This window comes from Schistocerca piceifrons, chromosome 1 (genome assembly GCF_021461385.2).
Source record: "Schistocerca piceifrons isolate TAMUIC-IGC-003096 chromosome 1, iqSchPice1.1, whole genome shotgun sequence".
Lineage (NCBI taxonomy): Eukaryota > Metazoa > Arthropoda > Insecta > Orthoptera > Acrididae > Schistocerca > Schistocerca piceifrons.
This window is the reverse complement of record NC_060138.1, coordinates 407650784-407722872: the sequence shown is the minus strand read 5'-3', so window position 1 is coordinate 407722872 and position 72089 is coordinate 407650784. Positions and strand designations below refer to the sequence as shown.

Sequence of the window (72089 nt, the reverse complement as noted above, 5' to 3'; positions counted from 1 at the left end):
AAATCGCAGATCCGTCTTTCGTTGGCTATGAGAGTTTAGAGATCGCAGGGACTACGCTGAATAACACGAAAAGCACTGGGCTTCCAACAATTGCACGCAAACCAAACAATATCCAGCGTGTCAATGACTTGATAATGAGGCGCAGGCGCATCGCGTTTGATAAATTAGAGAAGGCAACAAGTCTATCACTGGAAACCCTCCACACCATCATCCATGGGGATTTGAAGATGAAGAAGGCGTGTGTCCACAATGGGTCCTCCATTCCCTCACAAGCATAAGCGTGTGGCGGTACGGCAACAGTTGGTACAACAATACAGTGCGAATCCAGTGGAGTTTTTTGAGCGTTTGGTCACCGTCGACGAGTCATGGTTCTTCCACAAGACTCTAGAAAAGAAACGCCATTCTATGAATCATCATCATCATCATCATCATTTAAGACTGATTATGCCTTTCATCGTTCAGTCTGGAGCATAACCCCCCTTATACAGTTCCTCCATGATCCCCTATTCAGTGCTAACTTCGGTGCCTCTTCTGATGTTAAACCTATTACTTCAAAATCATTCTTAACCGAATCCAGGTACCTTCTCCTCGGTCTGCCCCGACTCCTCCTACCCTCTACTGCTGAATCCATGAGTCTCTTGGGTAACCTTGCTTCTCCCATGCGTGTAACATGTCCCCACCATCTAAGCCTGTTCGCCCTGACTGCTACATCTATAGAGTTCATTCCCAGTTTTTCTTTGATTTCTTCATTGTGGACACCCTCCTGCCATTGTTCCCATCTACTAGTACCTGCAATCATCCTAGCTGCTTTCATATCCGTAACCTCAACCTTGTTGATAAGGTAACCTGAATCCACCCAGCTTTCGCTCCCATACAACAAAGTTGGTCGAAAGATTGAACGGTGCACAGATAACTTAGTCTTGGTACTGACTTCCTTCTTGCAGAAGAGAGTAGATCGTAGCTGAGCGCTCACTTCATTAGCTTTGCTACACCTCGCTTCCAGTTCTTTCACTATGTTGCCATCCTGTGAGAATATGCATCCTAAGTACTTGAAACCGTCCACCTGTTCTAACTTTGTTCCTCCTATTTGGTACTCAATCCGTTTATATTTCTTTCTCACTGACATTACTTTCGTTTTGGAGATGCTAATCTTCATACCATAGTCCTTACATTTCTGATCTAGCTCTGAAATATTACTTTGCAAACTTTCAATCGAATCTGCCATCACAACTAAGTCATCCGCATATGCAAGACTGCTTATTTTGTGTTCACGTATCTTAATCTCACCCAGCCAGTCTATTGTTTTCAACATATGATCCATAAATAATATGAACAACAGTGGAGACAGGTTGCAGCCTTGTCTTACCCCTGAAACTACTCTGAACCATGAACTCAATTTACCGTCAACTCTAACTGCTGCCTGACTATCCATGTAAAGACCTTTAATTGCTTGCAAAAGTTTGCCTCCTATTCCATAATCTTGTAGAACAGACAATAACTTCCTCCTAGGAACCCGGTCATATGCCTTTTCTAGATCTATAAAGCATAGATACAATTCCCTGTTCCACTCATAACACTTCTCCATTATTTGCCGTAAGCTAAAGATCTGGTCCTGACAACCTCTAAGAGGCCTAAACCCACACTGATTTTCATCCAATTGGTCCTCAACTAATACTCGCACTTTCCTTTCAACAATACCTGAGAAAATTTTAGCCACAACACTGATTAAAGAGATACCTTTGTAGTTGTTACAATCTTTTCTGTTTCCATGTTTAAAGATTGGTGTGATTACTGCTTTTGTCCAGTCTGATGGAACCTGTCCCGACTCCCAGGCCATTTCAATTATCCTGTGTAGCCATTTAAGACCTGACATTCCACTGTATTTGAAGAGTTCCGACTTAATTTCATCCACCCCAGCCGCTTTATTGCACTGCAATCTATTGACCATTTTTTCCACTTCCTCAAATGTGATCCTATTTCCATCATCATTCCTATCCCATTCTACCTCGAAATCTGAAACATTACTGATCGCTTTTTCACCTACATTGAGCAACTCTTCAAAATATTCCCTCCATCTGCCCAAGGCATCCACAGGATTCACCAGCAGTTTTCCTGACCTGTCCAAAATACTTGTCATTTCCTTCTTACCTCCCTTTCGAAGACTGCTAATTACACTCCAGAATGGTTTTCCAGCAGCTTGACCCATAGTCTCCAACCTGTTTCCAAAGTCTTCCCACGATTTCTTCTTGGATGCTGCAATTATCTGTTTGGCTTTGTTTCTTTCTTCAACATAACTTTCTCTGTCTACCTGGGTTCTGGTATGTAGCCATTTTTGATACGCCTTCTTTTTCCTTTTACAGGCTGCCTTGACTGTATCATTCCACCAAGCTGTTTGCTTCATCCTACTTTTACACACTACTGTTCCAAGACATTCTTTAGCCACTTCTAGTACTGTGTCCCTGTACCTTGTCCATTCCTTTTCCAATGACTGTGATTGACTACATTCAACTAACTGGTACCTTTCTGAGATCGCTATTATGTACTTGTGCCTGATTTCCTTATCCTGAAGTTTCTCCACTCTTATCCTCCTACATATGGACCTGACCTCCTGCACTTTCGGCCTCACAATCCCAATTTCACTGCAGATTAAATAATGATCAGTGTCATCAAAGAATCCCCTGAATACACGTGTGTCCCTCACAGCCTTCCTGAATTCCTGATCTGTTATTATATAGTCAATGACAGATCTGGTTCCCCTGCCTTCCCAAGTATACCGGTGAATGTTCTTATGTTTAAAAAAGGAGTTTGTGATTACTAAGCCCATACTGGCACAGAAATCCAAGAGTTGTTTCCCGTTCCTGTTGGCCTCCATATCCTCTCCCAATTTACCCATAACCTTTTCATACCCTTCTGTTCGATTTCCAATCCTGGCGTTAAAATCACCCATGAGCAGAACACTGTCCTTGTCCTTTACTCTAACAACTACATCACTGAGTGTCTCATAAAAACCATCCATCTTATCTCGATCTGTCCCTTCACAATGCGAATATACTGACACAATCCTAATTTTCTTGCTAGACACTGTCAAATCTATCCACATCAGTCGTTCGTTTCCATACCTTATTGCAACTACGCTGGGTTCCATTTCTTTCCTGATGTAAAGCCCTACACCCCATTGTGCTATTCCTGCTTTGACTCCTGACAGGTAGACCTTGTATTCTCCCACTACCTCTTCTTTCTCACCCCTTACCCGAATGTCACTAACAGCTAAAACGTCCAGCCCCATCTTACTTGCAGCCTCTGCCAGTTCTATCTTCTTCCCAGAGTAGCCCCCATTGATATTAATAGCTCCCCATCTCATTACCATTTGTTTGCCAAGTCGTATCTTAGGAGTCCCTGGTTTGTCAGTTAGAGGTGGGACTCCGTCACCTCCAAAGTTCCGAGGCATTTTGCTCTGATTGTTGCCAGCATCATATTTAAAGTACCAGGGAAGCAGGTTGCTAGCCTTACTTGTCCCGAGTCCCATTGGGTTTTACCCCTAACGGCTGAGGGAGTAACCGGTGGATTTGGTAGTCTTTGCCGTATGAGCACAAAGGTGACCACGACTCAGAATATGTCCGAGATGTCCAGCCTTATTCCAAAGTAACTGGTATCCCGACTGTCGGGACCACTTGCTTGGCCACTCATACGTTGCCCGTGGTTCATGAACTAGGACATGACTACAGGAACCCACACCATGAACCATGCCATTCTATGAAGTGGAAGCATATTGGCATCCCTCGTTCCAAGTAGTCATGGCTGGGACTATTCGTACAGAAACAAATCGCGACTGTGTTCTGGGATCAAGAAAGGATAGTGCTGGTGGATTGGCTCCCTACCAATATGACTCTCAATAGTGATCGGTATTGCAGTCTGCTGCACCAACTCTGCCGATGCATCAACAGCGCCGACACGAAAAATGGCCCGTAATGTTCTACTCCAACACAACAGTGCACAGCCACATGACAGATCACTGCCACCGTGCGTGAACTAGGGTGTACTGGGCTGTTATATCCCCCATATTCGACGCATCCGGCCCCGATCAATTGCGGCCTATTCGATGCAATGAAGAAGTTATGTAATTGTCCACCAGCTGTGCACGGATACGCAAATACGGAAGCTGTCAGAACGATGCCAACGGTGCATAGACACTGGCGGGGAATACGTGTAATATAATCTGTATTCGTTTGTTCAGTAAATGGTCACTGTCGACACTAAAAATTGTGGTTCCAATCATTTCTGACACCCAAACAGAAGCCGTTCACATGACGTGTGTGAGAAAAGTCATGAGACTGGCAACACTGCAAGCGACCTGTCAACGCTGTGTTGTTTTATTCGTGCAGACAAGTGTGTTCATCTCTTCCAGTCCGAGTTTCAGCTCTGTACAGCCATAATTTGATTTTTGAAAGCGCCATCAATGAAGTTGGTTTTCCATGTGTATTACGAAAATGGAACAGCGGAATTTAAAGCACCATTATACCATCAAGTTTTGTGTTCAATTAGCGAACCAGCGAGCTTGACCTATGAAAAGTTGAAAGAAGCCTACGAGGAACATTCCTTACCAAGAGCATACATTTTTCACTGGCACAAATCATTTTTGGAAGGCCTAGAATACGTTGAAGATGAACTTTGTTCAGAAAGATCTTCCGGGTGACCGAAGTTTTGCACATGAGAAATGTTTCTGCCAAAATAGTGCCGAAAACCCTCACCATTGAGCAAAACAATAATCGAAAAAACGTTTGCGTTTCTTGGTATTTGTTCCTCCAGGACAAACTGTCAACCAAGTGTTTTAAGAAGGTGTCCTTGAAAGGCTGAGGAAAAGGGTGAATCGAGTGAGACGGGACGCTGCAGGCAAGAGGATGTTGCATCACGACCGAGCTCCGTGTCACACGGCCACTGTGATCTCCGAATTTTTGGTCTCAAAAGGCATTCCTCTACACAGACCCCCCCCCTCCCCCCCCTGTTTACCTCATCAGAGTTCTTCTGACGTTTTTCTTTTTCCGAAATTGAAAAAGTCATAAAAGGGCGCAAATTTAGGACTCTGGAAAACATGTACACAACGTGACCGACATGTTAAAGATCCTACCAGGTGAAGCCTTTCAGCACTGCTGCCAATGACGCCACCTAAGGACTCAGCTAAAGTGGGAGTCCGGGGGTCCAGACGCAGCCTATCACCGAGGGTCCAGACGCAGTGAAACTGAAAGGTGTTTTGATTTTTGATCATACCAAAGAAAGGGATATGCACTTTCGATACTCAACAAGGTCATCGATAGCACTATCGGCTATCGCCCATCCATATTTTCGCCAAGACCAACTCTGTACCTTACTTGAGCTCAGTTGTTGTCTCTTTAGTTAGTTCAGTTCTTACTAGCAGTTGAATTTAATGTAAGTGCTGCCGTTTGTTGCCATTGTGCTGTACACTAACCTGACAGTTTCTAATTATTATGGATAACTTTGCAACAATAAAGATGAGGAAAACCGATCTTGATTCGTCCACTAGTGCTATATATATATATATATATATATATATATATATATATATATATATATATATATATATATATATATATATATATAAGGTCGCATAGATTAGACGTGTAGTTGAAATCAATGCGCGAATTAATATTAAGTTCCAAAAATTGTAGGTCGTTGCATTTGTGTATTGCACTTTATTTTACAAATATATTTGCTTGCTAAAATTTCAATTTCACTCCTGGAATAATGATTTAAAGAGACGTTCTTGATCGCTTAAGAAAATTGAAGAACTGCAATGAACTGAATGATATTTAATAAAATTTGAGACTCAACTGAGGAACTTGGAAAACTTTGATGCACTGTAGGATTTCTGATTTGGTATCAAATTAGTGGTAAACTTAGATAGTTGAGTATAATAAGACAAAGATAGCTGTTGTCAAAAGAGGTTTCAACCTACAGGCTTTCTCAGTACTTTTTTGACCACAGGAACTCGTAACGTGTGACAGAAATAGAAGAATACATCGAGCATGGATTTTCACTCTCCAGTGGAGTATTCACTGATTTGAAACTTCCTGGCAGATCAGAACAGTGTGGCGGGCCCGGATTTGAAACCAGAACCTTTTGTCTTTCACTGACAAGTGCTCTGCCGACTGACCTGCCCAGACAGACCTCCGAATCTGCTTTATTTCCGGCAGTACCTTGAAAGGTAGGAGATGAGATGAGATGCTGGTGGATGTAATGATGTGGGGATGGGACATGAGTCGCGCATGGATAGTTCAGTCGGTACAGCACTTGCACACGAAAGACAAAAGGTTTCAGGTTCGACTCTGGGTCCGCACACTGTTTTAATCTGCCAGGAAGTTTGAAAAGTAGACGTAAGTTCTTCGTGCTGTTCAGTAGAGTACACAGTGTCAATCGTGTACGGGAGAATGAACCTCCTAGGGTTATTTCTACGTCAACATATACATGACTACTCTGCGATACACAATTAAGTGTCTGGCAGAGGGTTCATTGAACCACCTTCTACATCTAAATCTACATCCATACTCCGCAAGCCACCTGACGGTGTGTGGCGGAGGGTGGCTTGCGGAGTACAAAAGGTTTCAGTTATTGCTCTACTGATCCACTTCCGAACAGCGCGTGGGAAAAAACGAAGACTTAAATCTTTCCGCACAAGCTCTAATTTCTCTTATTTTATTGCGTTGATCACTCCCCCCTATTTACAGTTACATCATACTCCGCAAGGCAGCAAACAGTGTGTGGCGGAGGGTTCACTGGTATAACTAACTGACCCCCCTTCAGTTTTCCACTTGCGGGATGCTCATGGGGAGATTGATGGACGGTAAGCTTTTGTATCAATTCTAATTTCTAGAATTTTCTAATTTTGTATGTAGGTGGAAGCCAACAAAATATTTTCGCATTCAGAGGCGAAGGTCTATGACTGAAATTACGTGAAAAGATCTCGCCGAGAGAGAAAAAAAAAACTTTGTTTAATGATTGCCAACCCAAATCGTATATCCTATCTATGACTCTGTTACCCTATTTCGCGATAATAAGATGCGAGCTCCGCTTCTCCGACCTATTTCGATGTACTCTGTCAATCTTACCTGATACGGATCTCATGCTTAACAGTACTTCAACATAGGACGGACAAGCGTAGAGTAGGCACTTCCTTTGGTAGAACAGTTGCATCATCCAAGCATTCTGCCAACAAAACGTAATCTCTGGTTTGCTTTCCTCCATAATATTATCTGTGTGATCGTGCGCTTATTGTCCCTTTACTCATGAAGGTTGCCAGTTTAGGAAGCTGAAGCCGTATTGTCAGTTATCACAGCGACATCATTCGAATGTTTAATCCCTCTAGTGAGGAAAAAAAACTAAATATCTTCCTCGTAGTGGTCACTCGCGGTAGACAACACCAGATGATGACATACTATGGCACATTAGTACACGCTAAACTGTGCGACCTCGTCGTACTTCAAGATCGTCCATTTCCGTCCTTAATCGTCTCAGCTGATGAGGACATAGACTGGCACGTAGTCACTGTGTGGAATGCGAAGGACATAAAGGGACGGTCTTAAAGTAATACGAGGACCTGTAGTTCAATATGTTTTTATGTAAATTGAAGAAGGAGGAGGGAGAAAGGAAAGGAAAAGAAAGGGGAGGAACTATTGATGTCAGTTGCATCGAGACTTCCTGAAGAATCAGCGGCGAGGAGTGAAAATGTGTGTCGGACCGGAACTCGAACCCAGGATCACCTGCTTACTAGACAGTTGCTTTAACCACGACACAGTGTGTATCGCACTTGCACAGATTATCTCAGCACGCTTCCCGGCCGACTCATATTCCCACCTAGCGTCACAGTTCCCGACCGTGCCCTCCCTGCTAACTATTTGGATATTCCCACAGGAGTCGAACATTATTGTGCATCCACAATAAAGGCGGTAGGTTCATTGCCCATCGAGGCGAATCGACTACATGAATGGGCCGGCCGGGGATGGCCGAGCGGTTCTATGCGCTACAACTGGAACCGCGCGACTGCTACGGTCGCAGGTTCGAATCCTGCCTCGGGCATGGATGTGTGTGATGTCCTTAGGTTAGTTTGGTTTAAGTAGTTCTAAGTTCTAGGGGACTGATGACCTCAGAAGTTAAGTCCCATAGTGCTCAGAGCCATTTGAACCATTTTTTGAATTACATGAATGTGGATATTTCCGAAAGAACAGACATCGCAGACCATTCGCCTCGATGGGTAATGAATCCACAACCTACAGTGCAGATGTACATTTACATTCGACCCCTGCAGTAATCTCCAAGTAGCGAGCATGGAGGACATGGTAGGGACTGCGGACAGGTGACGCTATGCGTGAATCGGCCGAGAGGCGTGTCGAGGTAGTCTGCGGAATTGCGATAAACAACATGTCCGGATGGGCAGTGGTTAACACAACTACCTAATAAGCAGGAGAACCCTGGTCCGAATCCTAGTCAGGCTTACGTTTTCAACGTCGCCGCTGATTCTGCATAAAGTCGCGATGCAGCTGAGATCAGCTGAATTCCTTCTCTTACCTTTCCTTTCTACTCCCTCTCCCTTCAATTTACATAATATGTACCACAGCTGCGGATTTCACCTGACGTCAGTTCTTTCTGACGTATACGAAAGAACAGACACAACATAATGTGCTTTTATTTTATTTTACTTCTTGAAAGCCACACATGGGTTGTTAGAGTTTTTATTACTTTAATCACATATACTGAGTACTGGCACCCTCACTGTGAGAACCTTACCTCAAGAAAAGCGTTTTTGGGTTGTTTTCGTATGCTGCCAATTATTACTGACGTCTACTTTGTTGTAGACTTCTTTGTTCGGCTACGGGACAATCGGCGCAGAGAGTTGTTGATTGGCAAGCGACTCCGAGAAACAAACCCACCCATCGCGCACAGGAATAGTCTGTTGCGTGCTGTGTCGGTTGCGAGGCTACGCAGTGACGACATTCGGAATATCGACGCTTGCTGACGACCTCGCACCAGCGCGGTTTCTAACTCGCTGCGGAAAACTTTGTTGCCTGCAAATACCCTCCACCCCCTCTCGCCAGTTCCAGAACCTCTCCCACGCGATCAAGAAGTATTTACAATTCTATCCATCCGCTTTGACCAGTCACGTAATGACGTTAGTTCCTGGTACACATTTTGAGTTGCATTTGTTTATAACGCAATTCGTTGCCGTATTTTCCTTGGTTTCAAGGGAAAATATTTTTTTAAAAATTTCCACTTTGAATGAGAAACAAAGTACTGTCTCCTCTGTTTCGGCAGGAATTCTAATATTTAGTCGATTTCTAAGTTTTTTTTAAATTTTATGACAAAATATTGTCTTTAATCCATATTCTGTATCTTGTACTTCACTACAGACGTAGATATTTTTCTATGATGCCTGAATCGTTTTATTTCCGATTAATAGTTGCAGTTCTTCTTGTGATAGCCATTTTTATCTGCTCTAGGCATATTCATACCTTATTTGTGAGTTCTGATCACTTTAGCTGTCTAAGGAAGGAGTGTTAAGCTTCAGTTACTTTACAATTTTTTAAAAATTTAGCACAGTGTGTTGTCGTATCCTTTACAATTATAGACGTTTTCTTACGATAGCGATATTCGATCCTTATTACTTCCGATAAATGTTTGTCTCGAAAATCCGTGACTGAACATCGTTGTTCTAACGCAAAATACTTCTGTTCACAGTGCAGTAAATTCTTGCTATCGATATTGACTGTTGTACGCTGGGGTGACAAAGGTCATGGTTGGTTGGTTTGGGGTAGACCAGACAGCGTGGTCATCGGTCTCATCGGATTAGGGAAGGATGGGGAAGGAAGTCGGCCGTGCCCTTTCAGAGGAACCATCCCGGCATTTGCCTGGAGTGATTTAGGGAAATCACGGAAAACCTAAATCAGGATGGCCGGACGCGGGATTGAACTGTCGTCCTTCCGAATGCGAGTCCAGTGTCTAACCACTGCGCCACCTCGCTCGGTACAAAGGTCATGGGATAGCGATATAAACATATACGGATGGCGGCAGTCTCGTGTACACAAGGAATAAAAGTGCAGTGCATTAACGGAGCTGTAATTTGCTCTCAGTTGATTCATGGGAAAAGGTTTCCGAAGTGATTATGGCCGCACGACGGCAATGGAATGGTAGTTGGAGCTAGACACACGGGACATTCCATTTGGGAACTCGTTAGAGTATTCAATATTCCGAGATCCATAGTGTCAAGAGTATGCCGAAAATACCAGGTTTCAGACATTATCTCTGACTACGAGTATGCAGTGGCCGACGCCCTTCACTTAACGATTGAGAGCAGCGGCGTTTACGTTGAGTTATCAGAGCTAACAGACAAGCAAAACTGCTTGAAATAACAGCGGAAATCAATATGGGACCTACGACGAACGCATCCGTTAGTACAGTGCGGCGAAATTTGACGTTAATGGACTCTGGCAGCAGACGACATACGCGAGTGCCTTGGCTAATAGCATGACATCGCCCGCAGCGCCTCTCCTGGGCTACTGACCACATCGTTTGGACCCTTTTTTTTGGTCATCAGTCTACTGACTGGTTTGATGCGGCCCGCCACGAATTCCTTTCCTGTGCTAACCTCTTCATCTCAGAGTAGCACTTGCAACCTACGTCCTCAATTATTTACTTGACGTATTCCAATCTCTGTCTACCTCTACAGTTTTTGCCCTCTACAGCTCCCTCTAGTACCATGGAAGTCATTCCCTCATGTCTTAGTAGATGTCCTATCATCCTGTCCCTTCTCCTTATCAGTGTTTTCCACATACTCAAAAATGGTTCAAATGGCTCTGAGCACTATGGGACTTAACATCGGTGGTCATCAGTCCCCTAGAACTTAGAACTACTTAAACCTAACCTAAGGACAACACACATCCATGCCCGAGGCAGGATTCGAACCTGCGACCGTAGCGGTCACGCGGTTCCAGACTGAAGCGCCCAGAACCGCATGGCCACACCGGCCGGCCTTCACATATTCCTTTCCTCTCTGATTCTGCGTAGAACCTCCTCATTCCTTACCTTATCAGTCCACCTAATTTTCAGCATTCGTCTATAGCACCACATCTCAAATGCTTCGATTCTCTTCTGTTCCGGTTTTCCCACAGTCCATGTTTCACTACCATACAATGCTGTACTCCAGACGTACATCCTCAGAAATTTCTTCCTCAAATTAAGGCCGGTATTTGATATTAGTAGACTTCTCTTGGCCACAAATGCCTTTTTTGCCATAGCGAGTCTGCTTTTGATGTCCTCCTTGCTCCGTGCGTCATTGGTTAATTTACTTCCTAGGTAGCAGAATTCCTTAACTTCATTGACTTCGTGACCATCAATCCTGATGTTAAGTTTCTCGCTGTTCTCATTTCTACTACTTCTCATTACCATCGTCTTTCTCCGATTTACTCTCAAACCATACTGTGTACTCATTAGACTGTTCATTCCGTTCAGCAGATCATTTAATTCTTCTTCACTTTCACTCAGGATAGCAATGTCATCAGCGAATCGTATCATTGATATCCTTTCACCTTGTATTTTAATTCCACTCCTGAACCTTTCTTTTATTTCCATCATTGCTTCCTCGATGTACAGATTGAAGAGTAGGGGCGAAAGGCTACAGCCTTGTCTTACACCCTTCTTAATAAGAGCACTTCGTTCTTGATCGTCCACTCATATTATTCCCTCTTGGTTGTTGTACATATTGTATATGACCCGTCTCTCCCTATAGCTTACCCCTACTTTTTTCAGAATCTCGAACAGCTTGCACCATTTTATATTGTCGAACGCTTTTTCCAGGTCGACAAATCCTATGAAAGTGTCTTGATTTTTCTTTAGCCTTGCTTCCATTATTAGCCGTAACGTCAGAATTGCCTCTCTCGTCCCTTTACTTTTCCTAAAGCCAAACTGATCGTCACCTAGCTCATTCTCAATTTTCTTTTCCATTCTTCTGTATATTATTCTTGTAAGCAGCTTCGATGCATGAGCTGTTAAGCTGATTGTGCGATAATTCTCGCACTTGTCAGCTCTTGCCGTCTTCGGAATTGTGTGGATGATGCTTTTCCGAAAGTCAGATGTTATGTCGCCAGACTCATATATTCTACACACCAACGTGAATAGTCGTTTTGTTGCCACTTCCCCCAATGATTTTAGAAATTCTGATGGAATGTTATCTATCCCTTCTGCCTTATTTGACCGTAAGTCCTCCAAAGCTCTTTTAAATTCCGATTCTAATACTGGATCCCCTATCTCTTCTAAATCGACTCCTGTTTCTTCTTCTATCACATCAGACAAATCTTCACCCTCATAGAGGCTTTCAATGTATTCTTTCCACCTATCTGCTCTCTCCTCTGCATTTAACAGTGGAATTCCCGTTGCACTCTTAATGTTACCACCGTTGCTTTTAATGTCACCAAAGGTTGTTTTGACTTTCCTTCCGACAATCATATCTTTTTCGATGTCTTCACATTTTTCTTGCAGCCATTTCGTCTTGGACCCTAGACCAGTGGAAAACCGTGGCCTGGTCGGATGAGTCCCGATTTCAGTTGTTAATGCTGATGGTAGGGTTCGAGTGTGCCGCAGACCCCGAGAAGCCATGGTCCGAAATTGTCAACGAAGCACTATGCAAGCTGGTGGTGACTCCATAATGGTGTGGGCTGTGTTTACGTGGAATAGACTGGGTCCTCCGGTCCAACTGAACCTGAACCGATCGTTGACTATAAACGGTTATGTTCGGCTTCTTGCAGCCACTCATGGACTTCATGTTATGGACTGCAATTGTTCGTGATTGCTTTGAAAAACATTCTTGACAGTCCGAGCGAAAGATTTGGTTACCAAGATCGCCCGACATGAATCCCATTCAACATATCTGGGACATAGTTGAGAGGTCACTTCGTGCACAAAATCCTGCACCAGGAATACTTTCGCAATTATGGATTGCTATAGAGGCAGCATGGCTTAATATTTATGCATGGGACTTCCAACGACGTTTTGAGTCCAGGCCACGTCGAGCTGCTGCACTACCCCATCAAAAAGGAGGTCCATCACGATATTATGAGGTATCTAGTCTCCTCAGTGTATGTACAGTTCATAATTTGCCCAAAGAATGACGTTATAGTGGCGATGTTGTTCATGTCTTCTGGCACATGTTCTCCACGCTACTAGTCAAAGCCTTAGACCATAGATGGTTGAAATGGCTCTAAGCACTATGGCACTTAACATCTGAGGTCATTAGTCCCCTAGACTTAGAAGTGATTAAACCTGTTGTATTGTATTATATGTTAACCGGGGACCTAGAAACGACGGAGAGGCTCCGTCCCCGCCGCAGCCGCAGTGGTCCACAACCCGACGACGACTACCGCAGTCCACTTCACCCCTCCGCCGCCCCACACCGAACCCAGGGTTATTGTGCGGTTCGGCCCCCGGTGGACCCTCCAGGAAACGTCTCACACCAGACGAGTGTAGCCCCTATGTTTGCATGGTAGAGTAATGGTGGTGTACGCGTACGTGGAGAACTTGTTTGCGCAGCAATCGCCGACATAGTGTAACTGAGGCGGAATAAAGGGAACCAGCCCGCATTCGCCGAGGCAGATGGAAAGCCGCCGAAAAACTATCCACAGACTGGCCGGTTCACCGGACCACGACACAAATCTGCCGGGCGGATTCGTGCCGGGGACCAGGCGCTCCTTCCCTCCCGGAAAGTCGTGCGTTAGAAAGCACGGCCAAGCACGGCCAACCTAATTAACCTAAGGACATAACACACATCCATGACCGAGGCAGGATTCGAAACTGCGACCGTAGCATCAGCGCGGTTCCGGACTGAAGCGCCTAGAACCGCTCGGCCACAGCGGCCGGCCTTAGACCATGGATGATAAAGACCAGGCATGACCTCATGATATTGAAATCAACATCTCGATCACCTGTCTGGTGGGGGCATCCATTTGCATGCGACATCTGGAATATTTTTCAGTTCACTTTAATTGTAGTACAGTATTCAATAAAAGTTTGTTTATTACATTGGTGAAATATTGTGCAGCGCTTGGCTGCAGCGAAAGATATGTGAAAGAAAGTAATACTACGTTCCACTGGTAAAGTTGTGTCAAAAACACACACACACACGAAAAAACTAGGACTATATATTTCGAGATTAAGTTAGTGAATTTTGAGGTTGAAGCTACGGAGTGATGTCTTTATCAAGGAAAGGTGAACGCGCTTCTTTCCGGGAGTATTTACTTGTGTCTAAATAAAAGTGAATGATGTGGGTAATTATGTACCTTTCTGGTTAAAATACGTTGGTCTTCAGATCTAAAACTCGATGAATGATGAAGATATTTAGAAGAGAGAATGCTAATTTGATACTCACTACAAGAGTTTTCTCTATAGTCAACGTTTTGTAATATACACTGATGGAAAAGGAAATCGCAGCACTAGGAAGGTGTTGGGCGACGTAAAAGATAGTTGGTAGGGTATTTCTATATCTCAAAGATGGTGTCTATTCAAATTTCGCGCCAGTCGCATAAGACTGGAGCTACTAGCGTCACTACGAAGATGCAAATCAGATTTGCTTTGAAGTACGCACCATAACCGTCGTGAGCGTTAGTAATATTTGACATTGGGCGTGGTGAGTTGATATCGGTTAAGAATGCCTTTAAGATGACAGACGCCATGATCATTTGTTAGAATGAGGTCGTGTAATAGGACTACGAGAAGCTGGATGTTCCTTCTTCGATACTGCTGAAAGGATTGGCAAGAATGTAGCCACTGTACAGGATTAGTGGCAGCGGTGTCACGAGAATGTACGGTTGCAAGAAGCCCGGGCTCCGGACGGAAAGTTGAAATTTGTCGTAAGATCTTATGGGACCAAACTGCTGAGGTCATCGGTCCCTAAGCTTACACACTACTTAATCTAACTCAAGCTAATTGCGTGGGCTTTCGCGGCCAGAGTCAGTCGACATGAAAATTTTCCGGGTATGGTACCGCGTCATAATATATAAAACTGCTCGTATCAGTAGACCCGTAAGAAGGCCGCTGCAACCGTGGCCGAAACGTTGGTTTTTGTCCAGCAGCAGTGGTTTTATACATTATGACGCGGTACCATACCCAGTCGACTAAATTAAACTAACTTACGCTAAGGACAACACACACTCCCATGCCCAAGGGAGGACTCGAACCTCCGACGGGGGACGTCGCACGAACTGTGACTGGACGCCCCCAGACCCCGCGGCTACTCCGCGCGACGGCTCCGGACGGCTACGTGGCACTACCGAGAAGGAAGAGTCTCACGTTTGAGCAGCAGCTGGCACCACAGTGACACTACGAACTGATACAAATTGGTTGTTTCAAGGATCTGTGTCGGACCGACACCTGGAGTTATGGCCTGGGCTTCAATTTCGTATGGGTCCGTCAGTTTGCTGTTCGACCTTTTGTGTTGCCATTCACGAACAGCATTCCAGCGGATGTTTTCCAACAGGATACCGCTCGTCCACATGCTGCTATTGTAATGAAACATGCTCTAAAGAGTATCGACATGTCCTTTGGCGTGCTCGATCACCAGGTCTGTTCTCCAGTTGAGCACTATGGGGCATCATCGGACTACAACTCCAGCGTCATCCACCCTATACAACACAAGGCATGCACTTCTGCGTGCTTGCATTCAACTTTTTGGCGGTTACACCGGTTATTAACGCATCATCATTTCACATCTGCATTTGCTTACCTCGAGCTTACATTAACTTGTTATCCTGCAATATTAAACACTTAAATATGTGACCTAGACAAATGTATTCCCGATATTTCATTATTCTACATTAATTAATTTTTTGGTGTTACAATTTTTTTCCTGTCAGTGTGTTATGCTTCTTTTCTGGATACTGTTTCGATATCTGTCCTAGGTTAAGCCAAGTGCATACAGCACAAACGTTTATTTTATGTGACAACCTGACATTACGGACTTCAGTTCTTGTTGCTGTGTTTCTTCAGTCTGAAGACTATTTTGATGCAGCTTTCCAAGCTACTACATCCTGTGGAAGCCTCTTCATCTCCACATAGCTACTGCAACATACATTTATTTGAACGTGCTTACTGTAGTCCTTTCTTCCTTTCCGTCGATAAGTTTTGCCTTCCACACTTCCCTCCATAACTAAACGGGAAATTCCTTGATGTCCCAGACCATCTTTTGACCGATCGCTTCTTTTAATCGAACTGTGCCATACATTTCTTTTCTCCCCAGTTCTGTTCAGTACCTCCTCATTAATTACTCAATCTGTCCATCTAATCTTCAACATTCTTCTGAAGCACCACATTTCAAAAGATTCCATTCTCTTCTTGTCTGAGGTGCTTATCGTCCACGTTACATTTCCACACAAGGCTACGGTCCTGACAAATATCTGTAGATAAGGCTTCTTAACACAAAAATTTGTACTCGATGTCAGCAATTTTTTTTTTTCATAAACGATTTTCTTGTCGTTTCCTGTCTACATTTTGTAGTTTGACCATCAAACGGCTCAGAGCACTATGGGACTTAACATCGGAGGTCATCAATCCCCTAGAACTTAGAACTACTTAAACCTAACGAACCTAAGGACATCACACATATCCATGCCCGAGGCAGGATTCGAACCTGCGACCGTAGCAGTCGCGCGGTTCCGGACTAAAGCGCCTAGAGCCGCTCGGCCACCGCGCCCGGCGTGTGAGCATCATCAGTTATTTTACTGTCTAAATAGCAGCTTTTAATGTCTCATTTCCTATATCCAGTTCCCTTAGCATTGTCTGATTTAATTCGACTGCATTCCATTACCCTTGCCGGTCGTTGTGGCCGAGCGGTTCTAGGCGCTTCAGTTCGGAATCGCGCTGCTGCTACGGTCGCAGGTTCGAATCCTGCCTTGGACATGGATGTGTGTGATGTGCTTCTATGTGTAGGGGACTGATGACCTCAGATGTTAAGTTCCATAGTGCTTAGAGCCATTTGAACCATTACCCTTGATTTGCTTTTGTTTACCTCAACTGCTCTTCCAAGTTCTTCGCGGTATCTGACGGAGCTACAATGTTATCAGCAAACCTCAAGGCTTTTGTTTTTCCCATCATTTTTATAAAATCATAGTAAAGCGTTTCGCACTCGCTAAGAAATCTTTGGGAAAGTAAATACTTCCTGCCAGACCGATATTTTATCGTCTGCTCCTATTGAAACTGTAAACTAAATGACCCACAGTGGAACGAAAACAGCTGTTCATTGAAGAACTGTAATTCTGTAGCTAGTAAAAAGAAAGAAGGGACATTACTATTACCCCATCATCTGGTCAGACGTGAAGAAATGGTTCAAATGGCTCTGAGCACTATGCGACTAAACTTCTGAGGTCATCAGTCCCCTAGAACATAGAACTACTTAAACCTAACTAACCTGAGGACATCACACACATCCATGCCCGAGGCAGGATTCGAACCTGCGACCGTAGCGGTCGCGCGGTTCCAGACTGTAGCGCCTAGAACCTCTCGGCCACTCCGGCCGGCTAGACGTAAAGACTATAACCATAACATTAAAGTTGGTTTGGTTCACTAAATAAATGGCGCAGTGAATGGTAGCATTATCGGTGCTGTCGGTTGCGTTGGTAGGGATGGAAACACAGATGAATGTAAAACGAAATGAGCGTATGGCATCATAGGCCGGGAGGCCCCACCCGGGGAAGTTCGGCCGCCAAGTGCAAGTCTTTTTTTAGTCGACGCCACATTAGGCGACTTGCGTGCCGGTGACGAGGATGAAATGATGATGAGAATAGCACAACACCCTGTCCCCCAATAGAGAAAATCTCCAACCCGGTCGGGAATCGAACCCGGGCCCGCTTGCGTGGGAGGCGAGCACGTTACCACCCAGCTAAGCAGTTAGACGCAGATGAATGTGTAAGAGAGAAAATGGAAGCCGACGACTTGTCTTTGTTTTTTTGTAAGTTTGGTTGTTTGTTTTGCACATAATTAGAATCGTACATCATTCTGTGTTAGTCCATTGTGTATTTTATATCCTTACAGAATATAAATTGCATTTTACAGTAATAAAAATCAGTTGATAGCGTAACTTCTGCATTTTTATGTAATCATAGCAATTACTCTTGATGCAAGTACAGTTTACATGCACAAACATAAAATATGTGTATAATTGTTATTCGCTACGGTCGCAGGTTCGAATCCTGCCTCGGGCATGGATGTGTGTGATGTCCTTAGGTTAGTTAGGTTTAAGTAGGTCTGAGTAAGTCCCATAGTGCTCAGAGCCATTTGAATCATTTTTTATAATTGTTATTGTTAGTTTGTACTCAGTAGAACGCTCTTCATCACGGTCAAAGGCAAGAGTTTCCTCCTGTTACTGATAAATTAGAAGGTTGTTTGTGAATTACAGAAACACGGTTCACATAATTTCGATGAAGTATTAAAATGATGTTGCATACATTTTTGTTTTGCAGTTTTTTCTACTTTATCTTTTTGTCTAGGAAATTGCATTTCCTAGAGCTATATGACAAATCTTTATTGTTTTCTTAAGTTTTCTTCAGTATTCCTCTACTTCACGTAACAAATCAACAGTTATCGAATAAAACCTGTTTTAACATTGACAAGATCAGTTTTGCTACAAATACCGTTTATTTTTAAGTAACAGACAGGAGGATAAGTTTGCAGAACAAAAATGTTCCGTAGGTCACGCGGCCCTTTGTACATCCTCATGCAGTTTTTGGACGGTATACCGCTTCCGGTTTTTGGGGGACTCTATTAATAGACTGGCGATCGTTTTGAAGTAACGTTCGATATGTATGCAACACACCTAAGGTGCAGATAACGCGGATACGAAGTTAACTGATCAAAGCTACTAGGAAAACTACCTTAATCCATGCTTACTTATGATAGTTTACGGCAGCATACAGTAGAATTACAACTCTAACTAGATGTGTAATTGTAATACAAGAAGTTCTTCCGTTACTGAAATCAATCCTCGACTTCAGCTATTAATGTAAAGAAAAGTAACTGTCATCTCTACTTCGTATAGTGCGTAATGATAGAAACACAGCTTTTTGCTTCGTCACGTGACTCACATGTTGGTTTGAAACCTTCAAACAGCAGAGACTAGGCTGTGCGCCTAATACCAATATCGCACTTTCCGCGTGTTCTGAACCCGCAACAGCGCGGCATTCCAACTCACCGCGAAAAGCTCTGTGGCCTGTGCCTACCCCCTCCTCTTCCTTTCCCCTCCCACAACCGCCCCCCCGCCCCCCTACCCCGCCCCCTCCCCCACCACCTACTCCCAATGCGGACGGACGAGGACGTCGCCACGTCTGTAACGCAACGCGCTTTGCTGACTGGCTAGCGCACCAAGACACGCGATACTCCGCCGCTGGACAATAGCTCGTCATAAGACACCGAGACGCCATTCTCCCGAGTGCACGGGTATTATACTAACGTCAAACTCGTTGCAGCGCCGGCCTACCTAAGGTGAGTCGAGAGATTACACCCCGATGTGATGTAACTATCGCCATGTGTGTTACGCTCGTTTTCTTCAGTGACCACGGTCGTCGGTGTTGTGCCATAATTTGAAGATATGGAGCAATACCGGTACCGATAGCGTTAAAAGTTTTTCGTTATACTAGTGTTCAGCACAAAAAAATCTTACAATCCTTGTAAACGGATTGCGCACAAGACAGGTTTGCTGATACGTGAACGAATAATGTATTTCAAACTTCTGACGGGTGTTGTTTTGGTTAGTTTCGATGTAACGCTAAAGTTCCTTCAGACACCTTAGCTCCATGTGCATTTAATTTCTAATCTCAGAGTTTTCGCAGAGAACGAAATTATCAACAAAAGAAGATATCTGATAAAAATTGTGATAACATTCAGTGGATGTGCGAAATATTAGGCTTGTGCAAATAATCGCTACTACCTCCAAAATGCAAACTCTATTAAGTTGTGTTCTTATGCAACTAAAACTTTTTAATATCCTTCGAAAAAATGAGTAATGAATGACAAATGGAGTCGGTCGTGTCGTACCTGGGAGTAACATTTCAAACTACAGAATCCAAGGTTGAGGTAAATTCCTGGCTCAGTTCACCGATTGTGTTTCTGTTTCTTTCTTATCGATTCTTTCACTTCTGGCAATGATCCGAATCGGCGAAATATACCAAGTTAGCGTAGTTCGGATTCCTCAATTTCCAGGGTAAAACTGTTCAAAGATCAGTGGAACGGAAGAAAATACTGCCACCTTTAGAAAAAAGCAGTTTGCCTCTAAAACCAATAGCTTATAAAACACTTGGAGAGTGCATAGTGGAATGTTTCTAAAGTATATGGAATCCACATCAGGTCGAAGTAACAGCAGACAACGAGATTGACAAAGGAAGGGCTGAGAGGATAATTAAATGTTAATGAGACTGACGAGGACATGGGAGTGAAACACTGAGTAATTTACAGAAAGACGGCAAGGGCATCAAGGAAACCAGCTTAGAAAAGCCAAGAGTCTGCTTTCGGAGCAGAATTTACAAATATTTTCCAGCTACCTGCCTGTCCTTTCCGTAGAAACCGCCGAAACAAGATTAGACTAATCTTTACTTGAAAGGAAATGTGTGAGAATCATTAAATGGAACGTCAAGAAACCCTGTTTTGTGGCAGCATATAAAGTTCTTTCTAACATTCTGTTTGTAGTGATTCGCTGAAAACAGATGCAGACATAGAACAACAATCAGATGGCAGAGCATACCTCTTGAATTGCTCTTTTTTCTGTCTTTTTCGTGCAAACTCCACTGAAGGACGAAAGTAACAAATATGCGAAATATTACATTTTACTCTGAACCGTTATGGAGCCGGCATCAGTGACAGTTACAGAAGTCGATACAACTGACGTTCTGTCTCATTAGCTGAATCACGTCTCTGACGCAATGGAAAATATTTTCTTCTGCGATAGCGTTATCACGGAACGATAACATCATCGACACACTCTCAGACCACAAATACCGAAGCGACATTTGTACAAAACATTCGGTTAATGCACCATCAGCTGAACGTTAACAAGCCTGATTCTCTCAGAAGTAGATTCGTGTATGTAAATAAAATACACACTTCTTTACATTGTGGTACCACCAGATTGTTTCATTTTGTTCCCCTACCCAGTGTTTCAGTTATGCATGCACTGCGTTATCTCAGAGCTGGTTCTGTAGCGAAGATAACGGGCGATACGTTACGTGAATTAATTTCGTACGCGACGCGTCCCTAGCGAGAACTCAACGCATATTTGTGATGAACTGCGAGTCTGAGAATCCAGAAGCGGCAGATGTTCCGATCGTTTTCATTTCCATCAGATAGTTACTTATTTCTCGACTTATTAGTATCCACATCAGCAGAAATTGGTTTCCAGCGGCGAAGCAGGGAGTATATACTTCTTGTTCGACAATAAAGTAGTCGCCAATCGCTTTCTAAAGCCATGTTTCGAAAAGGTGTATCTTTGCCTTGTGTTAATTTACGTGTATTTCGAAACACAGTGTTTTGTTTTTCTGCGAATGTATTCATTTGGAAGTTGCCAGTTACTGTAATCACGTCTAGATTACAAGCATTTAGCATCGAGATGTAAGTGTGAGATGTTTTGCGGGATTGCTTGCGCTTTTCACGAACAGATATTTCAGACAGTGTCAGCGGCTTACCGAGCTCATTGTTTATCCCAGAAGTCAGGTATATTTACGGAAGTTGCAGATATGAAGTAAGATTTATCTATAATCACATGGCCGGGATGGCCGAGCGGTTCTAGGCGCTTCAAATGGTTCAAATGGCTCTGAGCACTATGGGACTTAACTTCTGAGGTCATCAGTCACCTAGAACTTAGAACTACGTAAACCTAACTAACCTAAGGACATCACACACATCCATGCCCGATGCAGGATTCGGACCTGCGACCGTAGCGGTCGCGCGGTTCCAGACTGTAGCGCCTAGAACCGCTCGGCCACCCTGGCCGGCTCTAGGCGCTTCACTCTGGAACCGAGCGGCCCCTACGGTCGCAGGTTCGAATCCTGCCTCGGGCATGGATTGTGTGACGTCCTTAGGTTAGTTAGGTTTAAGTAGTTAGAAGTTCTAGGAGACGGACGACCTCAAATGTTAAGTCCCATAGTGCTCAGAGCCATTTTTTATAATCACATGTTCCTGAATTTGAAGTGACCTAAATAATTTCAGTGGTATCTGTCGCAAGGAAATAATTCGAGAAAAGCGCGGGGTTGGGTTGGGGTTGTTTTGGGGAAGGAGACAAGACAGCAAGGTCATCGGTCTTATCGGATTAGGGAAGGACGGGGAAGGAAGTCGGCTGTGCCCTTTGAAAGGAACCATCCCGGCATTTACCTGGAGCGATTTAGGGAAATCACGGAAAACCTAAATCAGGATGGCCGGACGCGGGATTGAACCGTCGTCCTCCAGAATGCGAGTCCAGTGAGAAAAGCATGGAATTACAATACAGCTTCACAGTAGGCCACAACTCACTTTGGAGTTTAGCTTGATTTCCTGCTATCGTTCGGATAGCACTGCTGGAAGAGCTGTTGCCCCGCCCACAGTTACAGCTTGTCGCAAAGTTAAAGTGATTTTTATTTCGGTTTGTTAATTTATTCAAGTTGAGAATGTGATAGGGTGAGATACGTAGCTCAAAAACAAATTTGCATTACCAGTAGACTATGAGGGCTATTCGGAAAGTAAGGTCCGATCGGTCGCGAAATGGAAACCAGCGTGAAAATCAAAAAAGGTTCACGTGCAACAGTTTGCTACACCTTGCAGCTACTTCTCTATACAGTCGCCGCTCCATCTTAGACGTTCGTCGTAGCGTTGTGCCAACTTTTCAATACCATCGTCACAGAAGGCAGCCGCCTGTGCTTTCCTGCACTTCTCAACGCTGGTCTGCAGTTCGTTGTCTGTGCCAAAATGTTGTCTTCATAGCCAGCGGTCCATGTGAGCAGAGATGAACATCAGAGGGAGCCAGGTCCTGGCTGTATGGTGGGCGATCACACAGTTCCCCTAGAAAAGGATGCTGGGGCGTCCTCATTACCCCTACAGTGTGCGGCCGAGAACTGTCATGAAGAACGAAATGCATGACAGTTACGTTGTTCGGGGTTGAATGAAATCAGTCGAAACCTCTCAGCGGCCAACCATACTTGGCGGGAGACACTATTGTTCTAGGTATCTTTAGGTGCTCATTGTGTGCTCAGAACTGAATATAGCGACGAGACGCTATCGATAGGTGTACTAGAAACACTGCCGAACACATCTGTGCAAAGCTTCGTCGGATTTTCACTATCGTTTCCATTTCGCAACCTATCGCACCTTACGTTCCGAATAACGCTCATATATTTTTGCCAACATGATTTATACATGCTTACAGTGATGGAAGAGGTTTACTACTACTCAGAGGTACTGTTTACATCTTACTAATTCTGCGAAGAAGATCAGAGATTTGAATTTCTTTGTAGAAGAAGGGCTTTCTGACAAATCTTGTTTGACGTAAGGCGTTAACAAACCGGAAAAATGTAATTTCTATGAATTGTGTTCCTGCGTGAGCGACCTCTGTTTCTGGGTGAGCAGTATATAAAAAAACTGCAGGTTCACTCTAACAAGGAACGAGGCGCAGCTGATTTCTCCTGCTTCAGTAGGTCACTGCTAAGGCGCGACTTCCGCTTGCAGCATGAGTGGCGGCTTCCCGCAACTCATGACCATCCGATCAGAAATGGAAGTGGTTGCATCACTGTGGAGTAAATAGAGAGGGGTTTTTACTGCTGTGCCGTCAGGTTTACGCACTCGTAAATGTGAGTTTATTGAAAAGGAAACTGGCCGTAATGGACTCGCCTATGACCTTGAGCGAGAAACTGCCGTGGCGTTGCCCTAGAATGCTTTAAAAAAGACAACGTCCAACATTTTGAAACCGTAGGACCTCCTTGTATCTTGCAGGTGGCTGACAGTCCGATTCAAGCTATTCTGAGCAACATACAGCGTGTTAACGAGAAGTACTATGGAACATTCTGCACTTGCGGCTCGTTTTGGACTTGGCGGCGTCTTATGTAGAGACATACATGAATTATCATTTCAGATGTCTTCCGTCATTAATTAATCGCTAAATTGATTATTATTATCTTTTTAGTTAACAGAAAACAGATAAATATCAAGGAGCAAGTATATACCAGTTAACTGTGTCACAAATCACTGTTAAAAATTTAAAAACGTGGTACAAAAGACATATAAGAAGCCAAAAATATCCATATAGCTATTCTGCCTTGCAATACATCTGATAAACCATAGACACGAAGCGTCGACAAAAGTGCACGTATAATCCACGGCTTTTCCGTTACGTGTTGCTGTTGATAAAAATGGTTCAAATGGCTCTGAGCACTATGGGACTTAACATCTATGGTCATCAGACCCCTAGAACTTCGAACTACTTAAACCTAACTAACCTAAGGACATCACACAACACCCAGTCATCACGAGGCAGAGAAAAGCTGTTGATAACGTTTCGCATGATGAATGTTGGCTGGCCGCGGTGGTCTCGCGGTTAAGGCGCTCAGTCCGGAACCGCGCGACTGCTACGGTAGCAGGTTCGAATCCTGCCTCGGGCATGGATATGTGTGCTGTCCTTAGGTTAGTTAGGTTTAAGTAGTTCTAAGTTCTAGGGGACTGATGACCACAGAAGTTAGGTCCCATAGTGCTCAGAGCCATTTGAACCATTTTTTTTTATGAATGTTGGGTAGAGAACACGACGAGTCGCAGAGAACACGACGAGTCACGAGTCGGATGTGGGTAGCCAATCACGTTGCCCGTGTGTTATTTTCTATTTTTCGTAAATGAAATTAGCTGGTATTTTGTTTCACCTGCAGCAGTTAGTTAAGTTGAGCTACTAGGTCCCCGCTTAACCACCAACTCGGAAATCGCTGTATATTACGACAAGTGACTGTAAACATGTCTCTGCTCGTTTCAGTCGCACCAAATTAAACTGTGCTCTCAGGTCCTATCTTAACCACAACCTCGGAAACTGTGACACATTCCAGAAAAACAGCCAAATATTTGCGGCAACCAAGATTATAAATTTAATTGCCGCTCTTTCCGCTCACAGGAATGCAGTCTCTGCTGTTAGTTTCCAACCTTATCACAATCTCGGAATACAAGAAATAATCGAAAAAAAAATCCGTGATAGAATCAGCGATTCTTATCGCCCTCCGTTCACTGTCACCCGAATGGCTTCGACCAACGATAACGAACTGTCAACAGTACACAACGGAAGAGCCGCGGACATCGTATGTGTACTTTAGCAGGAGCATCTCATATGTAACGTGTGAAAGTTTGTAGCGTGGTCAGTTCTCAGAGAAGGATGCTTACTTTCCAGGAAGATTCCCATATGCAAAAATCTCTTCCAGTGATTTGGAAAGTAAAATTTGACTAAATTAATATAAGTAATAACTCATTGATCTTGTTAACTGCTGAAAGAATAACAAACTAAGGTACAGAAACGAATCGTACTAAATAATAATGCTCCTAATATAGTTTCGGGCAATGGCCTTGCCGCAGTGGGTTCGCCGGTTCCCGTCAGATCACCGAAGTTAAGCGCTGTTGGGCGTGTCCGGCACTTGGATGGGTGACCGTCCGGGTCGCCATGCGCTGTTGCCATTTTTCGGGGTGCACTCACTGAGGATGACACGGCGGTCGGATGCTCCCGATGGGCCACTTGTGGCCTGAAGACGGAGTGCGTAAATATAGTCTCACCAGCAATTCCATTTGTATTAAACTGAACTGCACCTACCCGTCACAGCTTTAACAAAAGACGACAGAAAGGCACGTCGCGGCAGTCGGCAGTACTATAAACAATAAACACAATAAAAAAAGCACGCTATTGATAAAGGGAGTTAGGTATATACGTGTAAGTTAGTAACAGAACATCGTGGACTATATAGGTTAAGTAAAATACAGTTTCAACATGGCATAGATAGGAGGACAGGATTACGCAAAATCGTTAAGTAGAACCGAAACAATGTTAAAACACTGATTAGCTTTTGCGCCAAACAGATGGTTTTGTTTAAAGGAAGGAGGCTAACGCAAAAAATACAGGATCACACAAAATCGTTCAGTAGAACCAAAGCAATGTTAAAACACTGACTAGCTTTTGCGCCAAACAGATGTTTTTCTTATATCAGAAGGAAGCTAACTCCAAAAACTTCAATATAGGAATATCTTAACAACTATTTAATCACAGACTAGAGAAGTCTAGAACAAACGTATAGTAAACAGCAAAATATGTATTTTCAACACTGAGAATGCCTCGAAAATAAGAGAAGAGAAACGTGTGTGGTAGATAAGCGAAAAGCTTTATTTCGTGCTTGTAAAGATGTATGTTATTTACAGATAATACTACTAAAGCTGAGCCGGCCGCTGTGACCGAGCGGTTCTAGGCGCTTCAGTCCGGAACCGCACTGCTGCTACAGTCGCATGTTCGAATCGTGCCTCGGGCATGGATAGTGTGCTGTCCTTACTTTTAGTTAGGTTTAATTAGTTCTAAGTCTAGGGGACTGATGACCTCAGATGTTAAGTCCCATAGTGCTCAGAGCCATTTGAACCATTTTTATTAAAGCTGAGTCGTGCTCAAGACGCTGAACGACACTGAATAATCTGAGAAACTGTAGCTGTAACTGTCATCAGCATACTTAATCCTCACTATCACTCCAACAGCGACAATATAACACATATGCGATGATTCAACGATGTAGAGGTACACAGCATCATATCACAAGAGTCGTGCTGCTTTCACTGCTAAATAACACGATTGTTGATTCAATCTTTAGTGTGCCTTTAAATATACCCGGAATTCTACTTACGGCATTGTGTACCAACGGTATCAAAATAAACAACGGGCAGTGAACTACTGAGCAGTATGGTGTGTGAGTGTAGACGTTGGGGAGTGACCGGTGTTTGAAAGATTTTCGAATGAAGATCTGGATATTCAAGTAAGTTAAGAAGATGAAACTTCCTGGCAGATTAAAACTGTTTGTGCTGGACCGACACTCGAACTCGGGACCTTTGCCTTTCGCAGCAAGTGCTCTCCCATCTGAGCTACCGAAGCACGACTCACGCCCCCTCCTCACAGCCTTACTTCTGCCAGTATCTCGTCTCCTACCTTCCAAAATTTACAGAAGGAGAGCTTCTGTAAAGTTTGGAAGGTAGGAGACGAGATACTGGCAGAAGGAAGGCTGTGAGGCTTCTGTAAGGTTTGGAAGGTAGGAGACGAGGTACTGGCAGAAGTAAGGCTGTGAGGAGGGGGCGTGAGTCGTGCTTCGGTAGCTCAGGTGGTAGAGCACTTGCCTGCGAAAGGCAAAGGTCCCCGAGTTCGAGTCTCGGTCCGGCCCACAGTTTTAATCTTCCAGGAAGTTTCATATCAGCGCATACTCCACTGCAGAGTGAAAATCTCATTCTGGAATTTTAGAAGAGTTATTACCCCTGCTATCCTGCTGCGATAGACGATAGAGGATAGTAGCAAGAATATTCGTTGACCACGCCAGAATATTTCTGACAGTTTTAATTTAAATAATTTCCTTCACAATTAGAAGACAAACATCTTATTGTTGGTGGTTGTGTACTTTGGAATCGTTTGGATTGTTACGTTCATCGACATCCAAGACGTTGTTTTCATTGTTAAATGACGATTTGTAAAATTATAGCTAGTTTCAAACGAAAATCTGTTTGAAATAATGAATGCAAATCAGTGATTTAGTTTATTTACTTATGATTTAGTATATTTAGCTGCATGGAATGGATCTGAAATGGTGGACTATTGATCTAGGACTACTAACTGGATTAACTAATCGAATTGTATTTTTAGAGAGTTTACCCTGTACCATACTGTGTGTTACTGTGTTATCATTTGTACTGTCAGATTACAACTTCTTTCTCCCCAAAACACAGCTATCAATCTGTAAGAACCTAGCTAACGACAGCATATAATACATTATATTGCCAAAGAAATATGTGTGTCATAGGCCTGAATGGAAATCATACCTTTGTACTTCTGGTCTCTACAGAATCTTAAATCTCTCATTCTTCGGATGGACTGTTAGGGAGTGAAGTATTGAAATAATAGTTAAAAATTCTGTTGCCTTATAGAATTCTCATTTTAGTATCACTGTCTGAGGTGGCAAGTTTACGCACAAAGTGAAGTGTCTTTTTGTGGAACAAGACTCATTTCCTCAGGAAAGTTTCAGTTTGACCTTTAGCAGTTTGCGCGAGTTATCTCGCCGTGTAAACCATGTGTCAGGCACGCACACTCAACTAATTTATCTCGCTCGGAGCGAAAGTCTTACTCTTCTCGGAATTTTCCTTAGCCAGGGCAAAGCATCTTTATTCTTTTTATATAATCATGCCTTGTGAAATATTCGGTTTTCATCAGTCTTTCAACTAGTTTTCAGCTCTCGGTCTGAACCTATTAGAAGCTAATTTCTTAATTTTTACATATTTAGACTGTCTTACAGTGTGCATAGTTTGTTTTAAAAATTCCAGCCTCCGTCTTCCTCGGGCTATCCTGCCTTGTTCATTCTAGGACATTTATAAGGAACTGGTTGTGTCGTATTATGTGACGAATTCTTCCGTGTGTTATCCGCTCTGTTTGTCTCCTAAATGACCTTTCTTCGCCAGTTGTTTGAACAGAGTCCTGGCTGATGGTTTTATCTGTCCTCTTTATCGTTAACAGGCTTTTCCAGGACCATACCTCAAATGCTACAAGAGTTTCCATTTCATTTTTCGCTATCGTTCTGTTTCGCAGTCGTACAGCGCTACGCTCCAAATGAAGATCTGAACCACCTTTTTTGTCGATCCAGTATTTATGCAGCTTAACAAAGTATTTCTCTGTTATTCACGAACATTGCTTTTGCTTCTCCAATTGTTTATTTTATGTCTTATTCGTTTCTCCCGTCATCAGTGATCTTACTTCCTAAATAGTTGTATGATATTGCTCGTTTTATATTATTTCCTCTAATTGTAATATTCATTTCTTTTGAGTCCTTTGAACTCGTACTCAGTATTCAGCGAGAAAGAGTGAATGTTGTGTAGTGTTCCCGTTGGGTTCCAAAATTTACCTTTGACTTACTTTAGTTAGTGGATACTAAATATTATTATGATTTTCTTCATCTTCGCAGTTGACCGCAGCCTTGTTACAGTGTCCGTCAGATAACAAAAGACTTCAAACATCGTATCTCAGTTGGAAGCACTACGAAAAACTTACTTTTACGTAGCATAAAGGATTCAGAATTCAGCATGACAGAGCAGTTCTGTAAATTTTAATACCAGTAAAGCCAGTCATATTTTCTTGCGTTTTATTCTGGGACCGTCTCGTTTCTCCAACGTAGGCCAGCACTTCACGAAACTTCTACTGGGAGATTCCGTGATGCCGGCCGGAGTGGCCAAGCGGTTAAAGGCGCTACAGTCTGGAACCGCGCGACTGCTACGGTCGCAGGTTCGAATCCTGCCTCGGGCATGGATGTGTGTGGTGTCCTTAGGTTAGTTAGGTTTATGTAGTTCTAAGTTCTAGGGGACTGATGACCTTAGAAGTTAAGTCCCATAGTGCTCAGAGCCATTTGAACCATATTTTTTTTTTGGATTCCGTGATGATGTTACAAACTTTCAGGGATGATGGAAAAGAAAAGGTGAATGTATCAATTTGAGGTAAGATACGCTGGTTCGGAAACGACCGAGTCGAAGAAAAGTATAAGCGAAAATCTGGTACTTAACTTCGGCTTTAGCTTCGCGCAGCGCTCAAATTAAGAGCCCCAGCTTCCGAACCCTTATCATGACGTACAGAAGTCGTACTGAGTACTCCCCAGTAGACTCAGATAATTTCCTCTGTTGATGATCAAGTAACGCCGCACTTAACTTGATGTCAGAGAGACCGCAAATTCTAAATCTACCGTACAGTAGCAATGAATTCCATTTATCTGTGTACGTTTCACAAGCTTCTACATTTACAGCAGATTTCAGCATGGCGTCCCTTAGCGGCGATGCCGGCAAGTCATCGTTGCAAAAAGTTCTGTCGCACCAGTGGTGTCGTTTGAACAGTGCCACAGGCAGCGAGAATGCTTGGCAGTCAAAAAGTGAGGTGGCATTCCACCATGTTGGAACCACGTCCGTTGGTGAGTAAGAAATGGGATATATTCCAGGAAGATGGGCAGAATGTGTTTGAAACACACTGCGTTCACTGGTGCAGTTTAGCGACGAGGTCATAGAAACTGGTCTAGCACGTTGACTGACAATCTGTATCAGTGGCTCTTCACCGCTGTAGATGGGGTTCTCATCGGCCCAAACATGACTGTTCCGACTATTCAAGATTCCGTATCTGTTGAAACATGTTGCACCCGTATGGTGAAAAGTACATACATGTACACAGGAAAGTGAGGATCGACTGTAAGACGTTGCAAGAACCATTGGCTGAAAACGGCACGAAGTCAGAAGTTGGCAGTAGTGAAGTCATGTACTTTCTATGGATGGTAGTGACGTACACTACTGGCCATTAAAATGGCTACACCACGAAGATGACGTGCTACAGACGCGAAATTTAACCGAAAGGAAGAAGATGCTGTGATATGCAAATGATTAGCTTTTCAGAGCGTTCACAAAAGGTTGGCGCCAGTGGCGACACCTACAACGTGCTGACATGAGGAAAGCTTCCAACCGATTTCTTGTACCCAAACAGCAGTTGACCGGCTTTGCCTGGTGAAACGTTGTTGTGGTGCTTCGTGTAAGGAGGAGAAATGCGTACCATCACGTTTCCGACTTTGATACAGGTCGGATTGTAGCCTATCACGATTGCGGTTTATCGTATCGCGACATTGCTGCTCGCGTTGATCGAGATCCATTGACTGATAGCAGAATATGGAATAATCGGTGGGTTCAGGAGGGTAATACGGAACGCCGTACTGGATCCCAAAGGCCTTGTATCACTAGCAGTCGAAATGACAGGCACCTTATCGCCGTGGCTGAAACGGATCGTGCAGCCACGTCTCGATCCCTGAGTCAGCAGATGAGGACGTTTGCAAAACAACAACCATCTGCAAAAACAGTTCGACGACGTTTGCAGCAGCAAGGACTATCAGCTCGGAGACCATGGCCGCGGTTATCCTTGACGCTGCATCACAGACAGGAACGCCTGCGATGGTGTACTCAACGGCGAACCTGGGTGCACTAATGGCAAAACGTCATTTTTTTTTTTCGGATGAATCCAGTTTCTGTTTACAGCATCATGATGATCGCATCCGTGTTTGGCGACATCGCGGTGAACGCACATTGGAAGCGTGTATTCGTTATCGCCATACTGGCGTATCACCCGGCGTGATGGTATGGGGTGCCATTGGTTACACGTCTCGGTCACCTCTTGTTCGCATTGACGGCACTTTTAACAGTGGACGTTACATTTCAGATGTGTTACGACCCGTGGCTCTACCCTTCATTCGATCAGTGCGAAACCCTACATTTCAGCAGGATAATGCACGAACACATGTTGCAAGGTCCTGTACGGGCCTTTCTAGATACAGAAAATGTTGGACTGCTGCCGTGGCCAGCACATTCTCCAGATCTCTCACCAACTGAAAACGTCTGGTCAATGGTGGCCGAGCAACTGGCTCGTCACAATACACCAGTCACTACTCTTGATGAACTGTGGTATCGTGTTGAAGCTGCATGGGCAGCTGTACCTGTACACGCCATCCAAGCTCTGTTTGACTCAATGCCCAGGCGTATCAAGGCCGTTATTACGGCCAGAGGTGGTTGTTCTGGGTACTGATTTATCAGGATCTATGCACCCAAATTGCGTGAAAATTTAATCACATGTCAGTTCTAGTATAATATATTTGTCCAATGAATACCCGTTTATCATCTGCATTTCTCCTTGGTGTAGCAATTTTAATGGCCAGTAGTGTGGTTTCAAAGTCCGAAATACTCGCGACACGGTACTCTGCGAAATATTCATTTCATGTGCATCTGATCGAGTGTTGATGCTAGCCCCTTATCTACTCGAGTAAGTACTATATCTTCTAAATAGGGAGACTGTGTAGTTCGTCGTTCTCGGTCGTTGTACTGTGGTACCAGCTGCCCTGTTTCACTCAATCGTTGGAAAACTCTTGGAAACATCGTATGAACCGGGTGTCTTCTACGTGGATATTTGATCCTGCACAACGTTTCTGGTTCTCTGCTGCTTTCATTTGCTTGGTCATGCACGATAATCTTGTCTACAAGTTCCGTTGTAAATAGGCTGTTTAGATTTTTATGTGGGTAACGCCACATAGCGCTCTGTATGAAAATCACTGGCTGTGCTGTGTGCGGTCTGTGGCTGGTTGGCATTGTTGCATTATTCGCTATTGTAGTGTTCGGCAATTGGATGTGAACAGCGCATAGCGTTGCGCAGTTGGTGAGCCGCCAGCAGTGGTGGATGTGGGGAGAGAGATGGCGGAGTTTTGAGTGCGGATGATCAGGACGTGTGTCCATCAGAGATAGTAAATTTGTAAGACTGGATGTCATGAACTGATATATATATATATATATATATATATATATATATATATATATATATATATATAATGACTTTTGAACACTATTAAGGAAAATACATTGTTTGCTCTCTATCAAAATCTTTCATTTGCTAAGTATGCCTATCAGTAGTTAGTGCCTTCAATAGTTAGAATCTTTTATTTAGCTGGCAGTATTGGCGGTCGCTGTATTGCAGTAGTTCGAGTAACGAAGATTTTTGTGAGGTAAGTGATTCATGAAAGGTATAGATTATTGTTAGTCAGGGCCATTCTTTTGCAGGGATTATTGAAAGTCAGATTGCGTTGCGCTAAAAATATTGTGTGTCAGTTTAGTGTTGATCAGAATAGGAAAACTTATAAACACAGACTGCAGTTACTAGAGCACAGACAGTGTACACAAGGATTGCTCATGTCAGTACACAACACGCCATCTGCATTTGATTAGTGCCAAACCTACAATCCTAGCAACAGCAGTACCGGTACAAGTAGTGTCAGAGTTACCGTAACGATTTTCGATTATAACTTTCGACTCGGTCGTTTCCAGACCAGGGTCCTTTACCTAAAATTGATACATTTACCCTTCTCCGACATCCCTGAAAGTTTGTAACATCATCACGAAATCACTCTGTACGTCGCGCCCGTGACGGTAGTGCCTGTCGCGAAGTTACTCCTATCGCCGTTCCATCTCGAAGACACGCATTGTCCCCTGGCCTGGTTCTCCGCATGCACACAAAGCAATAAATCCGCACCGTAGCTGTGCTGTTCTATATAATAATTTATTTTATCGTTCCGTCGCCAGCGAGCATCATTCGTGACTAAGGCGTACGAAAGTGCGCATTTCACTCTTCCGGAGTGGTAGGTAGCACCATACTTGTCACTGACTGAACGATTTGAGGTTCCTCCTACATTATTTGAACATGCGACGGGCCCAGTGAGTGTGCAGATTAATAAGCGTGTCTTTGTTTGTGGCAGATACTCAACGACAAACGAAGATGTCTGGAAATACGGATTGGAAGTCAGCATCTACCATCTACGACTTCACGGCACGAGACATCCAGGGCAATGACGTGTCTCTGGAGAAATACCGCGGTCACGTCTGCATCATCGTCAATGTCGCTTCCAGGTGCGGCCTCACTGCTACCAACTACAAGGTACGTAACTAGCCTTGTGCTGACAGAAATTAGCTGCCTGCTCAACTGCACAGTTTTTAAACCGATCTGAAGTTAAGGAAATGCACGAAAAGAGATAGAATGTGAGCCTCTTTGGGCGTGGACAACCATCTGAAATTCGTTGTTGTAAACAACATTGTTATTACCTCACTGACGCCTCCAAAGAGTAAACTAGGCGTACCCTTATGTGTCAGATCTGTGTAGTGTCAAATCTGGAAAATTATGAACACTCCGCTGCAGAGTGATTTGTTCTGGAAACTATTGACAAGGCCGTGGCTCAGCCATTATTCTGCATTATCGATTCTCCCAGGAGTGCTAGTCGAACAATGCATGCTGCAGAACTGAAAAGTTTGGTAGTAGGAGACAGGTACTAACAGATTGAAGAGACAACGGCCGCTTGTGAATCGTACGTGGATGCTCAGCCGGTAAAAAAAAAAAAAAAAAAAAAAAGATCCGCGAAAGCCAAAGTTCCCGGTTTGAGTCCCAGTCCATCACAGTGTTTTAATGCACCCGGCAGTTTTCAAAACAGCGCACACTCGGCTGCACAGTGAAAGGTTCATTCTACAAATTTATAGCGGGATAGGAATGATACACATGCGCCGAAATTACTACTTGTTTCATCGGAGAACAATAATAGTTGCTGACACCGTGTACGTTTTTTACATATTCATGACTAGATTTCAGAAAGTGAGAAGAGCTGATTAAGACGTCGATTGTGAAACTTTTCTTATTACAGAGGAAGAACTGCTCAATGCTCCTGCTTATAGATACTAAACCACGAACCGTTAATCTAAAGCTAGGGAGATGAAGTATACTTCTATGGAAATAGGGTAAAATATTCAAGATCGTTCGTGTCATACACCAGCCAGTATTAAGCTAATTATTAACTGGTTTCTCCCGTTACATTGATGGGATAATCTCCCATCTGCTGCTCATAAAAACACTGCCTAACAAAAAAAGTGAAGCTCCCACAAGAGACTGTGGTATGTCAGTGTAACTTTGAACAGATACACATCACCATCGGGTGTCCAAATGATTAGAATTACAGTTGTCCATGACAGGTAGAATAGCCACAAGAGAGCATTAGTGTCGTTAGAGTTTAGTGCTTTTACGGTGTCTGAGAGGTTCAATAAGGGGCTTGAACAGCGGCAGATATTGAGTGATCACTGTGGGAGACACAGAGATGCAGCGTACTTGTCTGAGACAGTGTTGTCAGAGTTTGAAGTGGGCCTCATTGTGGGTCCCCATTTGGCCGGGTTGTCGAGTCTGCAATAATCAGATTGTTTGGTCGATGTTGGACTGCATGGGAACGTGAGAGTGGGCACACGCACCACAAGCACATCGTAACATATTCTGATCTGCTCATGCCGCCGCAGAACAAACAACGTTACAACGTTCTGTGTCATCCCGCACCACTGTCCGGATACTAACTGCAGTAGCGCAAGGGAATTGCCGTCCCATTCCTTGGTTGCCGTTAACGCCGCAACACAAACAGCTCCGTTTGGAGTGGTGTCGTGATTTGGAAGTGTTGTCTGCTGATGAAAGGTATCACATTGTGTTTTAGCAATGAATCGCGGCTATTCCCTAACACGGCGACCTGGAGAGAATTCCCAATTTTTCAAAATAAGTAGGGTCATAGCGGTAGTTACTGTTGGTGTCATTGTGTGGGGAGACGTCGGGTATAACTTCACGTCGTGGGTGATAGTGATCGAAGGAACTGGTGCGGTATGCCACAGATATTCTGCGTCCTCATGTGTTAACTCTCACGCAACAATATCGTGGTACCATTTTGCAACAGGACAATGCTCGTGCACACATGGCACATTGCTCTATGAACTGATTGTGTGATGCGGCTTTTCGCGGATGATGCTGTAGTATACAGAGAAGTTGCAGCATTAGAAAATTGCAGCGAAATGCAGGAAGATTTGCAGGGGATAGGCACTTGGTGCAGGGAGTGGCAACTGACCCTTAACATAGACAAATGTAATGTATTGCGAATACATAGAAAGAAGGATCCTTTATTGTTTGATTATATGATAGCGGAACAAACACTGGTAGCAGTTACTTCTGTAAAATATCTGGGAGTATGCGTACGGAACGATTTGAAGTGGAATGATCATATAAAATTAATTGTTGGTAGGGCGGGTGCCAGGTCGAGATTCGTTGGGAGAGTCCTTATAAAATGTAGTCCATCAACAATGGAGGTGGCTTACAAAACACACGTTCGACCTGTACTTGAGTCTTGCTCATCAGTGTGGGATCCGTACCAGGTCGGGTTGACAGAGCAGATAGAGAAGATCGAAAGAAGAGCGGCGCGTTTCGTCACAGGGTTATTTGGTAAGCGTGATAGCGCCACGGAGATGTTTAGCAAACTCAAGTGGCAGACTCTGCAAGAGAGGCGCTCTGCATCGCGATGTAGCTTGCTGTCCAGGTTTCGATAGGGTGTGTTTCTGGATAAGGTATCGAATATATTGCTTCCCCCTACTTATACCTCCCGAGGAGATCACGAATGTAAAATTAGAGAGATTAGAGCGCGCACGGAGGCTTTCAGACAGTCGTTCTTGCCGCGAACCATACGCGACTGGAACAGGAAAGGGAGGTAATGACAGTGGCACGTAAATTGCCCTCCGCCACACACCGTTGGGTGGCTTGTGGAGTATAAATGTAGATGTAGATGTAGATATTGATGTACTGTCCTAGACAGCAAGATCCCCGATTCCCAACGGACTGTGGGACGAGCTCGGAAGTCAGTTCTGTCGCATTCTCTCAGTATCCGGGATGTCAAGAACCGATTACAACAGTTGTCGACCAGCTTGCCTCAGGAGAGGATACAATGGCCTTATGACGTCCTTACCAACCGAATTAGTCCATTCACCCACAAGAGAGTGAGTACGACGTGATGCTGATAAGTGGGGTCACACTACCAGGTTCTGTGTAAATTTTACTCGATTTTGTAATCACTGGCATAACATAACATACACTTTCGTCGAACTGTGAAGTTTCGTTCTGTTTCCTCCTCTCATGCTGAGTGGTTCATCTTCGTATCAAGCAACAATAGCAAAATACTGCCCCTACCGGCTGGTGTCGATCGCGCGGTGTATATGTTGAGCTGCCGTTTGCCTGAATGACGGCGTATCCGGACAGAACCATCATGGTGGTTCATCTGACCAGGCGACACGTTTCCATTGATCCACGGTCCAATTTTGATGATCCTATGCCACTGCATTCATGGCGATATCATTGCCTCCGGATGGGAACATGGTGATTGTCTGCTGCGGGGCTTCATACAGGATAAACCTACCTAACTTCGTGATATTAAGTATTGTAAATGAACAAACAGAACAAATGTTCAGTTTAGAAATTGTATATTTTACATATAAGAGACAAATACCAGGTGATCAAAAAGTCAGTATAATATGAAAACTGAATAAATCACGGAATAATGTAGATAGAGATGTACAAATTGACACACATGCTTGGAATAACATGGAGTTTTATTAGAACCAAAAAAATACAAAAGTTCAAAAAATGTCAGACAGACGGAGCTTCATATGATCAGAATAGCAATAATTAGCATAACAAAGTAAGACAAGGCAAAGATGATGTTCTTTACAGGAAATGCTCAATATGTCCACCATCAATCCTCAACAATAGCTGTAGTCGAGGAATAATGTTGTGAACAGCACTGTAAAGCATGTCCGGAGTTATGGTGAGGCATTGGCGTCGGATGTTGTCTTTCAGCATCCCTAGAGATGTCGGTCGATCGCGATACACTTGCGACTTCAGATAACCCCAAAGACAATAATCGCACGGACTGAGGTCTGGAGACCTGGGAGGCCAAGCATGACGAAAGTGGCGGCTGAGCACACGATCATCAGCAAACGACGCGCGCAAGAGATCTTTCACTCGTCTAGCAATATGGGGTGGAGCGCCATCCTGCATAAACATCGTACGTTCCAGCAGGTGTTTATCAGCCAGGCTGGGGATGATGCGATTCTGTAACATATCGGCGTACCTCTCACCCGTCACGGTAGAAGTTACAAAACCAGAATCACGCATTTCCTCGAAGAAAAAAGGCCCGATAACGGTAGATGTGGTAAATCCAACCCAAACCGTGACTTTCTTGTCGTGCAATGGAGTTTCCACGACAGTTCTAGGATTTTCGGTAGATCAAATTCTGCAGTTGTAGGCGTTGACAGACCCTCGGAGCGTGAAATCAGCTTCGTCGGTCCACAACACGTTACTCAACCAATCGTCATCTTCCGCCATCTTTTGAAACGCCCACACCGCATATGCCCTCCGCTTCACTAAATCGCCAGGTAACAGTTCATGATGCCGATGGATTTTGTACGGATAGCATCGGAGGGTACGCCTAAGTGCCAACCAAACAGTAGTGTATGGAATGCCGGTGCGACGTGCGACTGTACGAGCGCTGACTTCCCCGTGCATAGACGAACCCGATACAGTCTCCATTTCTTCCTGAACTGTCTCAGCAGCATTTCACCTTGTGCTCGGTCGACCACTACGGGGTCTATCGTCTAAACAACCCTTGGCTTCGAACTTCGAAATTTTTCTCGGCACAGCTGCATTTGTCAACGGACCTTTACATGTTCGAATCCCCTTCCTATGGCGATAGGATCATAACGTTGAACTAGCACATTCCCCATTCTGATTATACAACCCCACTAAAAGCGCCTTTTCAGGTAACGTCGACATGCTGCGACTACTGGCGCATCTGATTCTCTCTCTCATTACAGCTCCTTTTATACACGATTGTGATGCGCAGTCACTGACGTTTTGCTGCCCAGCGCCATCTGTCGGACATTTTGTGAACTTGTTTTTTTTTTTTTTTTGTACTAATAAAACCCCATGTCATTCCAAGCATGTGTGTCAATTTTTACCTCTCTATCTACATTATTCCGTGGTTTATTAAGAGGAAGTATTTCCCACCACACAACAAACAATAAACTACCCGTTCCATATGCAGCGTTTGTTCCCGCCTAGAATGTCTTTCTCGTGTGAAGACATTCCTCCCATCTGCTAAGGATGATCGGAACTGTCTGTAGAAGTCTTGCCTTAATTAAGAACGAGGAATGTGAACCCTATCACGAAATAAAATACGTCACGAAGATAGGTTTGTTTACCCTATAACAATGTGCACTGGTCGGTTTGCTCCTAAACACTTGGGCCTGCTTTAGTATTAAACTCTGTTGTCAGATGTGCTCAGATCGCCTCCAATCCTTGTTTAAAGTGCGAGCGAGCTTCCACTTCCTCACGACAAGAACAATAAATGTATGTTCACATCTACGTCATACTCCTCAAGCCACCTAATGGTGTGTGGCGGAGGGTACTTTCGGTACCACTATCCGATCCCTCCAACCTTGTTCCACTCGCGAATAGTGCGTGGGACGAATTATTGTCGGTAAGCCTCTGTATTGGTTCTATTTCACGAATTTTCTCCTCGAGGTCAATACGCGAGATGTATGGGGTTAGGGGGTGGGGAAGTAATATGTTGTCCGATTGCTCTTGAAAACTGCTGTCCCGAAATTTCAGTAGTAAATCTCTCCGTGATTCACAACGCCTCTCTTGTAACGTCTGCCAATGGAGTTTGTTTAGCATCTCCGTAATGCTCTCGTCAGCTAAACAATCCCGTGACAACACGCGCCGCTTTTCGTTGGATCTTTTCTATCTCCTTTATCAGTCCTACCTGATACGGATCCCAGATAGATGAACAATACTCAAGAATCGGGCGAACAGGCGCCTTATAAGCCATTTCTTTCGTGGATAAGTTACATTTCCTTAAGATTCTTTCGATGAATCTGAGTCTGGTGTCTGCTTTTCCCACTATCTGTTTTAAATGGTCATTCCACTTAAGGTCGCTCTGGATAGTTAAGACTAGATATTTTACGGCAGACGTTACCTCCAGCTTTTTGTCATCAATAGTGTAGCTGTAAAGTAGTGGATTTCTTTTTCTATGCATGCGCGATATTTTACATTTATTTACGTTCAAGGACAACTACCAGAGTCTGCATCATTCATCAATTCTCTGCAGGTCGTTCTGCGAATTCTTACTATGTTCTGGCGTTGCTACTCTGGTACAGACAACTGCATCATCTGCAAACAGTCTTAAAGAGTATCCGACGTTTTCTCTAGATCATTTATATGTATTGTAAACATCAACGGTCCTATCAGATTTCCCTGTGGTACTCCGGGTATTACCTTTACATCTGTCGATTTAGTTCCGTTAAGAGCGATTTGTTGAGTTATATCTGCAAGAAAGTCGTGAATCCAATCCCAGGTCTGCTCCGATACTACGTAAGCTCGTATTTTTTTCATTAAACAGTAATGCAGGACGGTGTCACATGTCTTACTGAAACCAAGGAACACGGCATCAACCAGAGCGCCGTTGTCCATTACGATGTGGATCTCACAGAGGAACAGAGCGAGCTGAGTTTCGCAGGCTCTCTGTTTGCAGAATCCATGTCGATTTTTGTAGAGGAGATGTTCGTTTTCCAAAAATGTCATAATACTTGAGCATTAAACATGTTCTATAATCCTACAACATATTGACGTCAAGATATAGATCTATAATTGTGTGGATCTCTCTTACGGCCATTCTTAAACACGGGAATGACCTGTACTTTTTTTCCAGTCGTTAGGTACCTTTCGTTGCTCAAGCAATCTACAATAAATTGCTGCTAGAAGGGGACCAAGTTCTTCCACATAATCTTTATAGAATCTTATAGGTATCTAATCCGATCATGAAGCTGTTCCACTGGTAAGCGACTGTGCTTTTCTTTCACATTCCTCTGTTTTCCTGCATTTACTCATTTCTGTTTATCTCATTGATATTGCATGAGGTCTTCATATATTCTGTGGTCACAGTTCATAATTATTTCTTGTAATGAATGGTTTGTGTATCACTTCCCATGTCTTATATCTCTTGAAGTAGCCTTGTCAGGTACTAATTTCATTTTAGTTTATTGGTTTTGTTTATTAATACAAACTGTTACGTAGATATGTTTTTTCCCGTTTTGTGTTAAAGTTTTTTCCTGTTTTTTCCCATCATATTTACTCATTGAGAACTTTTTTACTTTTTATATTGCATTACCATCACAATATGAAACATATTGTTTACTGTACTTCTGTGATTCATTGTAGATGTGTAGCTTCTTTACCAATGTCGTATACAAACATGTAATTTCTTTGGCGACAATAGTTAGTAAATGTCTGATGATGGCCTTGTAAGCCGAAATCCGGTTAACACAATAAATTAAACAATGTAGAACGAAAGCAAACTAGCGCCTTTCAGTTATTGAAATATCTTTTCGTTCCTTGGTATCTGATCAATATGTCTGAGAAATATTTGCCATTATTTGACAGGAGCTGGTGGAACTGCAGAAGGAATACGGTGAGAGCAAGGGCCTGCGCATTCTGGCGTTCCCGTGCAACCAGTTTAACGGCCAGGAGCCGGGAAACAGCGAGCAAATAGCCTGCTTCGCGCTCAAGACGATGGGCGCCACCTTTGACCTCTTCGAAAAGGTACGCTCTCACTGGATTTTTTGCGTGGCATAGTTGATGCTGTGAAGATCTAATATTTGGAGGCGTGTGAAAAGTTAAAATTGAATCTCGAAGCGAGAACTGAACATTACTAGCGGCTTATCGTTACATCAGTTTTGTTAGTATTCATTGCAAAATCCGGTGATGCCATATCCATCCATGCCATCATAGTCAATTACATCTGAGGACATTTTCTATAGCCGGCCGCGGTGGTCTCGCGGTTCTAGGCGCGCAGTCAGGAACCGTGCGACTGCTACGGTCGCAGGTTCGAATCCTGCCTCGGGAATGGATGTGTGTGATGTCCTTAGGTTAGTTAGGTTTAAGTAGTTCTAAGTTCTAGGGGACTGATGACCACAGCAGTTGAGTCCCATAGTGCTCAGAGCCATTTGACATTTTCTATACCACTGATTTCGTTAATAACATAAATCCTGCAATCTGTTTGCAGAGCAGTAAGGTATAAATCTCTGCATTGATGCCAAATTTTTCTCCATGTGTTCCTTAAACGCCTGTGGATTCAATCTGAAAAGTCTAAAAGCACACTTCGCAGCTGTTTACTTCTGAAGAATTCCTTCGGAGAAGTTTAGCTCTTCAGTTGCTTAAAAATTGTGTTTCAGTGCTGCTATTTATTTGGTTTATTCCACTTAAGACTATGCAGAATCTTTTGTTTAATATCACTGGTTTGTTGACCTTGTTGAATGTGTACAGCAAGGCATTCCCGTTCTCTTTGGAGGCAATTCCTAAATAAGATATTTTAGTACTTGAAACGACCGCCACGGTAATACATGTGTCGTGACGAACCAAAGTGAGAAGGAGAAAAGAAAAAGGATTGGTTTGTAGAGCGTCGTAATCTGACAGCTCAGAACTACGATGCATGTAGGCGAAAAATAAAATAAGATAAAATAAAAAAATCTTCCCACCACAAAAGTCAGCGACCAGTGGGTGGGTTCTTCGATTAGTGCCTCAGTACTGATATAAAAACTGTATGCTGAAGCCGACCAAAAAGCGTTCTGAAAGTACTTTTCGTAAAAGCTTGACCCTGAGAGTGTCACAGAGGTCTTCCTAAAGAGACAGCCAAGCACACCGCTAGAATCGACAACAGTTTCTACTGGCCGCTGGTTTTTCGCCATTCCTTTGATGCCCATTTGGAAGGACATTTCCCTGGAAAGACAGCTATGGAATTTTGAGTATCATCCACACTCAGTTTTAACTCTCACATGTGTTCAAAGTGGCATGTACTGTACTAAACGATAAAAAAATTCAATTTCTGCAGTTATTACACTGTTTAATGGTACTTACCACGAGTAAGATAAAATTTATAGAAACGATTTAAACAAGTAACTGCAGCCTTGGTAATGCGCTGTAGTCGCACTAGTGGCCGGCAGCTTGGAGGCATTAACAGAGCCGCAGATGAGAGATTCAGCAGAAACAGAGGACCGCCTCCGCTGCCAGTTCTGGCAGTAAGTGAACTGCGAGATGCAGGTCTAAGTAATTAGCACCGTAGCGGGCCAGAAACAAGCTGCTTTTAATACTGCTCCTAAGCATCTGTGCATTTTTGATGATTCTGGTAGTTATTGCCCAGTGTCGGCATTGTAAATTCGGAATAACACAGACACTGCAATATTGTATTTATCCCCCGACACCGGGCAAGAAAGTAAAATGTCTCACCTGTACGGGAATATAGATGATGAATGTACGAGTACAGGTTTGGACACATGATTGACGACGTATGGAAGTTTGTGTCCGGCCGTGAGTGGTGCTGGGATAGCCAAATGCTAAGGCGACCGCTCGAGTCCCGACCCGGCACGAACTTTCATTATCGTCATTTCATTATACGGCTGATGGTAGTTTTTCGAATACATTTCATGTATTATTATTTTTGGTTCGGCGAGCTTGCAGATGTGTGATTTCATACCAAAATTCGCTACAAAGTGTCTCATCACATTACTGTCCATTTGAAACTATTTGCTGTTGATACATTCAGTACAGAATGTTTGAACTTTGTCTGTGATAAGACTGTAATGAACGTAACTGACTGCCCTAGTCGGAAATTCTGATTTATCCGTCATATTCTCTGTTCTTCCTCCGTTAACTAACTGTCGAGTTCGCAGAACATTCAGAATTTTTAAGATATATATTCCATAGTTGATGACCATTGAGACACCCAAAAGGATACGCTTTCGTGAGTTATCGTTTATAGTCTTTAAGTGTTTTTTAATCGGTTTTAGTGTAGGGCTTTCACATCGGTAATGAGATACTAGTTGCTGAATGTCATCGGTTCATCGCTGACCCTTAGTAGTGCTTTGGTGGTTCTGAGATTTTTTTTTATTTCTGTTACATGCGTTGTAGTTCCGAGTTTGCAAAGTATGGTGCCGTATAAATGAATAATTTCTGATCTTTCCTTTATTTCTATAGATTGGTGCATGCAAACTGCTGTTTGTTAACAACAGTTGTTTTGCCGTGGCAGTTATTTCCTGTGCTAAAAGACCACATTTCGGAATTGCCTTCCGAGCCAATGGGCTGCCTTGCCATAAACTGTCAGTATATGATATATGGGAGACAGACTTGTTAGCGAACAACTGCCATTGAAAGACAGGTAAGACGTAGTCTTCATTGGAGAATAATCAAATAAATATCAACACTAAAACAATTTCCTCAACAAACTGAAGGGCGAAACGTCACCTCGACAGTTATTCTAAGTTAAAGAACAGGAAAGCCCTGTTTTAGACTTTCTAAACCGTATCCACAATCATTTAAAGAGCAGCTAGATAACAGTCTAGCATCAAGGTAGAACTTCGTGTATTATACTGCTCTGAAAACAAATGACAAGCTCTGTCTGATCATAAAGAACTACGATACAGAAAAGACTCTGTTGTGTAACAATGATCACTGTATATATTTGGATATGGCATAGTCGTCTCTTGTACTGAATATTTACAGAACTTATCTCTTGTTATAAAAAATAGTGAAAGTCACAATAATTCACAATTAAAATTATTAATATTGTACTACGATCTTAGAGGTATAATAGTTCTCTTTCAGTGAAATTTCATTTACACATGGCATAATATTACTAAAATAAATTATGACCCTTTACGATTTTGATGCGGTTTTCATACTGTTGTTTTAAACTCACAATAGACCTAACATAAAATTTTTTATCAAACTCGTACCTTATATACTGTTCTCTTTTTGGGCTACGTACCTCAGTTGGCGTTGGCGAAATGTTTCAACAGTTTGTCATGCGCAAATGGAAGTATTATCTTTTTGTGTAACAAATATTTCGCCTAAGCAAAATATTACTGTGATTATCTGAACTGCACTGATACATTTTTTTTTTTTTACCTGTTGATAGTTCTGGTTTTGGACGTGAGCTTCTGCATCTGAATTTTCGTGACCAAAACCGATTTCATATGTGACCTTGTTATTTCAAGTTCCATCTTCGTTGTTTGTGAACAGGGAAACATTTGTATTGATTGTTCCCACTAACTTTTCATTGCTTTTTGACGTGGATTCTTATGCCTATACTATGTTACTGTGCACAAAGCAGTGCTTAAACGCCGTGTTGTTTACTTGATACAAATCTATTTCTGTTAGGCAGGGACATATAAAAGAAAAAGCTGTCTTGGTTACAGAAGTCCAAATTGCAAATAAAAGTTTGTTTGCACGACATAGGTACGCAGCCAATTATAGAAACAAATACGTCAATGAATATCTACGAAATATATACAACGTTAAAGCTATGATTCTTATCAGTAAATTCGGGGCAGCTCGAATAAAACAAGCCTGATTTATTTTTATTTTTTATTTTTTTTTTTTACATTTAGTGACAACATAATCCAACAAGTAAGGAAATTACAAGAAAAGGAAGTTGCTAGGATATTTTCAGAAATATGGAGCAACGGCACGAGTTCATGAAGCATTCGATGGTAACCAACAAAGGAAGTAAAATCTCCTGGTGTCCAAGATGATCCGATCTCTCTCTTACTGAGATTTTTACCTGCAAGGAAAGTTGAGGATCGAGTGCACTCAAATTTACGCACACACTGGAAGAACGAAAGGAGAACATTGGAAATGCTAATCCTGCTACGCCCAGAGCAACGATAATACAACCTGTCTCACTGATATACTGCGCAGTGTTTCACCAGCGCCAACTTTGGCCATTCCGATCTTACGCAAAGACTAAATCTTCTGTACAGCTAATCGGGTAACTTATTTCCTGTTACACTTAACAACCTTTTGCAGGTTACTTTTATTTAGTTAGGTCACCCCGCACCTGTTTGAAGATGATGGTGCAATATTAGTTTTTTATGGATAAAGAATAAAAGAATAAAGTGTATACTGCTGAAGATGGTGGTTAACTCGAAGTATTCTATAATCAACTAAACGGGAGGCAAGACTACGAAATTTAGAAATCCCCCAACAAGGTCGTTAGAATATTGTTTTTGCGGGAGAACAGAGCTGATGAACTTAGTTCAGACCGTTTTACGTGAAAGTTTACTACTGCCGACCGCTTTGTAGATTCACTTACTGCTGCCGCCAAAGAGGTTAAGAATTTTAATATTCCTTGCAAGGTCAGCGGACATTGCGATCCATAAACAGTACGTTGATACGCTAGCTTCAGAAATTTTAGTTTTCATTGTCGGTTAACAGAACATAAAAAGGATCGAATTACTCGGAATGACTTTTACAGCAGTAATGTTAATTTTATTTTGTTTCGTGCAGTAAATTCAGTTAACGACTGTGTTATGCTACACGCCAGAACCTAAGAAGTTTCGATTCTTTTGATCCAAATTCATTAAACATTTATAACTGGCAAATCGCTGAGTGAAAATATTCGCATGGACGAGGATTCTCCGTAGCTTTCTTCATATATCTCCCAAATCAATGAATATGTGGGTGTTAGGTCGAACAAAAATTGTTCTTTCTTTTCTGTCCCGTATCCAATCTTGCCTGCTGTGGAGCTATCTGTTGAAATTGAGTACTTTCCTACAGAGCTCCCAAATCTTTAACATGGGTGACTTTTGTGATGAGAAAAGCTGATAGGCTAATGGCTAACTTACGTCATTAGGTATCCGCTGTGTTTATACTTTGCATCTGTTACCGTAACAGTGAAACTCAAGGCGAGACATTTGAGATACAGTTGTTCACCTTTAGTTCTTTGGTAGTAGCAGTACGTTTCTTTGCTCTACGGACAATGCCTCCCACTAAAGTAATTATGTATGTCCGACAGTTTAACGACTGCTCTAGCACGTGAGGTGCATTCCTATAGCCGTAAAAGTAACTCTGAAAGAATCATACTGATGAAAAAGTAACGAGGGAAAGGAGCAAGACAGGGAAGAGAGTACGTGGTCCTGGAGCTACCATCCGGGTAGTTACTGTTGTTTCTAAATATTTGTGCCATAAAATTTCTCACATTTGAAACTGTGCTTAGAAGTACTGTTTATAATTTTCCAAGAAGGTGTTACTTCGTTTTATTGATAACCACACAGACATATCTCTTTGTTTCTAATAGGGCTACTGCATTACCTCAAATTTTTAATCTCAGTTTTCATTGATAATTGCATTCTACGATTAAAAAATGTTTCAGAAAATGCAAGTTATCTTTGCTGTATTGAATTTTACATATTTATTCCGACCGGATTCGGTTTTTAACCGTCATCAGGGAAAAGCAAAGAACAACACGACTTTTACATTTCATATATCACGCTACAGACGAATGCTATACTACAGGGCATATTATGATACACGTCAACAGTTTTCAGCGAAATAAAGTGACTCATTCAGTTTACATACAGAGTCTCTGTAACTGGAGAAGACGGGTCTCCTAAACCAAAATGCTCAGAAAATATCTCTGAACAACCTCTGAAATTTTTCTGGGAAGTTCGTGTTTATTCTGTCTACAGAAGAGTCAGCAGTCCAGGAGAGTAACAGCCTCCGCTCAGGTGTCGATCATACTTCACACGTTTGCTACAGTGAATTATACAGGGAGGCGCATGAAACACCGGCCCAGAGTACACATTACTCGCCAATTATGCACGAATAGCTACCTGAAACGAGGAGATACAACAACAGTTAGATAAACATGTAATAATTAGATATCAAAGAGATAATAAAAAAGCTAATGCGAAGGTGTATATTTACTGAATTGATCTTATCTTTTACGTTACATTTCATTAGGTGCTGAAAATGACCTCCGAGTGTTTAGTCTACGTTTACGTACTCCCTAACATTTGCGCAAGTCTGCCGCATCAGTTCTCATAATTTCCTTACGAATATTGTCGTTCAGGTCTTCTTAAGTTATTGGGTTATTTTCATACACTTTTTCCTTTAGACTACACCACAGATAAAAGTCACAAGTGGTTAGGTTCGGCGATGGCGGCGGCCACAATCGTTTGCCGACAGTCCTCTGTTTTGGGAATCTTTCATGAGTCTGTGAGGCTGACTCACGTGAAGTGTGACAGGTCGCCCCAGCCTGTTGAAAGACAGCATACGTCCGATCATGGTGGGGGTGGGGGAGAGGTCAACAGTGCTTAAAATTCCGCGAAGATTCGTATAAACACAGCACTGTAGTGTTTTTTGTCGTCTCAAAAAATATGGGACCCACAATCCGACTTGATGACACGGCGCACTACTTTTTGACTTTTTCAGCATGAAGAGGTTCCTCATTAATCATACAGCGATTGTTTGGTGCTCTAGGATTTCACATGTCCTGTCAGATGGAACCAGGCTTCATCACTCATGAAACACAGCAGCGGATCCAAAATTCCGCTCTCAGTTATTTGACGGTGTACGGTAATTCACACTTTTTGTCTACCCTTTCTCTTTCAATTCTTGTACACATTTCATCCCTATATGGCGTAAAACATGTTGACAAGACCTACGCGAAACGTTCACTTGTTGCGGCAATTTACGTGTCGGCTTCTTTGGAGTCTGGGATCCACGCTCGAATGCACGCGGTCACAGCCGGTTTACTAACGGACGGGGCTCGATGTTTTTTGCATTTGTAGTTGATCCTGTAGTAGGCTAGTTTGTAATCAAAACCAGCATACCGCTCTTTGCTGGTATGGGAACACGAGAAAATTTCTTTGTATAAATGTCCGGCGTTTCCTTAAACGAACAGGTAAACATGTACGCCTCCATTATTGCGGTTCTTTCTAGGAGAGGATACATCTCGCTGAGATATTTACTTAACACGTCTTGACCAATTCGCAACGATTTTCGTACCGATAATACAAAACAATATCAGAACTTCTTCTGAACAGTAGATGACAACTGGCGGGTGACAATGAGCTGTGTAATACTAGGGCCGACTATTCGTGTGCCACCCTGTAGTTGGACATCAGTGGCGGCTCGTGAGTATACACTCCTGGAAATTGAAATAAGAACACCGTGAATTCATTGTCCCAGGAAGGGGAAACTTTATTGACACATTCCTGGGGTCAGATACATCACATGATCACACTGACAGAACCACAGGCACATAGACACAGGCAACAGAGCATGCACAATGTCGGCACTAGTACTGTGTATATCCACCTTTCGCAGCAATGCAGGCTGCTGTTCTCCCATGGAGACGATCGTAGAGATGCTGGATGTAGTCCTGTGGAACGGCTTGCCATGCCATTTCCACCTGGCGCCTCAGTTGGACCAGCGTTCGTGCTGGACGTGCAGACCGCGTGAGACGACGCTTCATCCAGTCCCAAACATGCTCAATGGGGAACAGATCCGGAGATCTTGCTGGCCAGGGTAGTTGACTTACACCTTCTAGAGCACGTTGGGTGGCACGGGATACATGCGGACGTGCATTGTCCTGTTGGAACAGCAAGTTCCGTTGCCGGTCTAGGAATGGTAGAATGATGGGTTCGATGACGGTTTGGATGTACCGTGCACTATTCAGTGTCCCCTCGACGATCACCAGTGGTGTACGGCCAGTGTAGGAGATCGCTCCCCACACCATGATGCCGGGTGTTGGCCCTGTGTGCCTCGGTCGTATGCAGTCCTGATTGTGGCGCTCACCTGCACGGCGCCAAACACGCATACGACCATCATTGGCACCAAGGCAGAAGCGACTCTCATCGCTGAAGACGACACGTCTCCATTCGTCCCTCCATTCACGCCTGTCGCGACACCACTGGAGGCGGGCTGCACGATGTTGGTGCGTGAGCGGAAGACGGCCTAACGGTGTGCGGGACCGTAGCCCAGCTTCATGGAGGCGGTTGCGAATGGTCCTCGCCGATACCCCAGGAGCAACAGTGTCCCTAATTTGCTGGGAAGTGGCGGTGCGGTCCCCTACGGCATTGCGTAGGATCCTACGGTCTTGGCGTGCATCCGCGCGTCGCTGCGGTCCGGTCCCAGGTCGACGGGCACGTGCACCTTCCGCCGACCACTGGCGACAACATCGATGTATTGTGGAGACCTCACGCCCCACGTGTTGAGCAATTCGGCGGTACGTCCACCCGGCCTCCCGCATGCCCACTATACGCCCTCGCTCAAAGTCCGTCAACTGCACATACGGTTCACGTCCACGCTGTCGCGGCATGCTACCAGTGTTAAAGACTGCGATGGAGCTCCGTATGCCACGGCAAACTGGCTGACACTGACGGCGGCGGTGCACAAATGCTGCGCAGCTGGCGCCATTCGACGGCCAACACCGCGGTTCCTGGTGTGTCCACTGTGCCGTGCGTGTGATCATTGCTTGTACAGCCCTCTCGCAGTGTCCGGAGCAAGTATGGTGGGTCTGACACACCGGTGTCAATGTGTTCTTTTTTCCATTTCCAGGAGTGTACATTCTGGGTGTTTACAAACTTTTAGATCCAGATAAATTTGAGAGTGTGAAATTAATAGCATCTGCTGTATCAACTAATTTATACAACTACAGGCACTGTCAATAATAATAATAGTAATAATAATAGGTGCATAACTTAGCTGACAAAAGAAAGAATTGTTTTTGTGGAATTTTGTTGTTTTGTACATAATTAAGCACAGTTTAGGGCACTAACGAAAATAATGTGTAAGCTTTAGCAACTCTCCATTTCGCATTTTTGTGTGAGTGGGAGTTTTCGTGCTTTTCAATTTTTCGGACAAATGTATTACTTTACGAATTTACTTCCGGGCTGAAAATCTGATATTCCTACGGTGCATCCACACAATAGCTTGTGCTAACTGTACACGTCCTTGTTAAATGTTCGCTTGTAGTCACGCTTGTTTGATATCGTCACTCTTTCAAAGGATCAGCTCCAGGAGGCCCTAGTTTCTTTGCGGCTAACTTTTCTTGGTAATTTACTTTTCTGTTCCCAGAACGAGATTTTCTTTCTGCAGCGGAATATGTTCTGGTATGAAACTTAGTGGCAGATTAAACCTGTGTGCCGGACTGAGTCTCGAACTCGGGACCTTTGCCTTTCGCGGGCACTGAGCTACCTAAGCACGATTCACGACCCGTCCTCACAGCTTTACTTTTCTGTTAGCATTTAAAACAGATTCAACATAGTTCATGTTTACACTGCATTCGAAAGCTGATTCCCGCAAAGTAAACAACCAACTCCAAACACGAAGTGCCGTTTGTGGAAATGATTAAACTCAAGTAAAATGTATACCAACATCGTCACTTGGCTAGAGCACAAGTGAGGCGCTGAGGTCCAAAAAGGGCCTAAAGAACACTGCCGCTGAACCCATATTTAAGTAAATGTCACAGAAACCAGTGACACAGCTTTTCGTGAATTTTCATATGTACATTGCGGGCCTACAGCACAGCTAAACGTGACTCTTCATGAGATCAACAGATTCAGAAGCCTGAATAAATGCCAAAATCGACGGTGATGTGTTTTGGCCATAATGATTCTCATCGCCTCAAATGGATTATTGTATGGTACAATTCATAGCTTAATATATTATAACTCATTCAGAAACCCACAAAATATGTTTACTGCCAGCACAACTTTGACATATACTGACATTCGATCTAATTTTACTATTAGTGTGTGAATTAGCGTATCTGAGAAGTGTGCTATCACATAGCAGGATTTATGCTGAGCGAACGGGGATAAATTCTGCCGCAATGTGCTACCACCTGGGTGCACTGACGTAAACTTCTAGTTGAATGGCAAGGGCTAGCTGTGCCCATCGTGAACTGTGCACGCTCTTCATCAAATGCATATGTATCTGGCCCATAAGCTAATTACGTCACGCGAATTACGCATGCGCAGAAGCTCCTTAAAACGTGCACAACTGGAGGTGTGCTCGTCACTCTGATGGCAAGTTTCACGGAGTCTAGAGCAGCAGTAGCGCGGTAGATTTAAGTGCCTTTATCTTTCAGAATATAGCATCTATGTTACGTTTAACAGCATTCAAAGAAAATAACCAATAAATCTGAAAGTTGTCAAAAGTTAGAGTGTTCAACTGCTCTTGTGCTCGTACACAGCAGCTGTTACTGTGGACAATATAAGACAATTTTTAAACGAAAATTCGAGATCATAATAAGAGTGACTGGGTGACCTGCAAAATTCGAAGTAATTTAGACTTAAGGGGTGTAGGACATCAAAGGGGCCGACTTGGAGCAGGAGAGGCACCACAGGACATTTTAATTTCCACTGTCTATACTTTTACAAATAAATTCATAAAACTTTGTCGGCATGATCTGGAAGGATTCAGAATTCACTCTCATAGCAGTGGAAGTTCAGAAACATAACAAAATAAATTTTTTTGCATTTGAAATTTCATCATTTTTTCACTTACTATTGGCTGCATTTGTTGCTGTAGGTACACTCTTCTTCATAAGGAAGAGAGATTCTTCGATGAATTTTGCGCAGCATCCAAACCATACTTACAGGTGTATGAAACTAGAATTTTCCAAACCTATTAAAAACTGTGGTAAAAATTGAGATAATCAACTATAAAACCTGAGTTTCTTCTGAACGCGAAGTTTAAAATGTAACACTTCATTCATTTTTCATAAATTAAAAAAATTCTAGAGCATCACACACCCGTAAGTATAGTTTGTATTCTGTGCAAAATTCATCGAAGAATCTGTCTTACTTCTGAAGAAAAGTGTACCTACAGCAACAAATGCAGCCAATAGTAAGTGAAAAAAATTATGAAATTTCACATGTAAAAAAATGTACTTTGTTGTGTTTCTGAACTTCCACTGCTATGAGAATGAATCCTGAATCCTTCCTGGTCATGCTGATAAAGTTTAATGAATTTATTTGTAAAAGTATAGACAGTGGAAATCAGAATGTCCTGTGGTGCCTCTCCTGCTCCAAGTCGGCCCGTTTGACTTTCTAATCCCTTTAAGGTCGAGAATTTTTTTCCTCCATGCTCTAAAAAAATATCATAACGATGTGTTCGTGTCTAGTTACAATGAAGGACGGAGTTTAAAGGCACAGTGTTGTGTTTACCTTCTGTTCGCTTGTGCAGGTGGAGGTCAATGGTGACAATGCTCATCCCCTATGGAAATTCCTGAAGAACAAGCAGCCGGGGACGCTGGGAAACTTCATCAAGTGGAACTTCACCAAGTTTGTAGTTGACCGCGACGGCAATCCAGTGGCCAGGTTCGCGCCCACGACGGAGCCCAAGAAGATGGTGGACACGCTCAACAAATTCTTCTGAGCCGGACCGGGGGGCTTTCGGCGTTCAGGCGGTTCCTACCAATCGCCTCTGTTTTTTGGGGACAGTAGAATTCATGCGTACAAATGCTATTACACTTTAAACTTCTCACAGGGACTGTCAAAGCACATTCGAGACTGTTTTCTATCTGCACGTTGAAGCGAGATTATTTAGCGTAGACATTTTGGGAAGGGGGAGGGGCGTGGAGTCCTTCAAGGAGCTGTACTGAGACGAACATAGAATTCTTTTCAGAGATACATGGCAGAAGCTCTCATCCATTGTGTAAACTAAACTAAAATTGCGAGCATTATACACCTGGTATCTAACATCGTTTTTAAGTTTTTTACTTTGAAATTATATTGAAATATATGTATTATTAACGTCTGTAGTCATCGTTTCGAAGATATTAATGCAAGTGTATGATGCTGACCATAAAGTCATCTAGACTGTTTTCCATCTCTTATTGCATCCTGATTTGTAGTGGGTAAATTTCATTTTGTGAAACATTTAAGCAGTAAAGGAAGGCATTACAACGTCGTGTGTCTTGAAAATCTTCAATTTTATGGTTGGACTGAAACCTCCTTGAGTTTGGATCTGTATCCTTTAACGAACTGATGCAACATTTTTAGATACTTTGAATAGATAATATCTCGCTGTAGAATTGATACGATTTAGCCATTGTAAATTTTACTGTGAGTTCGAGTTCTTAATAAACTACATGTACAACCACAAAATAAAAAATTATTGTTTTTTCTTGCGTCATGTTTCAGACGTATTGTGCTTCTCAGATAAAAATTGTGGTCATTGTGAAGAGACATATATGTTTCCAGAATGAGATTTTCACTCCGCAGCGGAGTGTGAGTTGGTATGAAACTTCCTGGCAGATTAAAACTGCGTGCCGGACTGAAACTCGAACTCGGGACCGAGCCTCGGTCTGACACACAGTTTTAATCTGCCAGGAAGTATCAGACACATTTGTGTTCGCTATTGATACGTTACCAGAAATAAGATTTTTTTAAAATCTATTTATTGGTTAAGGTGGTATAAAATTCGTGAATGATAATGACCAGGTCTATTTAATGGTTCATCTTTCATGTTCTGTGTTGTATGTAGCTCATGTTTACTTTTGATTCACGTCAGATGATGTTTGCTACACTTGGTTCCCGCATTGTTTCTGACTTATACGACTAATGGCTAACTGCTGCGAGGCTTAAATAAATTGGTAACAGTAACAGTAAGAGGAGCACATCACTTGTTAGTTCCCCAAATCCTTGTAAAAATATATCTCTCCAAACTGGCTTAATGTAGAGAACAACACCTCGTGTATTTAACTATTTGTAATAGTCTAAATATTGTTGATTACAATACTTCTGCCTCAAGAGGTGGAGCATGCAATGTGTGCCGACGTGGTATATTAAAACGCCTCTATATAGTGCGCTGGTTAGAGCTAAAAAAATCTCATCGTGTTTAGTTATCAGAGTTTCAGAAGATCTGACTTTTTGCCTGTCGGGTTTCGTCAGGGATGCAGAGTGTATATTTCTGTCGCGCCATCGTCAGAAAAATCATTAAACTATTGACCGAAAATCTCGAGACGAGGCGACCAGGAAATTCCTTAACACATGGACATGGAAGCCACAACAATTTCGTATTTCAGAGTATCTACTGTACAACACATTGTAGTTGTTGTTGTAGTCCAAGAGATCACTGAAACACACACACACACACACACACACACACACACACACACACTCACACGCTAAAACATTGTCACTAGCGCATTGTAGTCTGCATTGTTGACGATTGGTTCTGTCAGTGAGAGAGAACAATGAATGTTCTACAGGAATGTTTTCCTTCATAAGCTAACAGTCATGAGCTTTGTGTGGAATAAAGATACGACATAGGAGGCAAAAATGGTGTATTGACCTTTCTATACACCTATCCTGACCTTTGATTCTGAAACCTGGAAAGTGAATAAAAGTAATTTAAGCAAGATATAGGCATACAGGTGTGTAAGTACAGTCATCGTGGCCGTGAAACAGGTAAGTGAAGTGCGGTCCTCTTCCCCTCCTACATCTCTACCGCCACCCCACTCACACGCAACTCAAAAAAGCGTCGCCCCCACATCGTCTCCCACAGACAGTAGGCTAATCTTAGAAAATAACATATTTGTGTGTGTTATTCGAGGTACTGTGCCATTACACAGAAATCCACACACGTGCAAGCAATCACGGACACTGTGTGTGAAATTAAAATACATTACAAACATATTATGACTCTATGGCTTCGCAGAGAGCTTTGATACAGTCAGAGATGTTACATTTGTTGTATGGATTACTGTATTTACAGAAAGCTGTCACTTGTAACTCTTACCTTTCCGCTACTGACTGCACCCACAGCTAGGGTTGCCACATCTAGCTGAGGCCTCGCCGGGACACTCTGAGATATTAGTTTACTAAACATAAGTACTTTTTATTGAGAACACATTATATGGAACTTGTTGCGGCAGAAGTAGTTGGTACACCACAGTTTTCGGGAAATTTCGCATTTTTCAGCAAGTCTTTTTTCCGTTTTACGTATTTATAAAAATCCGCAAGTCAGTTTGTAGTTTATTCTACGTTTCGCATCTTAATGCGGGTGACCTTGAACGGGACTTAGTCTCTGGCGCGGCTGCTGCAACGCACGATCCCTAGCTCTACTTAGATCGTGTTGCAGAATAGTTCACTTCCGGTTGTGCAATACGCGCTGATAAGGGACTGCGTTCGGCCGTTGCTGTTAATAAAGATCAACGGTGATTGTATGATTTATTATAGACAATAAAGTGTGTTTTGTCCTTTCCTTATCTCTTTTCCTTATCTCCCTCCCTTTTTTGATTCAAAAAATCTATTCACTTTTTGTTTTGGTGGCCGTGCCGCTCTTGGTTGCACGCTAGGCGGGTGACCTTGAACGGGACTTGGCCGCTGGACGAGGTTGCCGGGCAACACTGTAAGATTGATTCCACAGATCCTGGCGGCAGTCGATTTCTTTGGATTCAGGATATTCAGTTTTACGGTACAGTCAAGAGACTTGAAGGATTGATGATTCTTGACAACTTTGTAAAATCACGAATGTAAAATTAGCCTTTCATGCCGATGTTGCCTCGAATGTATTGTATGATTCTTCGTAGAAAGATGATGCCTCATATGTGCCTTACCTCTGTGAGTTTCTGAGATGAAACAGCTACAAATTGATCCGTAAGTCCTTTCTTGACAAAAGACCACTCTTTCGTGTAATCGTTCGAAAGGTGACACTTTTCTCTTTCCATCCTTAGGCGTAAGCTGTGATAATTTTATTAGACGGTAATTAGCCAAAAATAATACTTTAATCATCGAAGTACACGTTATACGCAGTGATAAATCAAAAAAATAAATACTGAATACTGCAATATTAATTGTGGGCTAGCATGAGACTCTGAAATAACTCAATACTACGATAACATACGTACGGACATCGGCTATACCGAAGTACGCACGAAGTAATATTTTATACACAGCGCGCGACTCACCACCTTCTAACAGATAGTTCGCGTGAGCGCTGCTATTATGGAGAGAAAATATGCATGCTTTTACACAAACTGTAATGATTAATTTGGTTCTCAGGGGCTACTGGTCGTTTATGTCCAACTTCACAAAGAAACTGAGATATTTTTTATGCTTATTAACCGGAATATTTTTCTGTATTTACTATTCTTTATCTGCAAGGCAAACACTGACGAGAATCTCATCTGCCGTTAAGCGGCCAATCTTAAACATAGAACTCATTCAGTACGAAAACATTAAGGAATGGGTTTTGTCTTTACATTACTAGCTTTGAAACTATTAAAACATCAAAATAGAGAAGTGTCCTGCATTTACATTTAATATAACAGACTGAATTTCTAACTAAAAAATATCGCCAGCTTAATGGCCGACCAAATGCTACTAAGGAAAGAGAGCTCTCCACAATACGAAGTTCTGATATAGAGTTATTAATTACAATTAATGGTGGCTATTATGGGAGGTGCTCACTACTTCAATAACCAACACCTTCTAATAACAATTGGATATATATTCTGATAACTTATAGACAGACTTACTTAAATATCAGACTGTGGTACAATGGCGACCTTCCGCTAGACGAAACAAACTAAGAAAAAGTCTAACCCAAAAAAAATTATCTGTGTTCTTCTTCATCTACATTACACAGATACTGTAAACAAAAGGCTATTTGTTAAACGCATCGCTGTTTGCGAGCTTTGCAGATAACAAACTACACTTCATAATATTTGATATTCATCGCATGCACGAACGCAGTCTTTCAATAATTTGTAGTTCACAAGTCACTAATTTTTAACACAAAAAACCGTTTTAATTTTTCTCTAAATGTCAATTTATGTGACGTTCCGTCACCACGTCATTAAACACTTAACGCCCTATATGCCCTCCGTACACACTTTAAATATTACTAACTTGCACTCGTTGTTCGTATTACGTTTAGAAAGAACTGTCTTATCAGATCGTTAATCAAATGGGAACTGCTTGATAATTCCACGTGGCGCTGCTTAAACAGTTCCAGTCCCGCACTACTGGAGAAATCTGGTATATTCTCGAACGATGGAGCTATATTTAGAAGGTGCTTGAATCTACATCTACATATACATCTACATATATACTCTGCTAGCCACCAAGCGGTGTGTGGCGGAGGGAACTACTCGCACCAAAGTAATATTTCCACCCCCCCCCCCCCCCCCTCTCTGTTCCGCTCGCGGATCGCGCGAGGGATGAACGATTGTCTCAACGCCTCAGTACGAGCTCTGATTTCCCTTATCTTTGAATGGTGATCATTGCGCGATTTGAAAGTTGGTGGTAGTAAAATACACTCTACATCCTCGACGAAGATTGGATTTCGGAATTTAGTGAGCAGCCCCTTCCGTTTAGCGCGTCGTCTATCTGCAAATGTGTCCCACTTCAAACTTTCTTTGAGATTTGCAACGCTCTCGCGATGGCTAAATGTACTAATCACGAATCTTGCCGCTGTTCTTTGGACCTTCTCAATTTCTTGAATCAGACCCAACTGGTAAGGGTCACATGTTGTTGTTCTTGGCCGGCCGGGGTGACCGAGCGGTTCTAGGCGCAACAGTCTGGAACCGCGCGACCGCTACGGTCGCAGGTTCGAATCCTGCCTCGGGCATGGATGTGTGTGATGTCCGTAGGTTAGTTAGGTTTAAGTAGTTCTAAGTTCTAGGGGGCTGATGACCTCCGATGTTAAGTCCCATAGTGCTCAGAGCCATTTGAACCATTTTTGTTGTTGTTGTTGTCTTCAGTCCTGAGACTGGTTTAATGCAGCTCTCGATGCTGCTCTATCCTGTGCAAGTTTCTTCATCTCCCAGTACTTTTTTCAATTTACTCCGCGGGTGTACCGATTAATGAACACACCCATGATGTTTCAGCGTCCTGCGAAGTGTAGAGCCCTTGCTGCACCACTCTGAACACTCAATTTAACTATAACCATCCGGTACATAGCTGCTGCAGTATTTCATTATTCAAATCATAAAACAGTTCGGCTTGCGGAGCTGAAAGTGCTGAGTTTTATAGCCTCTGATAATGTCTCCAACATTAGGAGACGAAACGTTAGGCCCAGAAACATTTCTTTCTTTCTCTTTCTTTTTCTGAGTCACTTTGAGTAGTACTTGCAGCCTACATTTGCTGGACGTATTTTAATCTCCGTTTTCCTCTGCAGCTCCCTCTAGTATCATGGAATTCATTCCCTGATGCCTTAAGAGATGTCCTATCATCCCGTCCCTTATCCTTGTCAGTGTTTTCCAAATATTCCTTTTCTCTCCGATCTGCGCTGAATATCTATGTTCCTTACGTTATCAGTCCATGTAATTTTCAACACAGTCTAATACCCATAAAATAAAAATTACTTAAATGAGCTTTGCCGCGTTCTTGCATATGTGAAATTGTCAATTGCTCTCGGCAAACCAATATAAATTTGTACTCCTACATCTTCATCAAGACCGCTTCAAAACCCTACAAGTCCAATCGCGATCGTAAATTAGTTTGAAGTGGATTTCTGGTGTAGAAGATGGGCTTCATCGAGCTACGTTGTCGTTTTAATTCAAAATGAAATTTTAACCGTGTAAATCTAGTGCAAAGTTTGGATTTTTTGTTGAAAACTCGGTAGGTCTACCAAAAAATTTGATTCACATCGCGATAGGCCCATTTTTTCCCGACTGTCAATGTGAGTAGTACCTAAACTCCAATAAAAACTGTTACGCTAAGACAGGAAGCATTTCGAAAGTTCACAACAATGTTTACATTGTATAAAATGGTTCAAATGGCTCTGAGCACTATGGGACTCAACTGCTGCGGTCATTAGTCCCCTAGAACTTAGAACTAGTTAAACCTAACTAACCTAAGGACATCACAAACATCCATGCCCGAGGCAGGATTCGAACCTGCGATCGTAGCGGTCTTGCGGTTCCAGACTGCAGCGCCTTTAACCGCACGGCCACTTCGGCCGGCTTACGTTGTATACTGTGTATTATTTTGGCCAAGGCATTGTCGTAGACCACAGGTTTGTAATCTAGCATTGTAGTTTTGCACGAACTTGCACTTCATGTGAAACATGACGAACATGGCAGAAAGTACAGTGTAGGGGACTACTCTTCTGGATCTAGGGGCAGAAGGAGAGCATAGTGAAAAGAAAAGGGGTGCAGTTGCAAATGTAAATTATTTTAAAAGATTTTTTTCTATGAAGAGGACTATCTGGTGGATTTCCTTTCTTGAAAATAAAACACTTCAGTTGCTAGATTTAAAACGTTTATTTGGTCCTTACAACTTGTTTTGAAATACTTTAGCCCTTTTTACACTGACTTAAAAGGATAAGCTGTAAAGCATCGTCACGCTTGAATACATGAAAATCATTTAAACCATAAAACGTCGCCATTTGATTACACAGATCTGCAAAAAAATATTTTTTGAAAGTTGTTTGAAATTTGGTAACTGACGTTTATGTACTTTTCAGCGCTGGTTTCAAAAATACAATCCATTTTTTTCTGTCACGTCAGGTTTTCTCACAAAAAGGGAGTATTTTTTGGGTATACTAACAAAATTTAAGCAATTAATAAAATTTTTTCCAACGTTACAAAATTTTATTTTATTTATAAATCATTTTCTAAACTACATTTCCAGTACAGTTCCATTTCTCTTTAAGCTCATAAGTCCTTATAATAACGCTTTCGCTTTCTGTCGAAGCTTCTTTTATTGCTTTTCCGGCTGTGGACTCGTTGAGGATCATCTCTTTTTATCATTCATCAGTAGTCCGCTATCATATTGACGTTCCATCTTCCTTGACATCTTCTTTCCATTTCTTTGATGTCTTGGTCGAATCTTCCGCCCTGTTCTTCACTTACGACACCAAGGTTTGCAGGGAAGTAGTCAAGATGTGAGTGGAGAAAATGAATTTTAATGCTCATGCTACAGCCCAGCTTCTTAAAGTTGTAGTCTGGATCTCTTTTGTTCCCTAGGAAACCGGTAACAACTAATTTAAAAGATGTCCATGCTGCCTTTTCTTTTGTTTCCATTTTGTCCACAAAGTTGGGATCTGTCATTAGTTTTCTAATGTCTGGTCCGACAAAAATTCCTTCCTTTAGCTTTGCCTCGGATAAACCAGGAAACTGTCCACAAAGTTATCTGAAACACTCCCCTTCTTTTGGCAATTGTTTCATCAGCCGCAACTTAAAGTGAAGTGGTGGAAGTAACACCTTTTTGTGATCCACAAGGCTTTCCTCTCAACATTTTTAACCCCTACCTGTAAAGTTTTTCTGAAGGGCCAAGCTTTTTTTATGTAGTGTTGCTTTCTATCTCTACTGTCCCATTCACAGAGAAAGCAAGGGAACTTTGTATAGCCACTTTGTTAACCAAGCAGCATTGAAATCACTTTTAAATCACTACATAGTGTCCATTTGTGGTCTGAATAGCAGAGTTTGCTTAAAACCAGCTCAAGTTTTTCGTAACATTCTTTTAAGGGAACTGAGTGTACAACTGGTATAGAAGCACACTTATTGCCATTGTGTAGAAGTACTGTTTTAAGGCTTCTTTTTGAAGAATCAATAAAAAGTCTCCACTCATCAGGAACATATTCTATTTTGAAACACATCACTGCAAAACACCAGGTCACCTTCTTAAGAGAAGAAAGGTACGAACTCCTTTTCTCTCAATCGATACCAAGAAAAGGATGTACCCGGAGCCAATATATGTTTATCTTTCAATCTATATCCTAAAACCTCTGCCGATTCTTTAGAAAGGCCTAGGTCTCTAACTAAATCGTTCAGTTCAGATTGTGAGAATGGAATGGAATCGGTTGTGCCAGGATCCAAAGGATCTGGAGGAGTGGGTTTTGGTAATTCAGGTCCATGAGGAACAGGGCGAATGACTGATTCAATGTTACCATTAATATAAAATCATTAATTTTGATTGTATTGTTTGGATTGCAGTTGGACACATCTTGTTTCCTTGTATCATTTATCATTACCCAAAATAAGAGCTAGATTAGATTCTTAAATTTTTCCTATGTAAATTTGGCCCAAAGCACGAAATGTCCCTGTGGTTGGTGTGAAATTAAGGAAGTCCATAGTTTCTAAAACATTTAAATGATAAAAGAGTGAGATTTTTCTACTCATTCCATTTTTTTATGTTCAGGATCATCAATAACTTCTCATATTCAGATTATCAGATATTATAAAACTGCACTCGATATTACTTTCTTGTCAGTCCTGTAACATTTTTATTTGTGGACTTCTCACGTTTTGAAAAATGATTTCTCTTTTTTATTCTATGAATCACTATAAACTCTGTGGCGGAGGATTCCGTTTAATTGACTCATACTTCGAAGTCTGCCCCTGTCCTACTCCCGGATGGGCTGTAGTTTTTCTGACATACATCACGACGCATGTGCATACTTCAGGGTAACTAGACATTAGCTCTGCTAAATCTTGCACAACAGACATTTATTTCATTTGAGGTTAAAAAGGGGTCTTATCAACATTATTGTTTTGAAACCAGAAGAAAAATGTCTTAGGATAATATTTGCGAAAAACTAAAGTACTTAGTTTTTAAGATCTTCGTCATAGGCAGTAGATTTGAAAAAAAGCTGTACTGCTGCATATGCCTCTATACTAAAGTTGCGCTCTGCCAAAACTATGGTTCGACAGTTCTGTAACACTACATATATACGTAGTGAATGGTAGGATTACCGGCAGTATTGGTAGCATTTGTAGGAAAGAAAACATAAATGAATGTGTAGGATGGAAACTGGGGACCGGCGACTTGTCGTTGTTTTTGGTTTGTTTAGTTTCTTTTGCACATTATTAGAACCGCACATCACTCAGTGTTAGTCCATTGTGCATTTTGTATCTTTACAGAACAAAAACTGCATTTTTCAGGTAATAAAAACTAGTTGATTGCGTAACGTCTGCACTTTTGTGTAAGGGAAGTAATTACTTCTGATGCAAGTACATTTCACATGCACAAGCATAAAATATCTATATCATTATCGTTCCTATTTTGTGCTCAATAGAGCGTTCTTCATCATGGTCAAGGACAAGAGTTCCCTGTTATTACTAATAAACGTGAAAGCTGTTTATGAACAACAGAAACAAGTTTTATAAAAGTTCGACGAAAAACCGAAACTCTGTTTCATATATTTTTGCTTTGTCTTTTTTTAATTTTTCTTTTCATTTTGCGTTTCCTAGCGGTATATGATAAATCTGTATTGCTTTCTTTATTTTAACTACAACATGCCTCTGTTTCTCGTTATAAAGCAACAGTTATCGAATAAAAACTGTTTTAAACATTGACAAGTTCAATTCTGCTATAAATACTGTTTATTTTTAAGAAAAATACAGGAGAATAGCTCTGCAGAATAAAAATGTTCCTTACGTTACGCAGCCCTTTACGTAACTTCAAGCAAGTTCTAGATGGTATACTGCTTCCGGCTCTTAGGGGAATTTAGTATGACACGGATCACTCCTGTAAAGAAAACGATCATTATACGGTAACGTATGATAGCTATGCAACAGATCAAACAGACAGGTATTGCAGGTGCAATCAGAACTGACCAAAACTACTATGAAAATGACCGTAGTCTACGCTTACTTTTGATAGACTGTGGTAGTTTACAGTAGTTTTACAACTCTGTTCTGTAACGTACATCATTCCTTAAAACAACATATTTAGTTGCGAGTAAATATTATCAATCAACGGGCAGAAATGTGTTACTTTGAAGTCTAGTTACGGGTTCCATCTTCTTCTCCTCCTCGCAGAGTTCACGACGAGTTTCTCCATTGCGTTAATTTGTCTGTTTACACTGAGTATATTGAAAATTTCTTCAAGTAGTTTGTTGTACGATTCTTTGGTGATGGCTACTTCCGAGAGCAACCGAGCAATACAGGTATGTTGCTGTGGTTAAGGCACTGGACTCACGGGCCAGAGCTCTGCGATTCATATCCTCGTCCACCCTATCGGATGGAAGTTTTACGTGATTTTCTCCCAAATCGCTTCAGGATAGTGTCGGGAAGATTCCTTTTTAGCCGATTTCCTTACCCATCCTTCCTCTTCAACTCTGTCTCTGATGACCTCGACGTCGATGGGACGTTAAACTTCAATCTTCCACCCTTATTTCTGACAACACAGTTCTTCCTCAGACTGAAATGCCTTAGGTGCTGTATAACACTTTCTAGTGCTTCATATTGAGTCTAAAAACGGTCAGATTATGTTTTTAAGGCCTGTTGCTATGTTTTGATCATTACATTTCGTACTCTTACGAAGCATATTTGTCAGATGTCTTAAGAATGTCAATCAGAAATGTATAGATGGTTGATTATCTGCCAATAACGTATTGGATTTGGCCTCTTTAGCGTTACATTGGTAGCACTGACGGAACAAGATTGTAAATCCTGGCGCACGTGACAAAAAGTTGTAGGTTCTGCTTCGAAATACGTGGGTAGGTTCTGTTTCGAAACATTGGCTGTTTCTTGATTAGCTTCTTAGCCTCTAAATAGTTTTCAAGGACTAAAATTAAACTGTAAGTTGATTATTTTTTTGCATACGCCACCCATGATGAATGCGCCTTCATAGTCTGGTCCTCAACACTTGCTCACAACTGGTTCCTCTCATTCTATAAATTCAATTAACTGATGTTCGTATCCTAATCCAGACTGATTTTTTACCTAGGCGAAGGAGATAAATGATTCGCTTTTCTTTACGTCAGAACGATTTCCAAAACGATCCTCCATTATTTTAACATAAAGAAAGACTATTCTTCTTGACTAATCGATTATACTATTTTTCCCTCTTTTAATTCCTGTTTATATTTTGCTTCGGTTTCCTTATTCATTTTTTTCCGGGGACGCCATAGCCTTGGGTCCACTTCCGTGGGCGTCCCAGTCTAATTACACTCCTGCTGTTATCACTGGAGATTTCCCTTAATTGTAGAGCGACAGCTTTCCGCACATCACCTTGGGATAAACAACATATCGCAATGTGACACAATTCTTAGCAGTACAGTTGATTTTGCAACGGCCCACGTCATTACCTAGCATCACTTGAGACAACGTGACTGGCGAGCAACATACCCATTCAGCAGACTCCTAAGAAATCGATGAAACGCAGGAACAGCACGGAACATCAAAGTCAGAAAGAAACCAATCAACTAACATCTGAGTTCCGCCAGTCTGTGCAACTCGAAACACAGCGTTTCTGCGGACACATAACATGAATTCTCACGGGCAAATATATTTAATGATCGTGGAGAACTTGGACACTGCAGTTACATTCAGGGTAATTTGATGTAGCAAACCAGTTATCCGGAATGTTTACCAATGTTGGTCAGAGGCAGTTGGTGATGAAGAAACATGAGTTATATAAATTACAGAAAAATCGGAGTATTAGAAATTATATGTATTCCTATGAAGTTTCCATGCCAAGTGATCTATACAATCGTATGAACAGACAGTATTCGACAATTTATGTGTACCATCATGGTGTCTTGAAACATACGTTTTCCGTACAAGTACCATAAGAAATAATGCACTTTTATAACAATTTTTGACTATTATAGACGAATTTAAAAGATTTGGCTCTATTATTGTTAGAAAACCAATTGATTTATTTTTTAAACGACAAGTGCCGTACAAACAGTAAAATGTGTTTTGAAATTGTTGTTTCAGCGTACATTTCATTAAACAGAATGGGTCAGCTCTCATCTTCGTACCAGTACAATTTGTACCCTCACTCCGAGTATTAAGCGACTACATTTTTTTGAAATCTCGTTTGTCAAGAACTGAAGTGGTAAGGTCGATATAACGTGGGCTGCCCATCAAATGATATTGTGCACCATACGACTGACACTATAATCTTCATTGTTTAATGCCGTGTTACATTTCGGTTATAAGTAATTTGCAGTAGTCAGTGTCACTATAGTCTGGGAGACGAGTCTCTGGTATTGACAGCTCGGTAGCGTCTTTCCGTTGCCTAGCGACCGCAGGCAGGCAGCCAATGACGGCCGACTTTGAGCGGGTAGCAAGGGCCACGTTGCCGCTCTGAAATCCGGTCGCGCGCGCTTATGAAACTTACCAGTGTCTCGCGTGCAGGCGGTGCGGTCGTTCGTCGTTTGTCTGAAGTTGAATTCGCAGTTTATTTCGTTTTTGTTGTTTTTAGTGTTTCTTTGTTTATGTTTCGTTGTAAACAATGTCTAGTGCGGCGGGTAGTACCAGCCCAACACAAGAAGTGAAACGGAGGAAGAAAAGTGTGCTACACACCCAGGCCCGTGAATTCGCGTGCTCTGTGAGGGATTACTTTGAGAAAGAAAAGGACAAAGGTGGGCCCTTAATTCCTGTTGTTCAGGTTGTGAAGAGAACTGCAGCAGCATTGAAAATAAGTAAGAACACTGTTGTGAAGATAGGGAAAGAACAGTATAGTGTAGATTGTGACGAGAGTGGCACAACAAAGCTGCACACACCAGGAAAGAAGCGACCGAGAAATAAGCAGGTGACAGCTTTGGACGATTTTCAGAAAGACGCTATTCCTCGTCATATATACAGCTGTTATAAGAGAAGGGAACATCCCACTCTGTCTAAATTACAGGTGTCGCTTCAGAAAGACGATCTTTTTAAAGGGAGCAAATTTTCATTGCGTACAGTGTTGAAAGACATAGGCTTCAGCTATTCACTGTTTAACGGACGCAAAATATTAATGGAAAGGACAGATGTAGTTGCATGGCGGTGCAGATTTCTGCGCAGGATCATGGGTGTGGAATTCGAAAGTATAGTGTGGTTAGATGAAACTTGGGCCAATGCCAGCCATTCTTTACGTAGAGGCTGGAATGATGGAATGCCCGAGGGGACAATGGCAGTGCCTGTTGGCAAAGGAGGGCGTATTATTGTCTTACATGCAGGAACATCGAAAGGTTTTGTGCCAAACTGCTTGAAAATGTTTCGGTCAAAAAAGACGGGAGATTCTCATGAAGAAATGAACAGTGTAGTATTTCAAGAATGGTTCGAGACATCGCTTATGACGAATCTGACAAGTCAGTCAGTGATTGTTATGGACAATGCGCCTTATCATTCCGTTGTTCACGATAAGGCACCAACCTTGGCAACAAAAAAAGACGATATCATTCAGTGGTTGAAACGGCGAAAAGTAGATTTCAGAGGAGATTGAAGGAAGGCGGAACTGCTCGAAATTGTGGCACAAAAGAAACCCCAATTTCCAACATATGTAAGTGACGAGATTGCTAAAAGGCACGGGCATGAAATCGTTCGGCTTCCTCCATACCACTGTCACTTCAATGCAATTGAAGGAGTGTGGGCGCAGATAAAAAATTACATTGCTGCAAACAATAAAAAATTCACGATCTCTGAAGTGGAAACTCTCCTTCCAGCAGCTATCAATAAAGAGACAAGCGAGACGTGGGCTAAAATTGTAAACAGCACTGCAAGTGCCATCAGAGAGGCGGCCAAAACCGAAGGGGTTGTGGAAGAATGCATCGAAAATTTAATTATACATCTGCGAGAGAGCAGTGATAGTTCGAGTAGTGCTGAGGAAGACAATGTCAAATCAGATTCTGACAGTGATGTGAGTGGTGTTTTTCCATTACAGTAACTACAACGTATTCAGGAATGTAAGGAGGGAGTTTGCTATCGATCTACAACCAGATCATCATATTGTGAGTACTTTCTTCAGATTATAACTCTTAATACACTGACCAATTATTCTGTAGCTTGTAGTAGAACAAATTAATAATGCTAATACTTAACAATGGAAACCAAAACTGCTAATGTTCAACAACTTGCGAAAATAGTTTTCGTTTCAGTTGTGAAGTTTAACAAATAACTTTATTATGTTTCAGCATCTTCGATACTTGTACTAAATAGCTCTTATCAGTTTTCGAGTTAATATATTTCAAGCATCAACTTTAAATAAATTCACGCGTACCAATACGACTTGTATTTTGTCTCGCTTTTATTTCTGCTGCTAGAGAATGCGTGTAGCAGACAGGGCGCCGCGTGCTGTGAGCCACGTTCGGCAACAGCGCCGTCTGCCCGCCGGAACTGTCAGTACCAATCACTCGTCTCACGGACTATAGCAGACGACCTTTTACGCCAATTTGTATCTCGCTGTCTCAGACAAAAAGCATTTAACTGTTCACCCTTAGAAGACACCGTAGCGGTGGCTGTCACACGTAGCTTTTTCGACAGAAGTCAAAAGAGTATGTATGACTTGACTGATACTCTCTTTGTGTCCGGTCGCTAACAGTCTTAGCTTTCAATAAAATTACACAAAGAGTATCTTCATTGAACGTACAAAGATTCTATTAGATTCAACGTATCTGTCATCTTTAATTACACATGTTACTCCTGATTTCACTTCTGAGTACATAGATTGAACACAGTGTCGTGCGCCAGCCAAACTAATGATGCACATTACTGTATAATAATATGACTTACATAACTAACCATGTACTCACATATTTAACTTGACGATGATTTTTTATCACAATATTTTAACGATGTGAAGATGGCGGTAAGCCGAAACCGGTGATAAAGTGCAAAGAAATCTGTGTGATCAAGACGGACTTGTAAAAACAAAAGTGCCAAAAATAAAGTGATTGAGGACTCATTTACAGAGTTCATGTCTTCAGTTGATAAATTACATAACTAACACTGATTGTTTTAACATAGAGAAAGACTGTGGATTTTTAAAAATTTTTCCATTTTTCTCTCCATTTTTTTTTCTAGCGCCAGGGTCCCCTCTACGCCACGGTTGCTGCAGCGTAATTATACACTTCCAGGCATGTGTAATAAAATTTCACAAACTCATAATGGGAGTAACAAGGATGAGGATGTTAGATGGGTGGTAATGGAACTGCACTCATGGGACACCACAGAACCAAGGCGCAGAATACCGTGGCCTGTAGTTGCGGCAGGGCACACGGGGTGAGAGCGGTAGTGATGGGGGTTAGGGGCAGGCGTTGTAGGGGAAATGCGGAGCGCTGGACGAGTAGTGCCGTTCTAAACTGAAGCCTATAGTCACATTATCTGTAAATACTAAGTAGGGCCCCTCCACGCCCACAATTGCATGGTAACCATTCGGAAAGATCTTTCACCTCAGCTTAGGTTAGCATTTAAAAGATTTATTTTCATCTGGCTTGTTAACCATTTGCAACTTCCAGGGAAGCGACATGAGTGGCGAATTATGAGTAAAACCTACACACTTCTCTGGTTGCCATATTAAAATTTGCTTCTTTTGCCAAAACACAATGGAGTTTACACAGTCTCACCTCACTAACATGCCGTACAGACACAATTGTGGGAGAATTCTTAAACAATTTTTTATTAAGTTTATTAAGTGAGGAAAAGTAAGGTCAGCAGCTTATGGTAAAACACATCCTCAGTACAAAGAAACGTGTAATGTCTTCACTTATGTTGTTCCAAAACACGTAGCATTTCTCGTTTCACTGGCTGTCGATGGCCCTTAAAAATTAAATTCTTTGATCGAAAAAGTTTGTAGTTAGTGGAATAACACGGCAGATAATGAAATTTTGCATAATAACGATATGGCAAAATACTCTCCTCTTTGACAAAGTCTCATTTGGATATCTAAAACCGTTTATTAAATATAAGGAATGTTGGGGATATTTTACTCTGGTTTTATAGATGGCGCAGCGCGACCACAAATGAATGTGCTATGTGAGATCAGTTTTCTCGAGACTGGTGACACACAGACTCCTCTACCCAAACTACAGGAAAATAAAGTATGTTAGCTAAATTTCGTACACAGCAACATGTTATGTAATACGCACCAAACGCAAAATCAGAACGACCTCTATTTTTCATCGCAAATTTTTCCGAATTTCGTGCATTCTCTTACTTTCACGTAAATATAAGAGTAACAATGGTCATTGAAATGATGGGAACATCGTCATGCACCTGACGTGGAATGCTGTAAGTGAAGAAAGATTGAATTTGTTTTTACCAAATAGTTTCTGTAAAATCGCTTGAGAAAGATTGCAGGGAGTGTGCTTCGATTGTGTCATCGCCTACCAGCCGAAAGGTGACAAACAGTTGTCAGCCTCCTCTTCCGAGCAAACTAATGAACTCGCCCAGCACATTGGACGGAAACTGGTCACTGCACATCGGTCACCGTATTCTGCGCGGACTCTACAGGCATATGAGTAGAATGAGACGTGATGGAATACCAAGCAAGATGCACTGTACTCAGGCACCAAGGGAAACGAGCAAGAGGAAGGACCAAGGGATATTTGGCTTAAATGAGTGGAGCTGGGCACGCGACGAAAAAGAGAGAACTGGAGCAGGGTGGTGGCAGAGCGGTGGCGAGTGCACAGAACAAAATGACAGGGCTTATGCGCAAACCAGACCCCGCAAGTGGCTGGAAATTGTGACTAATGATGTGATGATAAGAAAAGCTGCATCCTGCTGAGGCACTGTTCTATCATTTCGCATGAAGCAAATGAAATTACTCTGAGACATTGCGTTAAGGAGCAGAGACTTATCGAGCATCAACCTTAGCTGCCGTTAACTCGCTTTCATCTTCATAGATTAACTTACGTAAAACTTTATCATCGAACTAAGATATGAGATAAGGTGCTCCAAATACGCAATCGAGATGCGATGTGAGTGGCACAGCTGTAGCGGCGCAGCGGGCAGTGCTAAGGTACGGCGCAGTGTAAAGGTGGTAGGGATGCGTGTGACGCACGCTGACTCGTCGAGACCAGCTAGCCGGCCTTGACCGACGTTCCTCCCGTAACCGCCTTGGGCTGAGGCGTAGCTGCGCACCCAGTGAATGGAGAGGCTGGCGAGGTTTAAAGGCTGGCGCAGCTCACGTAGGCAGTCTTCCGTGGCCATTGCCAATCGAAATAATATTAGTCTTCCCGTCTGCCTGTAACTTCTGCAGCCTGTATCCATCTGAACCTTATTATTATGGCCGAGCCTTGATCTCCATGTTCAGTCCCCACCCCCCAATACACACACATACTTCCCTCCATTAGCAAATGAACTCTTCCTTTCTTCCTTGATACTAAGGATGTGCCCTGTCAACCTATCTATACTATCTATCTATACTAAAACGGAAATGCCGTGTGGCTAGGGCCTCCCGTCGGGTAGACCGTCCACCTGGTGAAAGTCTTTCGAGTTGACACCACTTCGGCGACTTGTGTGTCCATGGGGATGAAATGATGATGAGAAGGACAACACAACACCCAGTCCCTGAGCGGAGAAATTCTCTGACCCACCCAGGAATCCGTCCGTCGCCCTGACCACTCAGCTACCATGGCTAATAGTAAATCTATAAAACCGTCGTGTCCGTCTGCATTCGCCAACGTCCAAAGCTACTAACCAAGACGCAGTCAGTACTTTCACTGCGCAATAGCAATGATGATATCACTGACTACAATCCCGCTAAAGCAGAGCTGCTAAACACGGTTTCCCGAAAGTCCTTCACCAAAGAAGGCAAAGTAAATAGTCCAAAATTTGAATCTAGAACAACTGCCAACATGAGTAACTTAGAACCAGCTTAAATAGCTCAAGAAAGGCGAAGTCTCCAGCCCAGACTGTATACCAGTGAGGTTCCTTTCAGAGTATGGTGGTACATTAGTTCCATACTTAGCAATCATATGCAACCGCGAGCTTATCGAAAGATCTGCACGTAGAGGCGGGAAAGTTGTACAAGTTACATCAATATCCAGGAAAGGAAATAGGAATAATCTGCTGAATTACAGACCCATACCACTGACTTCGATTTGCAGTAGGATTTTGGAAGAGAGATTGTGTTCGAATATTATGAATTATCTCGAAGCAAACGATTTATTGACAAGCAGTCATCACGGATTAAGAAAATATCGTTCTTGTGAAACCTGACTAGCTCTTTATTCTCACTAAGTAATGAGTGCAGTTGACAAAGTGATTCCATATTTTCATATTTCCGGAAGGCTTTGGACACCGTTCATCCACAAACGACTTCTAATTAAATTGCTTGCCTGTGGAATATCGCTTCGGGTGTACTAATTGACTCTTTAGTTCCTGTCAGAAAGGTCACAGCTCGTAACAACTGACGGAAAGTCATCGAGTGAAACAGAGGTAATATCTGGCGTTCCCCAAGGAACGCGATCTATATAAACGATTTAGGAGACATTCTGAGCAGTCCTCTTAGATTGTTTGCAGATGATGCTGCCATTTACCATCATGTAAAGTCATCAGATGATCAGCACCAATCTAAAAATTATTTGGACAAAACATCTGTAAGGTGCGACTTTTATAGGATGGTGTGATTCCAAAACCGGCCAAACTGATGATGTTTAATAGCTATTTCATACCAATATTGACCTATGGTATTGAAACATGTACCACCAAAAAAAGAGAATCATCAAGGCTGCAAGCATCAGAGATGAAATTTCTTAGATCCACCATCCAGAAAACCAAGATGGACAAGTTAAGGAATGAGGAGGTGAGGAAAGAAGCCGGGATAAAGACATCCCTATTAGATCGAATTGGCGCATCTAGACTTCGATGGTATGGGCATGTGATGAGAATGGAACCAACTAGAAGAGCCACAATAAATTTGGAAAGACAGGT

The 72089-nt window shown here is 42.5% G+C and overlaps 1 protein-coding gene and 1 pseudogene across 1 annotated transcript; both read left to right on the top strand.

The window, feature by feature from the left end:
- Window positions 1-19361: 19361 nt before the first annotated feature.
- Window positions 19362-53372, top strand: LOC124786096 (glutathione peroxidase-like). The gene is made up of 4 exons (XM_047254235.1): window positions 19362-19524; window positions 33564-33742; window positions 41144-41302; window positions 52733-53372. Exons 2-4 carry the CDS (start codon window positions 33584-33586, stop codon window positions 52922-52924), a joined length of 510 nt encoding a protein of 169 aa, XP_047110191.1. The 5' UTR covers window positions 19362-19524; window positions 33564-33583; the 3' UTR covers window positions 52925-53372.
- On the top strand, window positions 25584-25701 carry LOC124717459 (annotated as a pseudogene).
- Window positions 53373-72089: the final 18717 nt, after the last annotated feature.

What these genes read in the sequence shown, in the direction of transcription:
- LOC124786096 (XM_047254235.1), top strand. Translation starts at nt 33,584, where the DNA reads ATGTCTGGAAATACGGATTGGAAGTCAGCATCTACCATCTACGACTTC. An exon ending in TCACTGCTACCAACTACAAG is followed by an intron (nt 33,743 to 41,143) that starts GTACGTAACTAG and finishes ATTATTTGACAG; the next exon opens with GAGCTGGTGGAACTGCAGAA. An exon ending in CCTTTGACCTCTTCGAAAAG is followed by an intron (nt 41,303 to 52,732) that starts GTACGCTCTCAC and finishes TCGCTTGTGCAG; the next exon opens with GTGGAGGTCAATGGTGACAA.